The sequence below is a fragment of the Jatropha curcas genome, chromosome 2 (genome assembly GCF_041381405.1).
Source record: "Jatropha curcas cultivar XTBG-Jc1 chromosome 2, XTBG_Jcur_1.0, whole genome shotgun sequence".
Taxonomy (NCBI): domain Eukaryota; kingdom Viridiplantae; phylum Streptophyta; class Magnoliopsida; order Malpighiales; family Euphorbiaceae; genus Jatropha; species Jatropha curcas.
This window is the reverse complement of record NC_143152.1, coordinates 22,071,178-22,143,266: the sequence shown is the minus strand read 5'-3', so window position 1 is coordinate 22,143,266 and position 72,089 is coordinate 22,071,178. Positions and strand designations below refer to the sequence as shown.

Here is a 72,089-nt window from a genome sequence, read left to right as displayed (position 1 = left end):
CACTCGCAGTATCGGAGGCATTTCAAGAAGTTAGGGTTGAAACGCAACCGATGCAAGTTGTTGAAGATTTAACAGATAGGTTGGATGATGAAAGCCGATCTTATGTTGAAATAGGAGCATCAGATGATGAAGAGGAAGAAGATCAAATCATCATGGGTACCTCAGAAGACGAATATGAAGAAGAGGAAGCTGATGAAGAGGAGGAAGCAGATGATATTGAAGACACTTAAAACTTAGAGCAATTTTACTGTTACAAATTGATAAATGTATATGCAATTAATATTATTAATGAAGAATTTCAATGGTATTCACTTTGTTTGCTCGTATTTACCACATGTTCTACAATTCATATAATTGTATAAATTCATTTTATCTAGGTTCTGATATCTGCAGTACAGATGGCTAGAGGCAGAGCGTTTGATTCTGACGCGTCCGGCAGTGGTTCGCGTGGAGGTCGTGGACCTGGACGCAGTGCCCGTGGACGAGTAGGGTCGATCCCTCGTCCTTCGTCAGCTACGTCTGGGGCTTCGTCATCTGCTCAGCGACCAGTACTGCCGCCATCACATCCTTCGTCAGGTACGTCTGGGGCTTCGTCATCTGCTCAGCGACCAGTACTGCCGCCATCACATCCTTCTTCAGGTACGTCTGGGGCTTCATCCTCTGCTCAGCGTCCAGTACTGCCGCCATCACAGCCTTCTGCTCCTTCCTCTTCTACCCCCGTTTCTGGACCATTATAGACTCCAACAGCTGCACAGTCACCCACTGTGCAAGGTAATCATAAAATTTCATAACTGTCATTTTAATTATATATTAATTATCTAGAAATGTATAACATTTGTCATTTATTTTGCAGCTTCATCAGATCCACGTATCACCCTCAGTGTGGTAGCGGGACAGTAAGTACTTATTCAGATTTCTGTAGGCATATTTTGTAATTATATTTTGTACTTATTCATATCTGTGATGCTTTCGTGTAATTATATTTCACTTCTGTTTTTTTTTTTCAGCATATATCCATCTTCTCGAGCAGCGAGGCAAATTTTGAAGATAATCAAGCTACAGCTGCATAAAGAAGGATACACATGGGATGCCGTACCACAAGAGGCGAGAGACTTTATTGGGAGGAGTTCCAGGTACTCTTTGGTTTAAGTTATATCATCATTCAATGTTTACAATTCAAGATAAATCCTTAGTGTTTAAACGCTATATTTCATTTTTTTGCAGAAACATTTCATATGGGACGAGGCCATTACAGCTATGCTGAAAGTAGCCTGGGAGAAGATATGCGCCGATCGATACGCTGACTTCACGTATAGGATGAGAAAAAGCGGGTAAGAAGCAGCAGTGCGTGTCTCAGGAGATATGGGAGAGCTGGCAAAAGGCTTGGGAGGATCCTGCATTCAAGAGAAAGCGGGAGATATTTGCACAAAACAGGCGTAGTGAGACTGGCGGTGATGGAGTAGGACCTTCGCGACACACAGGCGGATCTATATCTGCTATAGAGACAGCTCGATTATTAGTAAGTGACCTAGTCCATTTACAATAAACTGATGTTTAATGAAAGGACATTATATATATTAATATATCATGAATAAAATTTATTACAGGCTAAAGAATTAGGTCGTGAGCCCACACCGATGGAGGTGTTTACATACACTCACACGAAGGACCACGATCGTAATACCTTTGTCGACAGACGTGCGCTGAGCGTCAATGTAAGTAACAATGAATAATATTTACATTACCCTCTAATCATTGCGAAGATGTACAAAGTTCAATATAATAAAGCTTGCAATTGCATTGATTAATTAATTTTTTATTTTCAGGAGAACTATACTACAGCTCGGGAGCGTATTGTTACTTCTCACACCGATGAATCCGAAGCTGAGTCAAGAATTGACGAGGTAGCGCTTTATCTAGAGGCTGTAGGGGGCGAGAAGAAGAGGAAGGTATACGGCATCGGGTCTCAGGCATCACAGTTTTACACTAGGCTCAGCAGCTCACGCTTCTACAGCCAGCGCAGCACCGCAGCCGGAGCACACTGACTCGCACTATGATGATGATATACGGGCTCAGCTTGCTGATCAGCAGAGACAGATTGCAGAGCTTAGAGCGCATGTGCTGCGGCTGTCCGGTGAGCACCGTGCTGGTACTTCTTCCTCTGATCCTGCGCCTGCTACAGACCGACATGTTTCGACGTCTCAGCAGCAGCCACTATCGGCTCCTGATCCCGATGCTGCAGGCGATACCTTGCTCACCCCTCCTGGCGCTACATCACATCCAGTAGGTACTCCTCCCGGCGATCCAACATCGGATCCTGCAGATGAGCAGCAACATATATAGATTTGATTTCCGACCTTTTATTTTTTTCATTTGTATTTTCATTTTTAATTTGTTCAGAACAATAAAAATTACATTTTTATACTGTTCTTGAATTGCGTGGTGTATATATGCATTTATGTCAACTTTCACAGGTGTAGAAAAATTTTGGTTTCAAAATAATATTTAATTTTTTTTATTCCCTTTTCATTTTTGCGACCGATTTGCGACCGATTTGATACCAAAAAAAAAATTTTGAATTATAAATTGCAACCGATTTGCGACCGATTTTAAAAATTTGCGACCGATATTCTGTGACCAAATTTGCGACTGAATTTCCAATTAATCACGACCAAAAGTTGCGACCGATTATTCAATTTTGCGACCGACTTATCGGTCTCTAATTTGCGACCGATTTTCTCATCGGTCGCAATTTATATTTGCGACCAGTGATTTTGCGACCGAAAAAAGTCGGTCGCAAATCGGTCGCACAGTACAAATAGCGACCGATTTTGCCATTTTGCGACCGATTGGTCGGTCGCAAAATGGCGTTTTTTTTGTAGTGTAGATTTCAAAAGAGAACTCTCATTTTTGCTTTACCTGATGAAGAAAATGAAGATGAAGATGATCTCTTGCGGACCCATTTGGATAATAGTGGCAACTAATAAAGCATTTGCGTAAATAAATTTATCCTAAAATAGCATTGCCACATTCAACCTGAGCTCTTTGTACAACATTTTTCACACTCTCTCCACAATCTGAATCCCCACATCACCTTCACATTGCCCCAAAACGTACATAGATTGATAGCTAGTAATATAATATCCATAGCCACCAAACCATACCATTTGTCAATACACAAAAAGGCTGTGTCCCTTCTCTCCTCAACCAATCCTTTTGAATCAAACATTTAATAGAGAGCAAATAAATGCAACATTTAGGGAACATCCAAAAATAACTGACAGGACATTTCATTCAAATTGTCAATGCCAATCAAAATCTTAGTGTTCTAAGACATATATTTCCTCATTAGTGAAAATGGAAATAGTAAGTTAAAAATAACAATTAATTGATATCATAATACTTATAAAAATTCTTGAACTTTCTTCGTCTGATTCCCAAAGTTTATATTCACGTCCAGAATTAAAAAACTAGAAGAATTCAAAGAGAAAAAAAGGTAAATAACTTGCAAAATAGACGAATTAAGTTAAAAAGTCTAATATCTAAACCACAAGACCATAAATAGTTTTAAATAAAATAAATTTGTTGCATTAGTATCATTATAGTTTTACAAAACACAACTACAATTAGATGCATTACTTGAAAATATGAGTAAGAACAACTATCAATTTTTCTTTTTTCACTTTTCTACCTCAGCTTCCTATTTGACAATTGTTTGCTATGCATGCATGCCATGTCAAAATATTTACCTTGTAATTTGAACTCAATTGAACAAAAGTTTTAAAAAATTAGTTATGATTAAGTATCATAATAAATCAAATTAATTCAATCATTAATTTGTGCAACAAATCTATTCTTTTATTTTGAATTTGACAAAACAATAATAATAATTGTAGTAATTATAATTATTATTATTTCTTCATGGGAAGAATATGGAATGAGGTTCCACTTTACGAACTAACTTGAAAAAATTCAAAAGTTCTTAATAAATATTTCAAACAAATAAAATTTCAAACAAAGAAAGTTTAGTAGTATTAATAGCTTCACAATCCTATATTTTTAGAGGAAAAGATGGTTATAAAAATTTCATAATTATACAAAAACAAAATAAATTATGAAAACTTTAATTATTGAAAATGAATTATGGCCAATCATTATCAAAATTAAAAAAGCAACAAACAAACAAACAAAATAAAATAAATTAATTAATGGGAATTAATTTATAATCCTATTACTTCTATTACCATCTATCGTCTTTTTCCTTTAAGATATTCCAAAGCCACTCGCTTGTACCAAACATTGAAATAGGAATTAAAATCTCATTCTCATTTTAATATTAAATTTTATCTGAGTCCCTAGTGAGACACATATAGTTCCTCAAATAAAAATAAATTGATGAGTTAAGAAAAGATATGAAATTCATTCAAAATGCAAATTCAAAAAAATAATAATTTATAATCAAAACATTATAATCTAATTAAAGTTAATAAACAACAATTCAAAATGAATGTATTAAAGGCTAAAAAATAACCAAAGATAAAGAAATTATATCCACAATATAAGAAAGTAGTCAAACTTCACATCTTTGTCCTTTAGATACGGGTCCATATCATTGCTTGGGTAGTAAGGTTTTATAGTCCTTTACCGAATAGCTCAATGTCCAAGTTAAAAAGGTAAGTAATACATAAAAAGAGAAATAGTAGTCAAAATATGTTCTTGTAATACCTTCATCCTCCTCATCATAATTATTCATGTCATCAGTTATGTCATCGAATTTGGTTGTTGGCTTGTTATTCTTAGGAGTTCTACCAAGTGCTTTTTTTGTGGACTTAAGTGGTAGGTATCTAAGGCAAAAAAATAAATACATAAATATGTAACACTAATATTAATTTCACTTACAAAATTACAGGTTTGGTTGATGTGTTGCTAGCGGTAGAATTCTTCCTTCTCTCTAAATAGGAATAAGAGTACCTCCATCAATGCTAAGCTTTGTAAAATTCTATTCTTTTATGTTTTCTAAAAATAAAATATTATTCATCAGATCTTGAACCAAGCAGACAAAGCCCACTTACAAGCTTTGCAATGACTACATGAAGATCATTTTGGTCTGAGACGACAACTTCATCCAAGATTGGAGCCAATTTTTTACCCTTATTGTTTTTGATGCTATAGGTGCTGCATTAAATACGCATTGATTTGATTCACTTGTATGCTTACAGGGGGACGAAAACTATTTAATTTTGAAGGTCATGAGGCTCTGATTTACTTAGAAGAATGAACAGTAGAATTAAATCAAAGGCAGTAGATTATCCAATTGAAACAAGAAATTATCTTAAGATTCAATAGAAAAAGGAAAAAGTTAATTGGCTATAATTTTTTTTAATCCAAGAAACATAAAGCATAACTAAGATAGAATATAAACATAACTTGTCATTCATAAATTATAACTGCTCATATGATATTATTGGACAATAAACTAAAATAACACTATAATCAAATAACACTGCAAGAAAATTTTCTGATGGAAAAGAGCCCATAAACGCAATACAAACACAAATTTTCAATTCAAATAAAATAAAACATCATGCAAATTATAAAAGCACAAAAATTAATGTTATAGATCAAACATTCACATCCACCAAAGACAAAATTATTCCAAACTAATCCTTGCCTTAAGATACAAATAAATGCAAAACGAAAAAGAACTCAGATTAAGAATCCAGTAAAATTTATACTTTCTCTTCATCCAAACCAGAAAAAGATAAGGAAAGGAGATGGACTAAAAAAAAATATAAAAAACAAAAGACAATAATGAGCTAACATCGACATTTCAATTAATCAGAGCAAAAAATTTAAACTACAATTTCTGCTGAACCTGAAAGAAATTAAAAAAAAAAAATAGAAATCACTTTACCTTTAAAATCAATAATCATGCAATTCTACCTTTTTTTGCATGTGATATTTTCACTAATTTATCATAGATGTAGTACCATAAGTTCAAAAAAATGAAAAAGAAATCAAAACATAAATGTATAAGCATATTATATCATATAAACATAGATCCAAATATGAGAAAATCAGATTAGATAATAAAAACAAACCATCATAAACAAAAACATTAATTTTAGTACCATTTGAAGTAGATATTTATTTATTTTAAGCATTTGAGAGAATTCAATTTGAATTTTTTTTAACCTAATTAAATACAGACATGCAATTTTTTTGACTTTAGATGCTATGTACAAGGATTATTATACAATCTGTAATATTGACAATAATTATAACAATCTCGTAGTCTATTAAAAAAAGTACAATAATATTAAAACCTATCAATGGCAGTTTAACTTATTAAGAGCAATCTAAATAAGAGCTTCACCTTGGACTGCCAAACACAACAACTCGACATGATTACATTAATATTGAGCATGTAAATTATTAAAAGATAAAACTCATCTTTATTCTTCTAGCAACAAAGCATTTAAGAGGAAAACAATAATAAAAACTGACCTAGAACACAACCTCGATTATGCTTTGTCCATCTAGTAGCTTCAAGGATGTGACATCCTACTGAATCGAGTCGTTGCATTTAGCGAGTTGAGTCGAGTCGGAACGAATCAGAACCCGGTTCGAGCCATAAAAATTAAATAAATAAAAGAATTGGACTTAATTGAATGAAACATAAAGATGTAGACTCAATTGAAATAAAAGAATAAGGATTATGACCTAATTGAAATAAAGTATAAAGTTTAGGTAGTAAATGGTAAAATATTGAAAATTTAGGTACTATTTGGTAAATTTTTAACATACTAGAAGATATACTTGGAGGTTACCCGAAAATTCCATTCACTTTACCTTCTCCATCTTCTCCTTTGTCTTCTTCCTTGACTTTACCTTGTCCATCTTCTCTTAAATCTTCCTCCATTTTCTACCTTAATATTCAACCTTTCAAGCATTAAATTCAACCTATAACTCTATCCAAGTAAGTTGAATTTCTTTAATTTCATAATTTAGTGAGATTTTGGATGATTAATAAGATGTTATTATGTATAGGAGAGGTGAGCTCAAAGTGAGAAGAAAAAGGAAGCTAAGAAGAAGGCTTAAAGCTTTTTGGTTGAAGGTTTGATATCGCTTTTAGTTCAACAAATTTTCTTGCATGAGACTATGTGTAGTGTGATGATAGTGATAAGATATGTTGCTGAATGTTGAGTACTAGGTCTAAGAATGTTGATTAAGCATGGGATGCATTGAATAAATAAATTGGATATTGATTTCATGCTGAAACAGGTTTGTTTGAAAACTGACCAGTAAATTCAACCTGAATTTGAACCTCTTTACCGATGGAATTAGGAAGTGGTATAGAAGATTTATTTGTTCCTTTATGTTTTATTTGTCTATGAGCTTTGGATTCGCCTAAATCGGACTTATAAATTGAAAGATATGCCCAAAATAGTACAAACTATGTAGGTTGGAAATCAAAATCTGGGCGGACTGGGAGGTGTACTTTAGCTCAATATTTGACTACTTTACCAACATATTTCAAAGAGGTCATAAATACATATTTGTACCCTAATGTGTTATCTGACCATAGAATTTAGAATCACCTAAATTGGCCTTATAAATTGAGAGATATGACCAAAATGGTACAAACTGTGCAGGCTGGAAATCAACAGCTGGGCAGACTGGAAGTTGCTACTTTAATTCAATATTTGACTACTTCACCAACATATTTCAGAGAGGTGGTAGAAGACATATTTGTACCCTAATGTGTTAGATGACCATACAATTTAGAATCACCTAAATTGACCTTATAAATTGAGAGATATGACCAAAATGGTACAAACTGTGCGGGCTGGAAACCAACAGTTGTGCAGACTGGAAGTTGCTACTTTAATTCAATATTTGACTACTTTTCCAATATATTTCAAAGAGGTGATAGAAGCCATATTTGTACCCTAATGTGTTAGCTAACTATAGACTTTAGAATGACCTAAATTAGACTTAAGAAGAAAGAGTTATACTAGAATTTGTGAAACATGTGCAGGCTGCCCTAGCAGATTTTAAGGCTACATTAGAAATGTTGTTGGAATGCATATGTAGATTCATTCAGCCTAAGATTAGTACTTAAATCAAAATAAAAATTTACTAAATTAAGTTACATAAAGATTAGTAAGAGTTGCGTCACGGGTGCAACAGTTAGATTAATTTCATGCAAGTTCCTTTACAAGTTATCAATTGTTTGCATTATTACTCATTCGCTATTACTTGTAGTTGTCTATAAAATCCTTTTAAAGCATGAAACAGGTTAGCAAAGTATAGAATGATACAGCATATAGGTAAACAGTATGGTTTATGCATTTTATGAATAATACAGATAATATGCTCCACTGAGGTTAGGTAGAAACTACATAGATAAGGCTATGTCGTGACATAGGATATCAACTCTGCGTCCCTTACAGTTTGGTACTCCGGCTATAGGCCATTGAGTGGATATGATTTATATACGGGTCATAGCAACCCAGCCATACAGTATTCATCCAGTTTCATACAATCCTTCTTATCACTTCAGTTTCACTGTAACCTTATGAAGCCATACAGTTATGAAATTGCGTTATTTATAATACAGATAATATGCTCCACTAAGGTTAGGTAGAAACCACGTAGATAAGGCTATGTCGCGACATAGGATAGCAGATCTGCGTCCCATACAGTTTGGTACTCTGGCTACAGGCCATTGAGTGGATATGATTTATATACGGGTCATAGAAATCCAGCCATACAGTATCCATCCAGTTTCATACAGTCATTCTTATCACTTCGGTTTCACTGTAACCTTATGGAGCCATACAATTATAAAATTGCGTTATTTATAAATTATACGATATTTAATAAAAATTGCATAATTCATACAGCATAATGAACAGCAGGTAAGACCATGAAAGTATAATGATATGTGTGCTTACATGCTTATTTATTTAATTCTTATTAAGTTGAGATATCAACTGAGCTTTATTTGCTCAGCGAGTTACTTATTTTAACTCGTAGGTTTTGGGTCTGGACCGTAGAGAGTCATATTTACAACTGCTACAGTTCATGTTTTGAAGACCCAGTCTTCAGGGTAACTACTCATTTTGATATTTTGGTTCTGTGGCATATACAGGGCACATAGTTGGGCCCATTTCATTTTGGAAAATAGTGTAATGTCTTGTATATATTAAATAAATGTCTGTATATAAATGATGTATAAAGCAACAGCATGACATAATATTTAGCATACAGGATGATATCAGCATGACAGGACATAGGTTCAACCAGATTATAGCGTCTCGGCTCGGTTCATTCGGGTTTACGAGTGGACTGGGAAGGGATGTTACAAAGGATCTACAATAGAAGCTTACTTATTAAATTTTTGTTAAAGAAATGGAGTTGTTAGACAGACAGGCCCATGCAACAAAATGTACTAAAGATTAAAGAACATGATTATCAAATAAATGCACATCCTTGCCATTTTGTTATCTCCATTTTGAAATACGATGGAGTTTGGAAGTAAGTTAAGTTATGACTCAATTGTTCTTCAAAATGTTAAAACTCACAATTATATGAAGCAATAGAATGCTTCAAACTGAAACAAAACAAGCCAGAAATAAATATATGTATATATATGTTGATCGACCCACGTTTCAAGTTTCTGATTGTGACACCCACTTTGCTAAGTAAACAAAAAAAACATGGTGCCCACTTCAACTTCTCCTACCCATTTATGTGCCTTCTTGCATAATAAGAATGTGTTGGCTCAAGCGTCAATTTTATCTTGAGATTTTGATAATTTTGCAAAACAAATAAATTTAATATTCTTATATGTGCTAAAATTATTTTATGCAGATTTTTCATATGAAAATTGCTAAAGAAAGCAAGTTCCTACAAATCCAAGATTCTTTGAAGACCATTAAGATTATTGAAGATTTTTTAGTGGTTAGTATCTTAGGATATATTGTAGGATAGAGAGAATATTCTTTTATAAGCTCAAAAATATTTTTTTCTCTCTCAATATAATTTTCAGAAATTGCCTTAAAAAGAAAAGTCAAATCTTGCTCTTTTAAATTCACTTACCTAAATGAAAAAGATTTTGGCTTAATTATTTTTGTCAAAAAATAATCAAGTATTTGTAAAAGATTCACATATCTTTTATTTTCGGAAATTACCTTAAAAAGAAAAGTCAAATCTTGCTCTTTTAATTTCACTTACCTAAATGAAAAAGATTTTGACTTAATTATTTTTGGCAATAAATAATCAAGTATTTGTAAAAGATTCACATATCTTTTATTTTCAGAAATTACGTTAAAAAGAAAAGTCAAATCTTTGCTCTTTTAATTCTACTTACCTAAATGAAAAGGATTTTGACTGAAATATTTTTGGTAACAAATAATTGAGTATTTACAAAAGATTCGTATATGTTTTTATTTTTGGAAAGTCTAAATACTCTTTAAAACTAAAGATCATCGTTTTCTAAACACGTGATCCTCACCCCTCTTATAAAAGACGTTTTTCTTCTTTTGAAAACATTAACGTTTTTACAAGAGTAAGAGTCCATTCAATAAAAGTTTTAAATCTCTCAAAGCTCTCTCTTCAAACCCCCTTATTTCTTTTCGTCTATTTGCTTCAAGAAATATTTTTTAAAGAGAAAAGAAAGTTTAATAATAACATTTTTTGAAGAATAGTTTTGTACTTTAAATATGTTTTCTATTCTTTCTATGCTTATAATTGCGTTTCTTTCTGTCTATATAGATTTTGTAATCTGTTGTAGACTAGAGGTTTTTTAAATAAAAACTTTTGTGTAATAGCTTAGGTAGAAAGCTATGGTGTGATAGGTTATCAAGTGACCTTCTCCTTGTGTGAGATTCTAATGTCTTGATGTGAGTTTTTGTTTTCAGCGAAAATAGAAAGGGTTGAGGTTGAGTAGAACCTTTGGAAAATAGTGGGACAAAGGTTAGATCTAGGTGTTGACCTATTTCCTCATAAAGTTGGTTTGTCTCTTACCTTGAAAAGAGATAACGTAGTGGAGGATCTCAAGATGAGTCTTAGGGAGTGGATGTAGGCGAGTTAGTGCCGAACCGCTATCAATCTATGTGTTTATCTTCTTTTATTTTCTGAAGTTCTACTTGATTATATTCTGTTTACACAACTGTTAATCTTTTTAGAACAAAATAAAATAAAAATAAAGAAATAGGAAGCATTTTCACTTTGCAGGTGGTGGAGGTCATTAGAGAGAGTTGGAGAAGATGTTTGAGGAGGTATAGTGGCCGATTAAGGCTTTTAAAAAAGAAGGGAAGACTTAGGGTTGGATTTGTGTGTGATTTCCGAAGTCAACTCTCACTTGTAAAAATCGAATTCGCAGCATGGCACGGGGGTGCTGGGTAGCACGGTCTGGCGGTGTTAGGTAGCACAGGGGTGCTAGGTAGCATGGCCTGGACGTGCTATGCACTGACTCTCTGAAGAAAATTTTTGTAACAGCCCAGCCCATGGTAGATATTGTCCGCTTTGGGTGCCAAACCTGGCCTGAACCCTCACGGTTTTGTTTCTGGGCCAGGGAAAACCTCCGCTCTGCCAGCCCAAAACGCGTCTACCATGTTCAAGGTTGCCACCCTTTATGTATAGGACTTCCACCTTGTGCGTAGCCGATGTGGGATTCGCCTAAGGTGTAGTGCCCCAAACCTGGGATGTCACATACACCCCCCTTAGGGACTCAGCGTCCTTGCTGAGGTTTGCCCCACCACCGGCCAGAGGGACAAGGCTTGGCTCTGATACCAAATTGTAACAGCCCAGCCCATGGTAGATATTGTCCACTTTGGGTGCCAAACCTGGCCTGAACCCTCACGGTTTTGTTTCTGGGCCAGGGAAAACCTCCGCTCTGCCAGCCCAAAACGCGTCTACCATGTTCAAGGTTGCCACCCTTTATGTATAGGACTTCCACCTTGTGCGTAGCCGATGTGGGATTCGCCTAAGGTGTAGTGCCCCAAACCTGGGATGTCACAATTTTAGGTTGATGAGCATGGGGATAATGGGTAGCACGCCCTGCCTGTGCGAGAGCCTGACTCTGGGCATAATTTTTCTCTAGAGACAGCATGGGGCACTGGGTAGCATGCCCTGCTTATGCTAGAGCCTGACTTTTTTTTTCTCTGGAGATAGCACGGGGGTGCTGGGTAGCATGCCCTACCCGTGCTAGAGCTTGACTCTGGCACTTCCAATCAGTTTTCAAGCCCTCTTGAATCCTTCCTTGACCTTGAACATGAGTGTAAAACACAAAACAAAAGAATGGTTTAAAGATGGGAAAAAATTGAAAAATACAAATAAAAAAATTGCAAAAGAAAAGAATGAAAATTATGGGTTACCTCCCATTAGTACTTATGTTTAAAGTCTTTAAGCTCGACTTTTGAGAAGTTCATCAAATAAGGGCTTTCGCCTATAGTATGTATCATGTAATATCACACATGAGTCTTGGTTGAAAATACCCTCAAGATTAGCTAGTTTGAGAAAATTTATGCTCGTCGTATCAACAACACTTGGTTTCGAATGATGAACTTGGGGAAAAAAACTGTATTAGATCATGAAGAACACAATTTATTGAAAGTGGTATCATTAGAAAGAAAGGATCTCCAAGTGGTGCATGTATAAAAACCATTGATGAGCTCAAATCAATGGTTTCAATTATTTCCTGATCCACCAATATCGCTTTCTGCTTGTCTTCATTATCTCACCCGATGCTCCTTCCAGTTGTACCTCACTTTTTCATGGTCATTAATAATCGTGTCTGAAAATAAGAAAGTGAGATTTAATCCGTCTTCAGAGGAGCTGTATTCTTCACATGCAGGCTTTACTTTTTCTAAAGGTACAATTTTTCATGAAGTTTTCTCATAATCTACTATGCACACATCATCTTGATATCTATTAGCTACTGGATTTGCTCATTGGCCTATTTATATCTCCAAATTCTTCGTTGTGTCTTGTTGGATCTTAAAACTCTCAAGAGCTTCATTCATAAATTCCATGTGAGATTTAGTAAGGGCAGCAATTAAATCCTTAATTTCATTCTCTTTTTTCTCTTCATCCTTAAAACTTGAAGGGTATTGGTGTCTCCAACCCTGTAGTAAAGGATCTGAATGCCAACGGTAGTCAAAATCCACCATATCATTTAACATATGAAGTAGACATGGCCACGGTTCCGGAACTGCCAGTTCCAGTTACAAAAAATTTGGAACCCGAACCGAACCGAATCGAAAATTGATGGTTCCAATTCCGATTTGGAACTGAACGGTTCCGGTTCCTTAACAGTGCCAAAATCGATGGTTTCGACCGGTTCTCCAATCGATTCTCCTACCGGTTTTTCGGCGAATCGCATAATTGTAAAATAAAAAAGTAGAGAACATTTTTCTTCAAAAATTAAAATTTAAAAATTTGTGAAATAATTTCTAAAAAAAAATACACTTCAAAAATTAAAAAAATGCTTGAATTTAATTTATTTTTTTAAAAAAGACTTGAACTTAATTTATTTAAAAAAAAGTCTTCAACTGAATTTATTTTTTGTTCAAAAAAGTTGGAACTTAATTTTTTTTTTAAAAAAAAAGGGCTTGAACTTAATTAAGTTGCCTACGTATCCTCTTGGGGTTTAGAGGAATCAAAGCACACGTAGTTTTTACTTGCCTTGTACCAATTTTATCCCTTTTACCTTAGTCGTTATTTCCACTGCCGGTTGGTGTTCCCATTGAGGACCCATCATAAAGATCATATAAGTATTCATTTTCTTTGATATTCTATTATGCTCTTGGCTTTGCTCCAATTATCCATGCATGATTATGCTTCTAGTGAATTAGGTGTCATACGAGATCGTGTTTCATCAAGTATTGTTTTCTCCTTGACTAAAAGCTTGTTCAACCGCAACAGTGGAGACCGGAGCTGCTAAAACTTGTTTTCCAATTAGTGAAAGGGTTGGGAATGTATTGGCGTGATGACTCCACTAATCTAGAATTGGAAAGTTATTATCTGCAAAACTAGTACGAAACTTAAAAGAAATGGTAAGATAATTATTAAATTCGGAAAAAGAACCGGATTTCCTAGGCCTTTTTTGTCTTTGTAGTAATATGTGTTCAGCAACACCAACACTTACCCTTTTAATTGAGAATGATCAATTATTGAATAGAGAAGAATTAGAAGAAGTAGATGAACTAGAATATTGAAAAAATTCAGTATATAATTCTATAATATTTTGTCTACCTTCATGCAATACTATATTTATATTAACACTATCTTCTATATCAAGATTTAATATTTCATAATAAAGAGTTAAATATTTAGATAAACTTCAAATATACATCTAGGATCAAATACACAAGCAACAAGAAAAAGAGGCGGTATATTTTTTAAATAAGATAACCATTTTTTTCATTGATAAAACACAATTTTGTAATAAAATATCATTTTCAAATTCTTGAAATGCACTAACAATATTAATGCATATAAGCAAAAATAAATGAGATGTGGGACAATAAATCCCACTAAATTTACATGTAGCATCATTAAAAATTTTTAAAATATCTAAAATTTTTGCACAAATATCCCAATTTTGTGGATATAAATTAATTTCTTCAATATTGTTAGTAACAAAAATACACAACAATTCTTTATATGAAAAAGACTTGTTTAATAATTCATATGTTGAATTCCAACGAGTTGGGATATTCTTTGGAAAATGTTTTGGTCTTTTTTTATTTTCCTTACAAAATTTAGCCCAACTTTTCATCACTTGGGGATGTCCCCATAAATATGAAATAGCTTTTCTAATTGGAGAAATAAAAGATTTAAGAACTTTTAAACCATCTTGTACACATAAATTTAAAATATGGCATGCACATCTAATATGAAAAAATTTTCCGCCAATATTTGGTTCACAAATTGATTTAAGTTCAATAATTGATTTAGTGTTAGCAGAAGCATTATCAAATGTAATTGAAAAATTTTTTTTGGTCAATTTATATTCATCTAAAATTGAAACAATTATTCTATAAATATTATTTGCAGTATGTTTATCATCAAAAGCGCAAAATGCAATAATTCTTTTTTGAATTTTTCAATCATCATCAATCCAATGACATTTAATACTCATATAAGAATGCATTTGCTAATGATCACTCCAAATATAACAACAAATTAAAACACGAATTTTCATTTTAGAAAATAAAAGTTCTAACTCTTTTTTCCTTTTTTTATATAAAGAAATAATAGTTCGTTTTACAGTATTTCTTGGCACTTTTTTAGCAGAAGGATTTAAAGCTTTTTAACAATATTGATTAAAACCTACTTTTTTACCAAAACTAAAAGATAAATGTTCCATAGAAATCATTTTAGCTAATTCTTCTTTTTGTTGTTTTTCAGAATATTGAAATAAAGAAATGTTATAAGATGCGTACCCGGAAATTTGTGTTTGACACCGATTAACTCCTATTTTTATTGGATGTTTTGCCTCCAAATGCTTCCAAAATGATCCATAACCGTCTGATTGTTTGAATTTATAAGATTTTCCACAATAATTGCAAATTACATCGAACATTTTGTCGCCTTTGAATTTCTTTATGAAATGAATGGTGAATATGTCGGAACTTTGTCTTGCTCTTCGAAAAACTTGTGTACCTTGCTCTTGCTCTTGCTCTTGTTGTAAATGCTCATCATTAAATTCAGATTCTTGAGTAGAAATTTTCAAATTTTCATTTGGATATCCCTCAAGATTATGTTGGTCGAGAGTGAAATCGAAGATGTCGTTTATAGGGATAGATGAATGTTACGTTTCTCCAATCTTTCCATTGCCCTTAGTGGAATTTGAGTTTCCTCTACTTGCCATTATAGGAAAATAATATGTAATTTGGAAATTTGAATAAAAAAAATTAGAGAAAATAATAGAGATTGGAATTTGAAGAAATTAATTCACAATAATTTAGACAAATAATTGGAGATTAGACTTTGAAGAAATTATCTTGCAATGTTTTGGACAATAATTTATGAATGAAAATTAGAGAGATTGTAGAGTAGAGAAGGATAATATAGAGTAGAGAAAGTAGAGATAATTTTGTGTGAGGGGATTGTAAATGGAATGAGGTATTTATGATAAATCTAAAAATTTATTTTTCCACAAATACCCTTGAAACTAACTATTATGGAGCCGTTTATAGTTGTTATGAGGGGTAATTTGGGGATTTCACAAAAAAATTTGAAAAAAAAAAGTTGCTGCTGGAACCATCGGTGTTAGCCGTTACAAACAGAATTCAAATATTCTTGGAACCGCCGGCTTGAACCTGCGGTTCCAACCATCTGTTCGAACCGTATGGAAAAGCCAGCGATTCCAGATGGTTCCGGCTGGTTTTTGGAACCGCCGATTCACGGTTCCAAAAATGATGGAACCAAAACCAAACCATAGGCCACTGGTTCTGGTTCATGTTCGGACCGGTTTCGAACCGTTAATCGTTGATTAGTTTTTATTTCTAAATTCTCTTTTATTTATTATTCTTTATGGGATTATTCATAAATTTAATTGAGTTTGATTCATTTACTATGTCGAACTAAATATCTTTACTGGGGATATAATGTAACTTAAATTCAACTCCAGTTTATAATATTAGATTTGATGTTTTTTTTATTCAAGTAAAATTCCAAGTAGAGTTTTTCCACTAGATTGATTTTTTTTCATTAATCACTGTAGAGAGAATGGATTTTAATATGAACAAGGTCATAAATTTCATGGGAATAGCAACTTGATACGAGAGCTAAACGGTTTCACTCGTGGGAGATTTTCATAAAATTAAAAATCTTAATTTATGAATTCTTGAATAATCACAAGAATTTAATGATTTAATCTATGTTTGGTTGTGCCATTGAGAGATGGATAATTGAAGTATGTTAAAATAGTTAATAAAACATCGAAAGAGCTTATTAGTGAATTAGGGTTATTTCTCTTTGTTGAATAATTAAAATTGATTATCAAACTAATATGATAAGTGGATAGAATTGAGTGAAGTCAAAATCCCTAGTAACTTTTAGCCCTCGATTTCTTTTCAACAATTTCTTGCTTGATCTCATTCTTGTTGTTTTTATTTTAATTCTTTTATTTTCAAATACATTCTCTTTATTGTCATTTAAATAATAATAGGTTAACATAATTTTGGTATTTAGTATATAATCTTCGTTGGACGATACTCTACTTACTCTTTATTACTTATTTGCAATTTTATACAGTTGTGAAAAAGCCTGTCAAGTTTTTGGCGCCGTTGCTAGGGATTGGTGTTACCAATATCATTACCAATTAACCTATTATTAAGTTAGACAATTTTTTATTTTAATTTTTTTTGTTAATTGAAATATATTATTTGTAGTTTTTCTTTATTTTTGTTGATTTTTTTTCATTATATTCTAGCAAAGTATTTTGAGATGTTTCATCGACAAATACTTGCATATTTTAGTCAACAACACTCAAAGCCATTTTATGCCGCTTGGGCAAGATTTAACAAATTGTTGGAGAAATTTTCTCATCATAATTTTATAAATAAACATCACATTTACATATTCTACTTTGGATTAGATGAAGAAACAAGAAGTTGGGTAGATAGTGGATTTTCGGCAACTAGTATTCACCTTCCTGAAAGTGGCTATGGAGATGTACTACAAATTAGGGGTGGCCAAATTAAGATTCCTGGAATCTGAACTTTTGGAGATAGAAAACTGTTTAGGCTTTATATTTCTCCTAACTAAAACTCTCCCAACATCTAAATAGGACTCCAGGTTTAATAACGTACATCCCATAATATCTTCATGTGGGCAGCACGGGCTTAATATGAAATTTCGGTCAAAGTTGAACTCTGCAAAGTAGTACGGGGGTGTTGGGAAGCACGCCCTCGGTGTGCTATTTACTGGAAGTCTTTGACAATTGATCTTCTCTTGTATTTTTGGCGGGTTTCCTATAAAAATCTTATAAAATTCCTCTAAGATCAAGTGAAATATGATTCAATGAAGTTTTGTAACAATAAAGCTTTGGTTTGATCTGTATTAAACTAGGAACAAGAACTGTAACAATAAAGCAAGAATCTGTGTATGTGGAAATTGCCATTCTGATACTAAGTTGATTTCCAAGATTTCAATGGAGAAATATTGTAGGGATAGAAATTAGAAAGCACTTTCATCATTACCTTGCTCATGTAAAGACTATTTATTGGTGGAAATATGAGAATTTATATGTAATATATATTTTTGTTGTTAAATACAATTTTTCATTCTCATTTAAGCTGAATGATAATTTTAATTCACAAATGCTCGTACAAGGAAAACCCCTTCTTTATTTATAATTTGACGATGGATTTACACAGGAATTCTTATACTAATTGATAAAAGGAAATGCTTAAATTGAAATACACATCAGTGAATTTATGCCTCAATATTGGATCTCTGGTTAAAGGAGTTTTTTCTTGCAGTAGCCAGGACAGTCTTGTCAGCAACTATGAAATAAGCTGCTCCAGCAACTGCAAATAAATTAAAATTTTCATTAGCAGTGAAGAAAATAAAATAATAAAGAGAAAATTAACAAATAATTACTGTTTAGATGGTAATTAATTAATTAATTAACCTGTAGAGATTATGAGAGCTTGAGCAGTGTGGTTAAGATTGGCTCTTGCCCAAGGCAGCATTCTTGCACTGGCAAGCTACACATAAGAAAAGAACTCAATAAAAGCTGAAAAATATATTCAATACACGCAATATTTAATTCTTAACAAATAAAATGTATAGAAATAAGGAAGATAATCACTTACAGTTGGAATGGCAGTGGCAATGGTGGCCATAACAGCTGCTTTAGCTCCTGCAACTACTCCTTCTGTTCATCCATAAAACACAATTTAATTATTATCAAACCTTAATTAACAAATAATTAGAAAAATTAACTACAAATCTATAACTAATAAACCCTAAGAAGATAAAGAAGAAAGAAAAAAAAGAGACGATACCATGAGAGCAGCGTTTAGCCATGGCCAACTTTTGGTCTAGAGAAGCCAAGGTAGTTTGCTCAAGAGGAGAGCGAGCCACATTGTGTTTAGCCATTATGAACTTAATTAAGATAATTTATTAATTAGTAAGTAATTAAACAGAGAAGTTGAATAAGTAGAAAGAGAGAGGTTTCTGATTACTGAAACTGTGGTTGAAGAGGAAGAGAGAGTTGGTTGGATATTTATAGGGAACTTTGGACAAAGAGAGCCCCAGGTGTTAGGATAGAGTTTGATGGTTTCACTTCAATTCTAAGTTTTAACTTCTAACTAACATCTTCCATTAGTCTTTTTTTTTTTTTTTTCTTTTTTTTGCAATGCTAACTGCCCTCGTTTCTTTATTAAGTTACACGCAAAAGGCAGCAGTAGATGTTTGATGCCACTAAAAGAGGAACATTTGGAATTAAAAATGGAAAATATTTCATGGCAGTGGCACACAGATTTGTTTTTCTTTCAACTACTCATTTTTTAACTTTTAGTGTAATAGTGATTGAGTCACCTACAAAATCTAAAAATCAAAATCATAATTATAGCCTAAATAATTTATTTCTTTTAAGTTTAAATAAATTAAATTACTTTGGAGCTTCTTAAAGCTTAATTCGATAAAAAAAACTGATTCAAATTCATTTAATAAAACAAAATCAATCTCGAGACTACTTATCGAATTTGTTTAATAAATGAGCTAAAATCAAACTTTAAAATGAAGAGAGCAGGTAAAATAATAAATGAACTCAATTTTAAATTCGAATTTATAAATGAATCACATTGTATTTAAATTGTAAACTATAAAAGAAACTGAATTTGAATTTAATTTTTTAAAGTTGAATTGAGTTTAAATTCAAGTAAATGATTTCAGTTGATTGATTAACTGTCTTTAATATTTTTATTATATCCAACACTTCGATCTCTTATTTATTTAAGAGATCTGAATTCTTTTTACTTATAAAAACTGCTTTGATAGATCGCATAAGTTCAATGAACTGAAAAACAGGTATTAGTGTAAACTCTATCCGCACGTGTTGTACACTGTGAACACAAATATCTAAACAAATAGTTACTTCTTGAAACTCTCTTTATTTTCCTGGATTCATCAATCGAAAGCCCCTCGTTTACTTAAAGCTGCCTCAAAAACCATGGGTAGTCCATAGCCCTTCTTGTGCATTGTGCAATTCTCATTAGATTAGCACGCGTGTCTTATATGGATGGGTTAGATTGATGGATAGACTGCTTTTAGTGCACAGAGCTCTTTTTTGTTGATGGTTTCGCCTCAGTAGATGGTTTGGTTGGTGGGTGTAGTTGTGTACTGTCTGAGTCTCTTTGTTCAATAGTTTTCTTTTTATGAAACATAAGTTATTAAAAAATCAAAAATAAAATTATCTTTAATGGTCTATATTAACCCAGATCAAGGAGTCTCATATATTCAATCTAGAATCAATAATATAAGTGAAAAAAAAAAACTAATAAATGAATGTTGGAAAATAATAAATGATAGACTCTAAGATATCAGTAACTATTTTTAGAGAAAGATTAGTATTTAGAATTTTATTGCTTTGAGAGCTCTATCTTTTGAGAAATAATGTTGTTGTATATATAGAGTTCTTTCTTGAGCTTCAAGTCAATATTTAATTAGGAAAACTTACATATTTCTATTTAGTATTTTATGTTAAATATTTATATTAGTCTCCATTGGAGACTTGCATATAAATTACTACTAAGTTTATGGTAAGTATTTATATTCTATCAGATGTCCCGCCTTCATTTTTAGACATTTATGTCTAAATTATTATTCATTTTCAATCCATGTATTACTATTTTCCATTATCATTTTATGGGAAATAATTATTTTGTCCTTGAAGTTTTACAAAATTAATCAACTTGTCCTCGCTTTTTTGCATATTACGTATTTAGTCCATAAGATTTAATTCTGTTTGATCAAATGATTCTTCCGTCCAAAATTAAAGGTTTTTCCCGTTAAATAGCAACAAAAATACTAAAATATGCTTTAATAAAATAAATATTCACCAACCATGCATTTTCGGCTCTGCCTTTATCCCTCTCCCATTTTATGTTGCCTACTGTCAGTAGATATCAACAATAGAAAGGAAGACACCAAATTAGGCACAATAGCTGTCTTAACCCAATCAGTCTACTTAATTATATTCAATTTCAAATTTGCACTCAGAGGATTCGTAGCCATGGCAGTCAAGAACCCGGAAAATACTGGTGTTTGGAAACAAGTTAACATTAACCTTTCCTCTGATGAACTTTTTATTTATGTTGTCCTTCCTCTCCACTTAATCCCTCTCCACAACTACCCCTCTCATCCATCGAATCTCCAATTGCGCAACTCTCTACCTGACTTTCAGACTTTGAACCCGAACCCAAATCTGAATCCAAACTCAAATTCAAACACCAAATATCATATATATAACACCATAGCAAAAGAGATAAAGAAAAGTAGTTCGATAACGACGACAAGGAGAGAGAGAAAATAAAGTTAAAGTGGAGCAACCTCAGGAGTCGAATGGTCACTTTGCAGTAGATCCGCAAGGAACAGGTGTAACCCAACTCAGATTTTTCCCGAAACTCCTAGAGCCTATAAGGAGAGTAACCCGGATGGTCTGAACGTATATTGATATGAATTCAGTTTTGATCTTGTGGCTCTAATTTATTTTCAATAATTTGCCAACTGGCAATGACGGTTACTTTTCTTAGTTTAAGAGTGATAGAGACCTCAATAAGAGCAACTCTTTTTGTATTTTTTGTATTTTTGATTCTCTCTCAAGAAATGATTTGATTTTCTCAGTTGATTTCTTCTTCTTGACTATGATTGCCATGAATTAGCTTGTCATGGTATCAGAGCATCAGGTTACTGAAATTTGATCTTAAGTTTTTCTCTGCATCAATCAGAGCAAATGACGAATCCCGATGATTTGGAGCCCAAAAGATCTCAGATTGCAAGATCCGAAGCTGAATTGACGAGTGATCCTCTGAATTTAACTAATTCAGATCATCCTAGACTGAATCTAGTCAGTGTACCTTTGAATGGAAGCAATTATCATTCTTGGAGCAGATCCATAACTATAGCTCTTAGAGCGAAGAATAAGCAGGATTTCATTAATGGAAGGTATAAGAAACCTAAATCTAATTCTCCTGTGTATTAGAGATGGATGAGAACAGACAGTATGGTAGTTTCATGGCTTTCGAACTCGATATCGAAAGATATCGTTGAAGCTTATATTCAAATTCAGCCAAAGAACTTTGGGATTAATTATTTCAAAGATATGGTGATAGTAATGGACCTCTTCTCTACCAGATCAGAAGAGAGATTTGTAGTTTTAGCCAAGGAAATTACTCAATAACAGTGTATTTCACAAAACATAAACAAAAGTGGGATGATTGGCTAGTTTAAAGAAGTTTCCTGTTTGCGGTTGCCGTGCAGCAAAATTCTTTGTGGATTTTGAGAACGATGCAAGGTTGATTCAATTTCTTATGGGCCTAAATGATAGTTATGATCACGTGAGGAATCAAATTTTACTGATGGATCCCTTGCCATCAGTTAACAAAGCTTATTCAATGGTCCTGCGTGTGGAGAAGTAAAGAGAAATGAGCCATTTTACTGTTGAATCTAGTGAATCTTCTACAATTATGCTTGCTCAGGGTAATTCAGGTTACAAGAAAAGCAATTTTAAGGATAACAAGAACAATTATAAGAGAAGAGAGAATACCGGAAAGGAGAACCAGTTTTGTGACAATTGTAGAACCAAAGGCCATACAAGGGAGACATGTTTCAAGATTATAGGATATCCTGATTGGTATTATGAGTTAAAGCAGCAAAAGGGTCAGTCACAAGCTCATATGGTTGATAATGCAGGAGAAACTCCTTTTGATGTCCAAATGAAAATTCAAAAGGACCTACAGCTGAATGGAGTGAGAATCTCACTAAGATCATTCAACAAGAAGTTATGAAAGCCATGAAGGGCAAGCAGATGATGACTGTAACTGATGAGAATGCATATGTGGACAATTGTTCTTTTGCAGGTACTGCATCTAACAAGGTTTTTAAAGGTATTGATGATAAGAACATAGGTGAATGGATCATTGACACAGGGTGTTCTGACCATATGACCTATAACATTTCTTTTTTTGACACATTACACAAATTAGCCAAGCCAAAATCTGTGAAATTACCTGATGGAGCCATAAAACTAGTTCATTATATAGGAACAATAAAGCTAAATGACAGAATTATTTTGACCAATGTGCTTAATATACCTTCTTTCAAATGTAATCTGATCTCAGTAACATCATTAACCAAAACAAATAAAATTACAGTTAAATCCTTACCAAATTGTTCTATTTTTCAGGATTTGCAGAGTAACGAGAAGATTGCCATTGGTCGTGAGCAAGATGGGTTATATTTGCTAAATAAAAAGTCTTTTGATATTGTAAGTAGTAAATATATGGTTACTTGTACTGCAAACAGTAGGAAAATACAAAAGTTTAAACTTTGGCATTCTAGGCTAGGACATGTTTCTAATCAAAGATTGAAATATGCTGGTGTACTTGACCATGATGAATTGTGTGACATTGTATGCTCAATATGTCCTATTTCTAAGCAATCAAGAGTACCTTTTCCTACAAATGTTACAAAATCAGATAAATTATTCCAATTAATACACATAGATCTGTGGGGTCCTTACGGTGTGCAGTCTATAACTGGAGCAAAATTCATGGCAACTATAGTGGAAGATAAATCTAGGTATACATGGGTGTATATGATAAACACTAAGCATCAAGTTTGTTCAGTTCTAAGCCATTACTTGAAGTTAATTGAAACACAATTTGGAGTTAAAGTGCAAAAGGTTAGAACCGACAATGGAACTGTGTTCTTGAATACTCCATATAGGGAATTATTTCAATCTAAGGGTATAATGCATCAAAGATCTTGCATATACACTCCCCAACAAAATGGGGTGGTAGAGAGAAAACATAGGAGTTTGTACAGATAGCAAGGGCATTTATGTTCCAAGGTCATTTTCCTAAAAATATCTAGTCTGAATGTCTGTTGGCAGCAACTCATGTTATAAATAGAATACCTACTGTGGTTTTAGATTGGAAGTTTCCTTATGAGGAATTGAATGGTAAACCTCCTGATATCTCATATTTCAGAGCTATTGGTTGCCTTTGTTTTACAACAAATACAAATCCTCACAAAACAAAATTTGATCATAGAGCACAACCATCAGTTTTACTTGGTTACTCCCAAAACCATAAAGCATATAAATTGTTCAATATCAACTCTAAAACCATTTTTCATTCTCGAGATGTACTTTTTCATGAACAACAATTTCCTTTCCAAATTTCCCACTCCATTACCAATGATACACCTGTTTTACCAAATATACTAGAACCAGTTAATGATTTTCATCATGATCTTGAAAATAATTCATCTTTATCAAATTCCCCATCTTCCGAACCTTCAAACTTGCTTACCCAATTACATGATTCATTAGACATTCAAGAGAGGCATATTATATCAGATGCACATAGTCATTCAGATCATGAAACTAGATTAGAACATATAGATTCTCAACCAGTCATTAGAAGGAGTAATAGAGTGAAATAAAAACCATCTTGGCTTCAAGATTTTGTGGCAGTAGCACATACCAGTGGCACATCATCTGTTGCTCAGCAATCTATCTCAGGTATTTCTACTCTCCATCCCTCTTCTGCACTTTTACCTACATCCTTATGCATTAGTCCATCATATACTTCTTTTGTATCCAATGTGTCAAAGATTCCAGAGCCTGTTTCTTTTCATCAAGCTAATAAAGACCTTAATTGGGTACAAGCCATGCAAAAGGAACTTGCAGCCTTAGAGGAGAACAAGACTTGGGTTCTAACTAATTTACCAAAGAGTAAGAAACCTATTGGTTCTAAATGGGTGTATAGGGTAAAGTACAAATCAGATGGGATTGTTGACCGGTATAAGGCACGTTTAGTTGCCAAGGGTTATACACAATTATTGGGATTGGATTATACTGAAACTTTTTCCCCTATGGCTAAACTAGTGACTGTTAGAATATTTTTGGCAGTTGTTGCTTCTAAAGGGTGGTCCTTGCATCAATTGGATATTAATAATGCATATCTCCATGGTTTTCTTGATGAAGATATATATATGATACCTCCAGCAGGTTACACAAAAGCCATTCCAGGACAGGTCTGCAAGTTACAGAGATCTTTGTATGGCTTGAAGCAAGCAGGCCGTCAATGGAATAAAGAACTTACCAAGCATTTAGGAGAGTATGGGTTTCAACAGTCCCAAAATGATCATTGTCTTTTTACAAAAGGTACTAACAATGATTTTTTGCCTTTATTATTATACGTAGATGATATTTTGATTACTGGATTTGATGAAAAGTTGATTGTTGATGTCAAACAGTTTTTACATGACAAATTTACTATCAAAGATCTAGGCTATGCTAAGTTTTTCTTAGATTTGGAGATAGCTAGATCAGAAACGGGCATTTGTGTTACACAAAGAAAATATATAATGGATTTGGTACAGGAGGTTGATATACAAGATGCCGCAATAGTACATACTCCTTTAATCCAGGGTCTAAAACTTAAACCAGATGATGGTGATTTATTGAAGGATCCTGAACAATATCGAAGTTTAGTGGGCCGCTTACTCTATCTCAATTTGATAAGGCCAGATGTAACTTACTCAGTTCAGCAACTGAGTTAATTCATGCAGGCCCCTACTACAACACACTTAAAAGCTGCTATTCATGTGTTGAAGTACTTGAAAACTTATCCAACAATAGGATTGTTTTTTCCTGCCACCAATTCCTTTCAACTATAAGCTTTCTGTGATGCTGATTGGGCCTCTTGCCTCACCACTAGAAAGTCTCTTACTAGATATTGCATTTACTTTGGGAATTCCTTAGTTTCATGGAAAACAAAAAAGCAAAACACTGTTAGTAGATCTTCTGCAGAGGCTGAGTACTGAGCCATGGCTGTTACTGTGTGTGAGTTGAAGTGGATTTCTTATGTGCTTCAAGATCTCCAATTACCTTTGTATCTTCCCATTCCATTATTTTGTGACAACCAGGCTGTTTTACACATAGCAGCAAATCCTGTGTTCCATGAAAGAATGAAACGTATTGACATTGATTGTCATGTGGTTCGTAATCAGCTTCAAAATGGGTTCATTAACACTGCTCATGTGCCGTCAAAACACCAATTAGCATATGTGTTTACAAAGAATCTGAGTTCTTCTATGTTCTCTCGTCTCCTTTCCAAGATTGGATTGGTTGATTTCTCACCAACTCCATCGTGAAGGGGGGGGGTGAAAGTATATTGATATGAATTCAGTTTTGATCTCGTGGCTCTAATTTAGTTTCTGACAGCTGGCAGTGACGGTTACTTTTCTCAGTTTAAGAGTGATAAAGACCTCAATGAGAGCAACTCTTTTTGTATTTTTTGTATTTTTGATTCTCTCTCAAGAAATGATTTGATTTTCTCAGTTGATTTCTTCTTCTTGACTATGATTGCCATGAATTAGCTCATCATGGTCACTTTCTAGTTTGGACAATGACATTAAGGCGTTCTGTTTGCTGTAATGGAAGATAACAAGACTGGTGGTATGGAGCCGATATGAAATCACGTGAAAGAGAGGAAATAAAGGTTTATTCTAGTTTGACTTGGTTACATCTCACTAAGGGTAGCAGTTTGTCATTTTAAAATATTTTCCTCTCTGCTCTCTTGGTTTTTAGTCTTATTTAATGGAAAAACCTTTTATTTTTTACAGAAGGATCATTTGAGGATCATTTAATGAGACAGAAGCAAACTTTAGAGAGTAGATACCTAATATACAAAAATGCGAAGATGAGTTAATTAATTTTGTTAAATCTCAATGACGAAATAATTATTTTCCCTTATTTTATTTCAAAGCTCACCCTTCAGAGTATTGGGAAGAAGGTATAGAGTTAGAGTAACGTTTTAAGTATTTTAGATAAAAAAAAAATACCATCCTAGTATTGATATTTGGACATTAATTTAAATTTAGAAATTAACCTTTTAAGGAACTTAGCTTTTCTGGCTCAATTAGAGCATGGCGAGTTGAGTTGAGGTCGTAGTTCGAAGAAATGTTTAACCTTTTTAAGGCACTTAGCCTTTTTCGGCTCACTAGAGTATGGTGAGTTAAGTCTTTAGTTCGGAGAAGATATTTAACATTTTAAGGCACTTAGCCTTTTTCGTCTCACCTAAAGCATGAGAGTTGAGCCCCTAGCTCAAAGAAGGTGTTTAACCTTTTAAAGGCACTTACCATTTTTTAGCTCACTTAAAGCATGACGAGTTGAGTCCGTAGCTCGGAGAAGGTGCTTAACTTTTTTAAGGCACTTAGCATTTTCTGGCTTATTTAGAGCATGACGAGTTGACCCTACAGCTCAGAAAAAATACTTATCCTTTTTAAAGCATTTAGCCTTTTTTGACTCACTTAGAACATGGTAAGTTAAGCCTGTAGCTCGAAGAAATCAAGCACTTAGCCTAAGAGAAATTGAGCACTTAACTACCTTATGACAAATAATAAATATAAATTTAATTTTGATTTTTCCATTTAATACATAGCATTAAGCTACTAAATAATATAATAGCATGGTTCAAATAAATAAATAGATAAATATTAAAAAATATAATGAGAAAAAATTTATCTCTTTTTTCAAGGTCTCCTTTCTTTATCTTGAATGGTTGAATTATTTGATTTTTTTAATACCCGGCACTTGGTTATTAAATAATATAATTATATAACTCAAATAAATAAATAATTTTCAATAATATAATTATATCATGGCAAGAGATTTTAGACAATAGTCATAAATAAAAAATAAACGCTATGTTAAATATAATTCACCTTTTATAAGAGTATCAGCGGTATAATCTCCTAAAATTAGGAAATAATAAAGTCATACATAGTAATATCATCTAAATAAAATAATGTACGGACAAACAAGTGGATTTTAGCATATATGCCAAAATATATAAATATAATTTCAAATTAATCAGATCATTAGATTGATGAGACAAAAACATTTCAAAGATAAAAACAAGATAATTTTAGAATTGTATTAAATCTTAGTTTTAAGGTGGCCAGAAGCACTTACTATCATACATGGTGTGAAGCTTTTCTCGACTTGTGTCAATCCATGAAGCAAGACAAAGAATGGCCTTTCGTTGTTTTGATTAAATATTAAAAAGAATAAAATCACAAGGTAAAAAAAAAAAAAAAAACGTGAATTATCCAAAGACTTTTCGCTGTAATCCTAGCTATAGAAGTAAAAAATAATAAATAAAAAAAAGGTGCACATGCTACCCACAAAATATTGATATTTGAAGAAATTCCATAATCAATTTCATGGTTTTCAAGATAAAGATAAAAATATTATTTTTCCTTTCAGTTTCTAAGCTAATTCAAAAATCAATGTACATGCATTCGAATTCTGCTCAACTTCAACTACAATTCAGAAATTTACTAGTCTTTTTCTTTTTTTTTTTTTTTGTTCTTGTTTTATTGTTTGATTATATGGAAAAACAAGTTCATGTTTTTGTTGGTTATATCAAAAGCAAAGTAAGAAGAATTCAATGAAAATCACAGAGTAAATTGTAGAAGAAGATGTATTGATAATGAGAAAAATACATCGATCTGTTTGCAAAAAAGTTTCTCATGCTCTTCACATACAGATGGCTGCAACATACACCAAGATTGTTGACATCAATGGTAATTAGTAGGAAGCTTAGCTGGCAGCTTTACAATTGTTTCTCATGCTCTAGGAAAGTTTTTGTAGCTGTAATTTTCCAGACACATAATTGTAGAATTTTCTTGAGCATGATCTTCACATACAGATTAACCAGTAGAAGAACTAATAGCTGATCAGAGTAAATAGGTGATGTTAATTAATCTGCGAAAACTTAATTTATAGACTAAATGTTTATGTCGTCTTTATTTTCAGATGGATGGTCAGGTTAGAAGTTTGTCCAATTTTTGAAAAATCAATTTAGTCTTTGTATAACATGGTAGATTTCACATATAATCCTATGCTTCTACCCTTCTAATTGTCTAAGTAGCAGTTTATTGCCTGTTAATTTCAGTAACCTTCACTGTATTCTGCAGTTTGGAATACAATTGGAAAGTTTGAATGTATTTTTTATGGGGATAAAATAAAAGATCATGGTTTGAGATTACTGATATTTATTTCTGAGAAATTCTGTGAGAAATTCTATGGTGTGCTGAATTAGACAATTTCTACTTGATTGATAGATGGACAAAGCAAGCTCAAAAGTTTGGTAACAAGACAGCTGAGTGGCTTTATAAAAGAGTCTATTATTACAATATTAAGAGAACCAGAGAAGCTGAACAAAGACAAGGAGAGGTCCATTTCTAGATGAATTTTGATTGCAGCCAATGCTTTTCTTGACAATAGAAATTCACATGCTCCTTAACTATTTATTGATTAACCTTTTTGAAATTTAAAACTATATTTTATAATAACAAAAACAAAATAAATGGTGAACGATTAAAAACGCTTGCAAAAAATATATATATATATATATATATACATTTATAATTTCAGTCATTAAATTTATAATAGAAGAAAAAACAACCATTAAAGAATTAATATTAACCGTTGGTTCGTTTTTTTTCTCCCCAATCAAAATTCAAACAAAAGAATGCGAAACCTACAAGTGGCTTGGGTTTATTGTTATTTTTGGATAAGAAGTGAAAATCACATACTATCTAGGTAAGTGAAGGAAGTTCTCTTATCCTCTGGTAAGCTCATTGATAAATTCCTAAACAATTTAGACATATTTTGTTAATAGGTCTAAAAGATTAATCAATTAAAGTTTATAGGTAGTGCACTGGATGTGAAAGCTCACTGAAAATTGCAATCAAATTTTGCACTATAACCAAACGTCGAAATTGAATAACCATTGATCCTTGCAGAGAGTGAAAAGAAAAATTAGAAACCCAAGTAATATGATATGAACTCAAGTTTAAGCTTCAGTTATGAAGGATACCCAGTGGTGGATTTCAATTGAGGAGAAAAGAATAAGAAGAAGAAGAATAATAAAGCAATTAATAACACAACGTGTGACATCCTACCGAGTCGAGTCAGTTCATAGAGTCGAGTTGAGTCAGGCCGAACCAAACCCGGTTGGGGTAGAATGGGTTTATAAGTGGATTTACTTGCACTAGAATATTAAGTTGAGGTATTAAAAGGTAACATGTAGAAAATGTAGGTCTTATTTGGTAATTGCACCATACAATTAAAGAGATGGTTGGGAAGTATACGAGCCTTCCATTTGACCTTGCATTCTTCATTTTCTTCACCTTCATCTTCAACGTTTTCTTCATCTTCATCTTCCTCTTTATCTCCTTCATCTTTCTCTTCATCTCTTTCCCTTCTCCATCCATTTTCATGGTAGTTAAGCATTAAGGCAACCTCTAGTTCTCCAAGTAAGTAGAATTTCTTGAAGCTTTATGCTATTCAACCTCTAATTGAGTTATATCGTAGATAAGTGATAAGAATTCTTATTATAGGTGAAGGAAGTTCAAAGGTAGTAGAAAAAGGAAACTAAAGAAGAGCTCAAGCTTTTTGGAGTAAAGGTTTGATATCTCTTTTCATTTACCATTTTTCTTGCATGAGAACTTGTGTGGTGTGTTGATAATGAGACCATATATTGCTTAGTGTTGAGTGAGAGGACTGGAAATGGTGAGAAAACAGGGGAATGTTGAAACAGGTTTTCTGGAAAAAGAATCAGTGACTTCATCTTGATTTTTACCCTAGTAAATGATGGAATTAGGAGGAGTCATAGAAGAGTTATTTGTTCCTCTATGTGTTAGCTTTACATGGGTTTTTGAATCACCCAAATTGGAGTTGTATATTGAGAGATATGACCAAAAGCGTGCAGCTCGCGAGGTTGGAAGCACGTCGCGCGACCGCGTAGACTGGAAACACGTCGCGCGCTCGCGACTTGCACTTGCGCACTCGCGACTTTGGCCTGAAGCTCTCTGCCTCTCATTTTGCACATTACGCGCTCGCGACTTTCAAGTGCGCGCTCGCGACTCGTGCTCGATAACTCGCTGACTCTCATTTTGCCCTTTACGCGCTCGCGACTTGCAAGTGCACGCTCGCGACTTGCATTTCTGCAGCTCGCGCTCGCGACTTTGCAAGGCGCGCTCGCGACTTTGGTTTTCATGCATTTTTGGACTTCTTTTTCAATGCAATTGGATTCCTTTGCTCACCTTGTATGCCTCCAACCATTCTAAAACAAAAATATAACATTAGAACATGGATCAAACAACATGAAAGCATACAATGATGTGAAATTAAGTGAACATTATGATTTATGAAGTTATGAACATGAGTTATGAACTATTAACGTGATGTTATGTTATACTATTGCCATACCAACATTATGCTCCATTGAGGTTCGGTAGAAACCATGTAGATAAGACCATGTCGCGACATAGGATAGCAGATCTGCACCTCATACAGTTTGGTACTCCGGCTAAAGGCCGTTGAGTGGATATGATTATAAAGGCCATAGCAGCCAAGCATACAGTATTCATACAGTTTCATACAGTTTTTCTTATCACTTCGGTTTCGCTATAACCTTATGGAGCTATACAGATATCTTGACTTCACATTGCATGAATCATACAGTATATTAAACAAAAAGAAAGACCGTCAAGGTAAAAGAATAGTATCATGATATGTATGCTTATATGTGCCATATGTGTTTACATGCTTATTTCTATATATGTATGTGTTTCATTGTTCTTTTTATGATGAGATATCCACTGAGCTCTTTTGCTCAGCGAGTTACCTGTTTAACTCGCAGGTTTTGAGACTGGTCAGTAGAGAGTCAGCTTACAACTGCTGCAGTTCATCTGTAGAAGACTCAGTCTTCAGGGTAGCTAATCATTTTCTTGTATATCTTTAGTCTACCCTTTTTAGGCATGTACAGGGCACACAGTTGGGCCCATTTCATTTTGTAAACAAACATCATGTCTTGTAAATATTCAGTACATTATTAATGTAAATAACATCAGCATGATATTATATTCAATATCCATTATGATTTCAGCATGTCAGGTCAGTTTGTCAACCAGTGTGTAACGTTTCGGCTCGGTTCATTAGGGTTTACGGGTAGACCGGGAAGGGATGTTACATAACGAATAATAAAAATAATTCAATACAACTGCGCAAAGCGCGGAAGACCATTTAGTCATAGACTATTTTAGAGAAAGATTAATAGTATTTAGAGTTTTATTACTTTGAGAACCCTCCTTTCTTTTGAGAAATAATGTTGTATATATAGGGTTCTTTCTTGAACTTCAAGTTAGTATTTAATTACGAGAACTTTTATATTCCTAATTAGGATTCTTTGCTAAATATTCATATTAGTCCTTATAATTGTTGGAGACTTACTTAGAAATTACCACTAAGTCTATGGTTAATATTTATATTCTATCGATGTTTAAAACAACATATGTTATCACATAATCAACATATTCTAAATACTATTAATTTTTCTCTAAAAATGGTCTCTGATATCTTAGAGTCTATCAAACATAAATGTTGGAATTCCTTTAACAAATTCAATCTAACTTGAGATAAATATAAACTGTCTAGACAAGTTTTATTTAACTTTTATTAGTAGGAAATGAAATATTATGAATTCAACTTTTATTAATAGGAAATGAAATATCATGAATATGAGCAAGAAAAGGAAAGTCCTTTTTTTAGGAAATAGCCAAAAAAGAATAAAATCTAAAATGAAACATAGTATTTAATTATTATAAATTTAATATTAAATACTAACATGTTTACTGTATTTGGATTCAAAGACCTACAACCCTTTATTTTTTATTTTTTGAAAGAGAAAACTACAAATTCATTATGTCAAAGAAGAAGAATCCAACAATAAACTTAGGAAATGATCCCAAACCTGGAAGCGAACAACTATATGATACTCTAGCAAGCTTCTGACCATCACTGGCAGCTTGCCTCGTTACCCACTTGAATCTAATATTAAGCCTAGCTTCTAAGATTGATTTACAATCCAAAACTATCAATCCCAGTGGTGAATAATCCACCTTAGAAGAAACCATCGCAAAATATAAAAGTTAAGAGTCAAAATAAACACAAAAAGATCTAAAAATATTTATCTCTAATAAATAGCAAAGAACTACGAAATGCAAGAGCTTCAACTATAAAAGAGTCCAACCCGCATTCTTGATAACCAGAAGCTGCCCTGACTACCTAGCCCCTCACCATCCTCAATAATTGTTATGGGGTCCCTCCGACATGTGGGACCCATATACATTTGAAAAAATAAAACACACATTTTAGAAGGAATCAAAGTTGACAGCGAAAGTTATTCAAAGGTTGGCAACCAACTATGACATAAATGGAAAGTCGTGTGTAACTCACACGCGGCTCTCACATTACCGCTCTCGTATCCTCTCCTATAAATAGACGAGATTGCTAAGCCTCAATACACAGCACACACAGCAGAAAGAAAGAGACAATGTAGCGAGAGAGTTTTCTAGTTTTAGGATGGGTTTTCTAAAACTAGGGGAGAAAAAAATAGTGAGTAAATTATTATGGGATGTTTTTTGGGAAACACTTTGTATGCCACTATTTTTGTATTACTCTCTATGTACCTACTATTTTTAATAGTGGAAGAATTATTCGGAGTTTGTCCCGTGGACGTAGCCCTAAAACAGTTGAGGGTAAACCACGTAAATTTCTGTGTGTCCCATTTCTATTTTTCCGCTGCGTCAATTTTCTCTTAATTGATTGAAAGGGCCCAACGAGTGGTATCAGAGCTGATGCCCAAAAACTGGTATCAGAGCTGATTCCTAAGAAGTGGTATCAGAGCCGAAGGTTTCGGCAGGTCCAGTCGGTCAGATAGCGGTACCGGATCCATGGATATATTTTGAAAATAAATATACCACGACGAAGAGAAAATTACGACGAGTCCATTGGTATTGTTCGCTCGGAAAGACGTTGCAGAATCGACTTAGTGATGAATAGTAAAATAGTAACTCGCTGTTGATAGTGAATAGTTACTATTGGCGTTATGTTGTGAGCCACACTATTACGTATAGTACTATTCACGTATACAAGTACTATTCATGTATAGTACTATTTACGTGTACAGTTACTGTTCATGCATACAGTTACTATTCGAGTATACTATTACTATTCATGGTCACTATTCACGTATACTACTGTTCACGTATACGGTTTATGTTGGGGATGATATTCTGCACAAGTCAAAATGGATAAGCAAAATGATCAGTCTGAATGGCGCATATTACCATATATGGAGAAATGAGAGATCTCCTTATGGTAATCAAAATGCATTTGCCTGTGTTTAGTTGAACTAAACTGGAAGACAAGACCGATGAGGAATGGGCTTTTGGAGCATGCATCCAAATCTCGGTTGGTAGATTTGATGATGAAGGTTTCTATATCACCTTCAGAAATGGTCAGTGGAAGCTCACAAAAGGTTCATTTGTGGCAGCTAAAGACCGAAAGCTGTATGTGATGCATGCGAAACTCTCCCAATATACTTTGAGTGTAGCGGAAAATGACAGTACAGTTGAATTGTGGCATAAACGACTACGCCACATGAGTAAGAAAACTTTGGCAAGAAGGAACATACTACCTGGATCGGATGAAGTTCACCTAGACAAGTGTCCTGATTGTATGGCGGGAAAGCTAAGTAGAGTAGCTTTCAAGATTACCCCTCCTTCTAGAATAAAGAATGTATTAAATCTTATTCATTCAGATTTGTGTGGACCATTGACAATGTCATATGGTGGAAATCGATATTTTGTGATATTTATCGATGACCATTCTAGGAAGACCTGTGTAACATCCCTTTCCGGTCCACCCGTTAACCCGAATGAACCGAGCCGAGACGCTACAATCTGGTTGAACTTATATCCTGTCATGCTGATATCATCCTGTATGCTAACTATGAATATAAAACACTCCCAATTAAACTCCAAACTTCCAATATTTCCAACTAATCATCATAACACAACAACACTTTATATATATATAGCCATAACTGTATAAATCCTCAATAGCATTTAATATCCAGCAATTAAGTGCATTCATGATCTATATCAAGTCTTCATGACCTAATCATACCAACTATAGTAACATATTTCATATTCAATCATTTCCTCCAAATACTTACACCACAATAATTACATGCTTCCATTATTTTTACAATCATTATTATTCTTATCTCCAACTACTTATACCAAAATAATTACATGCTTCACTTATATTTACAATCACATAGGCTCTAACAAATGGAATAATTATACATGCCATAAATCTTAATACATGCCAAAATTCTTAATTATACAACTCTCAATCTACTATGACCAAATTAGTCACTTCTGCTTTGAACGTACTCCTCAAGTCTTCAAGTACCAACCATGATCTTCAACCTACGCGTGATAAAAATCAACGCGCTGAGTATAAAACTCAGTGGTACTCATAATTCACATACTTAATAAAGTGCGATAGCAACTAACTTAAAATACAAATTCATAAAGCATTGACCATCATAGAATCAGTAAATTTCAACATAAATGTCTCTTTATAGCAACGAATAAACTTCTAATTCATAAACATCAATAATTTAGTTCTAATTATCTCATAACCCCTTTACATGAACCTGTAATCACACATTATGATACTAGCATGATCTTACCTGCTGTTCATTGTGTTGTATGGATGAGATCATTAAACATGTAAGAATACATAACAGTATATGTTCATTGTCTTACTTGCTATTCATTATGCTGTATGACTTATGCACTTTTAGTCACATCATATAAGTTATGATTAATAACATCTCAAGACTGTATGGCTCCTTAAGAATTAAATAAATAAACTTGTAAGCATATATAACATAATACTTTCATAATCTTACCTGATGTTCTTTATGTTGTATGAACTCTGCAACTTTGATTAAACTCAGTGAATATCACAATGAATGAAGAAACATATAAGCACATACATATGTAGAAATAAACATTTACTCACATATGGAATGTAAGCACACATATCATGATACTTTCATTTTCCCTTAATGATCTTTCTTGCTGTTTAGTATACTGTATGATTATGCAATTTGTAGTCGATATAACTGTATAGCTCCATAAGGTTATAGTGAAACCGAAGTGATAAGAAAAACTGTATGAAACTGGATGAAACTGTATGCTTGGCTGCTGTGGCCTGTATAATCATATCCACTCAACGGCCTGTAGCCGGAGTACCAAACTGTATGGGGTGCAGATCTGCTATTCTATGTCGCGACATAGCCTTATCTACATGGTTTCTACCTAACCTCAATGGAGCATAATGTTGGTATGTCAATGGATAAAACAAATGCATAGTAACTGTGTCATAATTTGCATGCTTGTGTCATGTTATTTTCACTTGCTTTTGTCATAAAATTAACTGCTTCATCATTTCATAAAATTTACTGCTTACCTGTATGCTGATAGCCTCGCCAAGCGGACAACTTGTGTCATGTTAGTTTCACACCATTTGCATGCTTGCATTTTGTGTTTATACATGTGTTCATGTTGTCTTTTTGCTTTAAAATGATTGAAGACATACAAGTTGAGAAAAGGAATACAATTGCATAGAATGCATAACTTCACACACCATTTCACATCATTTCACAATTGCATAGAATACAATTACAAGTTGTGTTTACCTCATTTCACATCATTTGCATGCTTGCATGTTATTTTGATGCATGTTCTAATGTTGTCTTTTTGTTTTAAATTGATTGGAGGCATATAAGTTGAGTAAAGGAATACAATTGCATTGAAAAAGAAGTCCAAAAGTGCATGAAAACACATGTCGAGAGCGCGTCTTTCAAAGTCGCGAGCGCGAGATGCAAAAAATGAGAGTCTGTGTGTTATCAGGCACAAGTCGCGAGCGCGCACTTGAAAGTCGCGAGCGCGTAGAGTGCAAAATGAGAGACAGTGAGTTCTCAAGCCAAATTCGCGAGCGCGCGAGGAAGGTCGCGAGCGCTTACAGGCCAAGGGCTAAGTCGCGAGCGTGCAGTGCAAAATTGCGAGAGCGTAAAGCACCAAATAAGAGTCAGAGAGTTTCAGGTGAAAGTCGCGAGCGCGCAAATGAAAGTCGCGATCGCGAGCTCTTCATGCAATTCGCGCGCGCGCGTTTTCCAGCCTGCACAGTCTGTACTCTTTTGACCATATCTCTCAATATATAACTCCGATTTGGGTGATTCAAAAACCCATGTAAATCTAACACATAGAGGAACAAATAACTCTTGTATGACACTTCCTAATTCCATCATTAAATGGGGTAAAAATCAAGGTGAAGTTACTGGTAACTTTTCCAGCAAAACTTGTTTCAGCATGAACTCAATATCTACTTCATTTATTCATTTCATCTCATGCTTTTTCACCATTTTCAGTCATCTTACTCAACATGAAACAACATACTTTCTCATTATCAACACACCACACAAATTCTCATGCAAGGAAATTAATTAAACGAAAAGAGATAGCACACCTTCACTCCAAAAAGCTTGAACTCTTCTTTTTAGCTTCCTTTTACCTTTGAGCTCACTTCTCCTATACATAAGAATTCTTATGCATCATCTAAAAATATCACCAAATGATTCAAGTATGAAATTCAAGAAGGTTTACTTACTTGGATAGAATAGAAGTTGAATTAATGCTTGAATCCCATTAAAATCTTCACTACCATTAAAAGTGATGGAGAAAGGAAAGTGGAAGAGGAAAGTAGAGGAAGAAGATGAAGATAAGGATGAAGAAATGAAAATGAATGGAACTCACGGGTACATCTCCAAAATATCATGGATTTTTATGTGAAAATTACCAAATGGTACCTCAAGTGTCAAAATGGTACAACTTAATACCTCAACTTTATATTTTAGTACAAGCAAGTCCTAATCCTTATACTTTGATCTTTTTGTTTCCTTCAATTAAGTCCACTTCTTCTCCTTATTTCATTCTAGCCCACTCTAGACTCTAATGGCTCGAACCGGGTTTTAGAGCAGCCCGACTCGACTCTAAGCAACGACTCGATTCAATAGAAAAATGGGACATTACAACCTGGGTATACACATTGAAGTCTTCTAAACCTGGTTGAGAGACAGACAGGCAAGAAGCTCAAGTGTATCAGGATAGATAATGGTGGAGAATACACTGGGCCATTTGATGCTTTCTGCAAAGAGCATGGCATTCGACATCAAACGACACCTCCCAATATGCCACAACTGAATAGTTTGGCTGAGAGGATGAACAGAACTTTGATGGAGAGAGTCAAATGTCTACTCTCACATGCAAAGTTGTCTAAAAGATTTGGGGTGAAGCGTTACTCACAACAGTTCGTCGTTCACTATGTTTCCCTGTACAGTATGTTACTCTAGAGAGAATATGGTTAGGAAAGGATGTTTCCTATGATCATTTGCGGGTTTTAGTTGCAAAGCCTTCATACATGTCCCGAAGGATGAACGGTCGAAGCTTGATGTCAAGACTAGACAGTGTGTATTCATTGGCTATGGCCAATAAGTTTTATGACCCAATCCAGAAGACGATTATAAGAAATTGTGATGATGTATTTGTTGAAGATTAGACTATTGAAGATATAGAAGCAGAGTGCCAATAGATTTGATGAAGACTCAACAGACATACAGAGAGTCCCTCCAATAGAACGCAGACAAATTGGAGATGAAGAAAATGTTCCATAAGAACAAGTGCCAGAATTAGAAAATCCAGAAGTTCCTAATGAAAATGAACCAGATGAAGATTATGGTGTTCATATTCAACCATCAGCACCGGAAGGTTCTCAAACATTAAGAAGATCTAGTAGAGTCTGACAACCATCTACTAGATATCCAGTCAATGAGTATGTACTGACGACTGACGGGGGAGAACCTGAAAGCTTTGAAGATGCTATGGAAATGAACACAAGAGGATCTGGATTGGAGCCATGCAAGATGAAATGAAGTCCTTGCATGAGGATGAAACATTTGAGCTGGTGAAGTTGCCTAAATGCAAGAAAGCTTTGAAGAACAAGTGAGTGTTCAGGATCAAGCAGAAAGAACACAGCTCCCAACCACGATTCAAAGCTAAACTGGTTGTGAAAGGATTCAATCAAAGAAAGGGTATTGATTTTGATCTTTTCACCAGTTGTGAAATGACATCCATACGGACAGTGCTCGGAACGGCCGCCAGTTTTGATATGGAAATTGAGCAAATGGATGGAAAGACTACCTTCCTACATGGATATTTAGAAGAAGAAATATACATGGAGCAGTTAGAGGGTTTCGTAGAAAAAGAGGATTGTGTTTGCAAACTGAAGAAGAGCCTGTACGGCTTGAAGCATGCACCGAGACAGTGGTACAAGAAGTGTTATAGGGGAGCATGGCTACAGAAAGACTACTTTAGATCACTATGTTTCTATGAAGAAATTCTCTGATGATGACCACATTGTTTTTGCTCTATATGGTTGATATGGTGACTGTTGGTCAGAATTAATAGCTTGAAGAAATAGATAAGTAAGTCTTTTGCTATGAAAGACTTGGGACCAGCAAAGTAGATTCTTGGCATGAAGATTATAAGGAATCGAAGAGCCAAGAAATTATGGTTGTCACATGAGAAGTACATTGAGAGAGTACCTCAAAGGTTTAGAATGGAAAAAGCTAAAGCGGTTAGTTATCCTCTTACTAATCACTTTAAATTGAGCTCTAAACAGTGCCCTTCTACGGATGGAGAGAAGGAGGAAAAGGAAAAGATTCCATATGCTTCAGCAGTTAGAAGATTGATGAATGCCATGGTTTGTACATGGCCAGATATTGCTCACTTAGTTGGAGTAATGAGTCGATTTCTTTCAAATCCTGGAAAGGAACAGTGGACTGCAGTGAAATGAATTTTCATGATATCCGATCACATTTGCAGGGGCAGCCGTGTCGTGGTAATCAAGATTACAGAAGTGTGTTGCTCTGTCAACAACTAAGGCAAAAGGAGAAGTTTAAGTTGTGTGTCAAAGCGCCAAGAATGGAGAATCCCACCATGTCGTCGGGAGGGGGAGAATTGTTGTGGGGTCCCTCCGACATGTGGGACCCACATACATTTGAAAAAATAAAACACACGTTTTTTTAGAAGGAATCAAAGTTGGCAACGAAAGTTATTCAAAGGTTGGCAACCAACCATGACATAAATGGAGAGCCGTGTGTAACTCACACACGGCTCTCACATTACCTCTCTCGTATCCTCTCCTATAAATAGACGAGATTGCTAAGCCTCAATACACAACACACACAACAGAAAGAAAGAGACAATGTAGCTAGAGAGTTTTCTAGTTTTAGGATGGGTTTCCTAAAACTAGGGGAGAAAAAAATAGTGAGTAAATTATTATGGGATGTTTTTTGGGAAACACTTTGTGTGCCACTATTTTTGTATTACTCTCTGTGTACCTACTATTTTTAATAGTGGAAGAATTATTCGGAGTTTGTCCCGTGGACGTAGCCCTAAAACAGTTGAGGGTGAACCACATAAATTTCTGTGTGTCCCATTTCTATTTTTCCGTTGCGTCAATTTTCTCTTAATTGAATGAAAGGGCCTAACGAGTGGTATTAGAGCTGATGCCCAAAAACTGGTATCAGAGCTGATTCCTAACAATAATCACACCACAGCTGGCCAGATCTTGGGATTCAAACACTGCACAATCCACATAAGCATGTCAGTCCACATTATCGGCGTTCACCAGCAATAGCGAAGGAGTTGTGGTTGGTCCCCTACTGTTCACTACAGAAGAAACGGACCTATTGTCATGTGCCAATTGCAAATCATGCAAAGTCATGCAACTTTAGATGTAAATGTCCACCGAAGTGGTCCATTTCTGCTGCAATATGAACTCATTTCTCAATTTCCACAGATGCCATGCACAAATAGCAAAGAACTCCATGTTCTCGGTGGTTCCATTGTCCAAAACCTGCAAAAAGAGTTATGGAAATAAAACATTATCCCTAAGGACTCCAAAGCTACTCCTTCTCCAAACCTCCTTAGCTCGATCATAGTGAACCAAACACATGATTAATATCTTTCAATGTTCACAAAAAGACATTTATCTACCGCATTAGTACCTTTCGTTCTCAACCGATCTTTAGCAGGAATAAAATTTCTAAGAGCACGCCACATGAAGTCCCAAATCTTTAGAGGTACTCTAAGCTTCCAAATCTTGCTCCATTCCCTATTAATCCTATTAGGTTCCTGACCCAAGACTCTAAGACCCATTAATCCTATTAGTGTTTCTTTTCATAAAATGGAGAGTTTCAAAAGCCACAAGAATATTATCTGTTATCATTTTGCCCAGAACAAAAGCTGACTAAGAATTTCGAAATCACATAGGGTAAAATCTTTTTAAGATGATTCACTAGGACTTTAGAAAAGATTTTATACAATACATTACAGTGTGAAATCATTCTATAGTCTTTTAAACTAACAATATCATTATTAGGGATAAGCGCAATTAACATATCAGTTAGTGAAGTAGGGAAAAGTACCTCTCTGAAGCCAGTCTCTGCACCTTCTAAATACATCGTCTCCTACAATTTGCAAATATTTCTAGAGAAAAAAAAAAAGATTTAGCCCGTTCGGCCATGGTGCTTTGTTTGGGTGCATTTGAAACACAGCTTCATTGACCTCTCCATAATAACTGGCATTATCAACATAGCTTATCCTCATCTGACACCCTTTGATTAACCATCCCTATAAGTCGTTCCCTATCCAACGAAGATTGCTAAAAAACTTTTGTAAAAGAATCTCATACCAATAATTTTAGCTCCTCCTTCATTATAACAAGCCAACCAACTCATCTTAAAGCCTCCCAATTTTATTGAACCAACGTCGAGCCTTAATCTGATTATGAAAGAACCTGCTACTTTGGTCTCCATGGATATACCAAAATTGCTTCGCTAATTGTCCCATGCGAAGCCTCCTGAAGTAAAACATTATTCCATTCCTCTCGCAACAATTCCACATCTGAATTGGAAAGCCTACCTTAACCGGTCTCAAGATAAGCAGAAAGAATCCTTTTCTTCCTCCAAAATTTCTTATTCTGAGTCGAACCCCCACTGTTTTAATGCCTGAATACAGTTCTGATGTTCAGCTATAACATCTCAATCCGGATGCTACTACCATGCCTATTTTACAATCGATAAAGACTCATCGTTGGCTAGCTAAGCTTTATCGAAGCAAAAAGCTTTCTGCTTATTCAAACCGCTACTTGGAGTTGTATCCATGAATGATGGCAAATGATGAGAAGTTGGAGCCGCAATAATGCGTAGAACAGTGCTAAGAAAAATATCAGCCCGTTTTGAAGCTTCATCAGGTTTAACAATGCTAATTTCCTCTTCCAAATCCATCTTAGCCTCCTGATCTGATATGAATGTATCCAACTCCATCCTTTCTTTCATCCTGACAATACTAACTGAAGTAATCTACATGCCACATAATGATGCCTTGAATATCAAGGATTGTAATGGATATGAATCACGCTATCAGATCCCCTAAATCTCGTTGCATCATTGCATGGTTGGAATGTCCAAATTTGCAAATCCAAGAGCTAATTTGCTGAGTTATCCTTGCCGGAACCCTTATGCGATCATCCCATTTCGGCTTTAACCTCCTCCGGCTTCCTACTCAACCTCAAATCGCACAATGATTCACCATGGCCCAATCGACCACACAAGAAACAGAATATCCAATGTCACTCTTAATTGCACGAATTGATTAGGGTGGATAGCAAGGTTACGTGTGTCACAAGTCTTAAACTTGCCAGAAAGTTACCAAGAATTAGAGCCATTTGTTCCGTCATGTATCCGGCAGGCAGGTCATGTACCTATATATAAAAATCCACCTCTAGCAAAGGGATAGTCAATAAGTCTCCATCTCCATTGACAGAAGTCCACACCAAAAGATGACGGTTAAAGGTCCAAGGGCCACCCTCCAAAACTCATTCAAAATCCACATGGTTATAGAAACGAAAAAGGAATTGTTTCACCCCAAGTTCATATATGTCTATACTGCCAAGCAGGTACCACAAATCGCAAAAAGAAAATACTGATGCTGATTGGAATGATATTTCTATAAACGCAAAAACTATTAATATTCTTCATTGTGCTTTAGATCCAATAGAGTACAACAAAGTGTCTGGATGTAAGTCTGCAACGAAAGTCTAGGAAAAACTTAGAGTTACCTATGAGGGTACAGATAGAGTGAAAGAATCCAGAATTAATATCCTTTGGAGAGAATATGAAATGTTTAGTATGAAAGAGGGAGAAACTATTGCTGAATTAAATTCTAGATTTACTAATATAGTTAATCCTTTGAGAACTCTCGGAAAGGAAATTTTAGAAGATGAGCTTGTTAAGAAAATCCTTAGAATTCTACCAAAAAAAATGGGATTCTATAGGAACTATTATGAATTACAAAGAGACTTCAGTTACTTATGATTATCTTATAGGAGCTCTTGTTTCAGAAGAGATGAAATCTTCTTTGACTGCAGAAGATAAGAAAAAGAAAGGACTGGCTTTGAAAGTAGGTTCCAGTGAAGAAAGTTCTTCTAATCTTGATAGTGATAATTTAGCACTTGTTGCTAAAAGATTCAAAAAGTTCTATAAAACGAGTGGAAGGCCACAGAAAAAGTTTATCAAAAAGAACTTTCCACATAAAAATAGCAACTTACCTAAGAAAGAACCTTCTGAAGTCGTTTGTTATGAATGCAACAAGCCCGGACATATCAAGCCTAACTATCCTAAACTGAAAAAGAAGTCAAAGAAAGAAAAGCTGTAGCAGGCATTCATAGCCGCTTGGAGTGATTCAGATGATTCTAATTCTGAAAGCCAAAGTGATCAAGAAGAAACTGCAAACATCTGTCTAATGGCCAATATCAATTCTTACTCCAAGGAAATCAGCACTCTGACTTCAACACAGAAAGTTGATGAAACAGATGCAACGATCCAAAAGCTTGAACAAAGCAATGTAAGTATTTCTGAACCTGAATCAGAAAATGATCTTTTAGACATTTATAATACCCTTAGCAATGAATTTGAAAAGCTTGTTAGAAAGCATAAAGTTCTTAAGAAGGATTTAAGAAAATTAAAAACTAAATGTAATCATTTAAAAGATGCTTTTTATTAAGAAGTTACATGCAAAGATCTTATCATAGAGATCAAAGATCTTAAAGATTGTAATAATACATTTTCTGAAAATCTGAAACACTTTGAAGAAAAATGTAAGAATCTGAATTCTGAAAAGAATCTGAATTCTGAAAAGAATCTGAATTCTGAAAATGAATCTTTAAAAACTAAGATTCGGATTCTAAAATCAATTTTAGAATCGTTTTTTAAAGAAAAGACAAGTTTTATCTATGATGGCATTTCTAAACAGAATCATGTTTCAAATAAGAAAAATACTGTTTCTAATGTTATGACTTTAGAACATCAGAAATCTGATAGTCTCAATAGAAAGAAAAATCATAGTAAGCTAAAAACACCTGTTACCACTAACCCTCCAAGACCCAATATAAGTTGGGTACCTAAATCTGCTTGATCTTTTCAGATGTGCCTAAGGAGTGAGCTGAAAATAGAAATGTGGTACATGGACAGCGCTTGCTCTAGGCATATGACTGGTGATAGAAAGAAATTCACCAGATTAAAAAAAGAAAAAGGAAGGTATAATAAGCTTTGGAGACAAAGCGAAAGGTAAAATTGTTGGTATTGGTGTTGTAGGTTCTAATCCTTCAATAGAAGATGTATGCTTAGTAGAAGGATTACATTATAACTTGTTAAGTGTAAGTCAGATTTGTGATAAAAATAGAAGAGTGATCTTTGAACCCTCTTATTGTGAAGTTCAGAACATGCATGATAACAAAACTTTATTTGTTGGAAAAAAGGTTTGAGAATATATACCTAGTAGATCTCTCTGATATGCATAACCTAGACATATGCTTAGTTTCTGTTGATAATTCTAGTTGGTTATGGCATAGAAGACTTGGACATGTAAGCATGCACCTTATTTCAAAACTATCTAAGAAAGATTTGGTTCGAGGTTTGCCAAAGTTGAAATTTGAAAAAGATCACATTTGTTATGCTTGTCAATTGGGCAAATAAACCAAAACATCTTTCAAATCTAAGGGCATGGTTTCTACTTCTAGACCTTTAGAATTACCACATCTTGATCTATTCGGACCTATTACTCCTTCGAGTCTTGGAGGAAAATCCTATGCATTTGTTATTGTGGATGACTATTCTAGATTCACCTAGACACTCTTCCTTAGAAATAAGGATGAGTCATGTGACATGTTTGTTCACCTTTGCAAGAAACTACAAAATGAGAAAGGATACAACATCTCTGCAATTAGAAGTGATCATGGAGAAGAATTTGAAAATCAGAAATTCAATGCTTTTTGCAACGAATCAGAAATCTTTCATAACTTCTCAACACCTAGAACACCTCAACAAAATGGAGTAGTGGAACGCAAGAATAGAACACTTTAAGAAATGGCCAGAACCATGCTAAGTGATTCTAAATTACCAAAGTATTTCTGGGCAGAAGCCGTTAACACTACATGCTATATTCTAAACAGGGGTTTGGTAAGATCTAAACTTAAAAAGACTCCATATGAGCTATACAAAGGTAAAAAACCAAATATTGGTTATTTTCATATTTTTGGTTGTAAATTCTTTATTCTAGATAACAAGAAAAATCATCTTGCTAAATTTGATGCTAAATCTTATGAAGGAATTTTTTTAGGATATTCTAGTAATAGTAAAGCATATAGGGTGTTTAATAAGAAAACTCTAGTCGTAGAAGAATCTATTCATGTGCTATTTGATGAATCTGGCTTTACTTCTAGAATTTTAGAAAATGATGATGTTGTAGTCAAGAAAAGCAGAATGAACAATCAGAACAACTAGAACAGCCTGAAAGTGAGCAGAATGTTGATAATCAGGCTGAACTAGAAGATGAACATGAAGATCAGAATGCAATTGAAAGTCAAATGCCAGAAACAGAAAATGAAGATTCTCTATTACCAAAAGAATGGAGATTTCACAAGTATCATCCACAAGAGGACATCATAGATAATCCTTCAGAAAGGATGATGACTAGAGCTCAATATAAGAGATATTTTGGTAATGTTGCTTTCATTTCTCAAATAGAACCTAAAAATTTAGAAGATACTCAAAATGATGAAAATTGGATTATTGCTATGCAAGAAGAGCTAAATCAATTTTAGATAAACTAAGTTTGGAAACTTGTTTCTAGACCTAAAAACCATTCTATTATTGGAACAAAATAGGTGTTTAGAAATAAGCTTGATGAACAAGGTAATGTTGTGAGAAACAAAGCAAAGTTAGTGGCTCAAGGGTACAACCAAGAGGAAGGTATCAATTTTGATGAGACCTTTGCTCCAATTGTAAGACTTGAGGCCATTAGAATGCTTTGTGCATTTGCATGTTTTAAAAACTTCATGTTATATCAAATGGATGTGAAAAGTGTTTTTCAAACGGTTTTCTAAATGAAGAAGTGTATGTAGAACAACCTCCTGGTTTTGAAGTATATAATAAACCAAATCATGTTTACAAACTTACTAACGCTCTTTATGGTTTGAAACAAGCTCCTAGAGCTTGGTATGAAAGATTAAGTAAGTTTTTATTAGAAAATGGTTTTTCTAGAGGAAAGGTCGATACAACACTTTTTATCAAAAATAAAGCACATGATATTCTAGTTGTACAAATCTATGTTGATGACATAGTCTTTGGTTCTACTAATGATCTTCTTTGTAAGGAATTTTCTAAGATTATATAGGGTGCATTGGAAATGAGCATGATGGGAGAATTAAACTTCTTCCTTGGACTTCAAATCGAACAATGTGAAAATGGAATTTTCGTAAACCAAGGTAAATTTACTAGAGAATTGTTGAAACGAATCAAAATGGAGAATGCTAAGGTATGTAGTACACCAATGAGTCCATCCTCAAAATTAGAAAAAGATGAAAAAGGTAAGGATGTGGACATCAAATTGTTTAGAAGTATGATTGGTTCTTTACTATATCTAACGGCAAGCAGACCTGAGATACACTTTAGTGTTTGTTTATGTGCTAGATTTCAGTCGTGTCCTAAAGAATCTCATTTAATTGTTGTAAAAAGAATTTTAAGATATCTTGGTGGAACTTCTAATCTGGGTCTGTGGTATTCTAAAGGTGATACATTTGATCTTGTTGGGTATAGTGATTCTGATTTTGCAGGAAGCAGAATAGATAGAAAAAGCACGTCTGGAACTTGCCAGTTTCTAGGTAGCGCCCTTGTATCATGGTTTAGTAAGAAACAAACATCAGTTGCTCTTTCTACAGCAGAAGTAAAATATATTGCTACTGGAAGCTGTGTTGCACAAGTTCTATGGATCAAGCAACAATTGGAAGACTATGGTCTGAAATTAAAAACAGTGCCAATTAAATGTGACAACATAAGCGCCATTAATCTATCTAAGAATCCAGTCCAGCATTCTAGAACCAAGCATATAGAACTCAAACATCACTTCATACGTGATCATGTTCAAAAAGGTGATATAGTGATTGAGTTCATTCCTACAGAAAAGCAATTGGTAGATATCTTCGCTAAACCTTTGAATGAAAGTCAATTGTGCTTAATTAGAAGAGAACTCGGTATGTTAGTTCTAAACTCTTAACTTTAGAAATCTGTAAGTATGTTCTAAACTGCTTTCTATATTTGAAAGTGAAAGACTTGCTCTGTGATTTTTTTTTATTATATTCTGTGTGATTCTGAAAAACGTACTATTTTAGACAAAATTTAAAAACAGTCAATTTATTTTATTTTATTTTATGTATTATGTCTTCTCTTTATTTAAGTTTTGGCGCTACTATTTTTTAAAAAAATTCTTTGAGTCGGTTTGAATTTCCCCAAAACTGCTTTTATTTTTTATTTTTTTATTTTGTGTTTCTTTCTTTCCTAAAGATTATTTCTCAACCTAAATCGTTTTAGCTTCCTTACTAAAAACTGCTATGTCTTCTCTCTTGCCCTCTTGCAACAAAACCCTAAATCGCTCTCTGCTTCAAAATCCTAACTATGGCCGGATCGAGTTCTATCTCTTCTTCCTCAGACTCCCTGACAGAACAAGAACTTGAACTTCTCAAAAGGTTATCAAAGAAGTATGAACAGAAGGAGTCGAAACAGAAGAAATCTATTGAGGAATCAAAGAAAGAAAAAGAAGAAACAGAAAAATCAAAGAAACAAGTCGCTAGTTCTCGCACCAAAGGTAAATCTGTTCTTTCTCCATAGTCACCTATGCGTTCTTATGTAATAGACTGGAAGTTCTTTGGGAAGGACGAGTTCAACTTCAAGGAACTCTTTGAGTTCCAGGGATGGATGGATTTTTTATCCCTGAACAGACCGTGTTATGAGAATGTGGTTAAGGAGTTTTATGGTTGTCTTAAAACTAGTAGATCAGAATCATTTTCTGTAAAAATTGAAGGAAAAATCAAAGCGTTATCTTATGCTGACTTAAGCAAGATCTTTAATATACCAAACATTGGGTCTAAGGTAACAAAAATCAAAGATATTTCTAGGGTTACCGGATACAAAAAGGAAGAATTTGTTAAGAAAATTGTGAAGAAAGGTTCTGCAAAAAAAAAAAAAAAAAAAAAAAAGGTGTTATTGAATGTTTAAACCTAACTGACAGTATGAAGTGGTTGTATAAATTGATTGTGCACTACATTTATCCAAAGAGTGCATCACTCACTTATGTGAATCAGGTTGAGATGTGCATAATGTGGCACATAACTGAGAAGAAACCCTTCAATCTTTGTCACACCATCTTTGATAAGATGCAGAATAGCCCTAAGAAACTAACCTATGGCATGATGCTCACACATGTGTTTGAATTTTCGGAAGTTAAATTAAATGAGAGTGAGGGTCACAATGTTTCAAAGCTAGACAGTGGGTCTTTGAAACTGAAAGATGAAGAAGGAGACGAAGAAAAAGAAAAAGGAATTGAAGAAGAAAAAAAAAAGAAAGAAAAGGAAGAGAAATTGAAAGAAGAAGAGAAGGAAGAAACAGAGAAAGAAAAGGAGATAGTGGCTGAGGTTGAGACAGAATTAGAAAGGGAAATAGAAAAAGAAAAGGAGAAAGTTGAAGTTAAAACTGAAGAGAAAAAGGATTCTGAAAAGTTTGAGAAAGAAAAGACGGTAGAGATAGAGGAAGCCAGTGATGCAGAAACAGAGAAATTGGAATTGATTGAAGAAGAAAAGGAAACTGAGGCTAAGGCAGAAAAAGAATCTGAGCTTTTATCAGCTCAAAGGAGTAGAGAAGCTATGCTGGGCAGAATGGAAAAAGAGCTTATAGAAGAACACAATAAAGAACTTGATGAGGTAATAAAACAAAGCAAAGCTATGATTGAGGATAATCAGTCCGTTATTGCATCCTTAGAAAGAATGAAGAATATTAATGAAAGAAGGCTAGCTACTCTGAAAGTCAAGTGAACACCCTACACTCCTGCCTCAGAAAAGCCAAAGAGAGTGAAGCACACTGCTGGCAAACACAGAGTTCATGGAACAAAGCCTCCACTGCACCCTTCTTCTAAGCGTCCTGAAAGTTCTACTGAAACTGCTCATGCTTAAAATCTCAAAAGTTCTAAGAGACTTAGAACTGACCCAAAATCCCTCTGATTTATTTTTTTTACTTTATCTGTCTATAATTTGTGAACATTTTTTTTTTTTTGGTTGTGTTTTTTATTTGTTTTTGCTCAGATCTTTACTGACCCTCTTGTATAATGACAAAAAGGGGAAAAACACAGGATATTTTGATGGTTAAGTACTCTGCTAATATGTGGTAACTTTAGTACTTACATCTTATTGCTTAGTATTTTCTAATCTATGTTATTTTGTGAGCTATATGTTTTTACATGATAAACTGATTGGTTAGTTTTTAGAACTTTGATTCTTGTTCTAACGTGTGCTCTGCAGGTTAGACTTAAAATTTCTGTTCTATTTCTAAAGTCAGTTTTTATTCTATTCTTATTGCTCTGATCATATGCTCTGATTATTAGAACTTAAAATTTTCCTCTCTGTTTGTATGTTCTAATATCAGTTTCTAAAATTACTTTCTGTTCTAAGTCCCCATAGATGTTTTACTGCACTAACTCAGGGGGAGTTTTATACATGTTCTAAACCTGCTTCATGATAGAACATATGTCATGTTTAGAACTTATATTTTATTGACATGCATAAATTTAGGGGGAGCACATGTTCTATGTTTGATAAATTTATTGGTTTTGTCATCATCAAAAAGGGGGAGAATGTTGGCTCAAGGGTCAAATATTTATCTTGAGATTTTGATGATTGAAACAAAACAAATAAATTTAAATTAATTATTTGTGCTAATAATATTTTTATGTAGATTATATAAGGAAGGTAATAAATAAACAAGGCAAGTCCTACAATTTCAAGGATCATGAAGACTATTGAAGACCTTAGTGGTTAGATTTTTAGGACTCATTATAGGATAGAGAGAACAATCATTTATAAGCACGAAATTAATTTCTTCTCTCTTTATCAAAAGAATTTTTTGAAAATAACTCTTTAAAAATCAAAAGCTTTTTCATTCTTTGATTATCTCACCTAAAATGGAAAGAGATTTTGTCTCAATCGTTTTTGGTAATAAATATCTTAGAAAAAATTTGTTTTAGTTTTTCAAAAATTATCCTCACAAAGATTCAAAATTTATTCACTTACATAAATTAAAAAGACTTTGTCTCAAACGATTTTGGTAATAAGAATAAATCGAATAAGATTTTTATGCTCTTCATTTTCGAAAACAAATTTTTAAAGAGATCCAAAATCTTGATTTTATCATCTTACCTAAATGAAAGAGACTCTATCTCAAATCATTTTTGGTAAATATTTCTTTCGAAAAAGATTTTTTTTCTATTTTCAAAAATCTTATTTTTAAAGGAAAGCTAGATTTTCTTTTATTCACTTACTAAAAAGAAAAAATATTGACTCAAAAGATTTGGTAACAAAGATTTTTGTATCTTCTAAAAATGGAAAGTCAATATTCTGATTTGAAAAAGGGATTTCACTTTCTAAATATGGGATTCTCATCTCTCTCTATAAAAAGGTATTTCATCTATAACAGATTGTGTAGAGAAAAGAGTTCTCGTTTTAAGAGTATTCGTCCATTGATCATATTTTTTATCTCTCAAAACTTACTCTCTACCCCCTTATTTCTTTTCATCTTAATACTTTACGTTTTATCTTTAAAGAGAAAAGAAATTTTATAACAACTTCTTTTGAAAGCCAGTTCTGATTTCTAAAATCATTTTCTAATCTTAAAAACTATTTTTCCTGTGCTTATATTTGCATTTCTATCTGTCTATTTAGATTCTGTAATCCTTAGTAGACAGGTTTTCATTTGATAAACTTTTGTGTAATAGCTTAGGTGAAAAGCTATTGTGAAATAGGTTATCAAGCCACCTTCTCCGTAAGAGATCCGTAAGAGAGATTCTAATGTCTTAAACTGAGTTTCTGTACTCTGCCAAAAACAGAAAGGGTTGAGGTTAACTAGAACCTTTGGAAAATTTAGTGGGACAAAGGGTAGATCTAGGAGTTGATCTATTGCCTTGTACTGTTGGTTTGTCTCTTACCCTTGAAAAGAGATAACATAGTTGAGGATCTCAAGATGAGTCTTGGGGAATGGATGTAGGCGAGTTAGTGCGAACTACAATAAATCACTGTCTTGATCTTTTTATTTTCTGAGGTTCTGCTTGATACTATTTTATTTACACTTCTATCTATATTTTAGAAAAGCTAAAGTTGTTAAAGGTTTTGATGTTCTAAACTGAAATAAGCTTTATCTATTTCTGAACATTAGAACTCTACACTTCTGCTCAGTGAATATATTAAGTTCTAAATTGTTCTTCTATTTTCAGTATATTTCACTACTTGGGTTTCTAATCAGTTTCCTAATCTTGATTGAAGCTTTGTGAAGCAGTTCAGATTTTAATAACTGTCTCTTACATAGTCTTTTATATTTATCTAAACTTTATGAGGAAGTTCTAAACATAATAGCTTTCCTTCTTAAAGTTGTTTTGATATTGCATAAGAAATTGCGAAGCAGTTCTAATCAATAACTTATTCTCACAAGTGCATTACTTTTCTGCTGCTATAGAATTCTGACTTTGTTTTTAAAGTTAAATTTTTATTTTTAGAAAATCCAATTCACCCCCTTCTTGGGTTGTGCCATACATATTCAGGACCCACAGAGTATTTCTCATGGCCTGAAGTTGATAACATTGTAGGTAAGGAACATATTATTTCTCATTGTTGATAACATTTTAGAGTATTTCTCATACCCACTGTACAATATTCATAACTAGGGTTTACAAGGCCCTGAGGTACTGGGGTAGGGATCTCCTCCTCCTTCGCCAAAACAGCTAAATGGTTGAGGTCAATGCCCATGCTTAAAGGATAGGGGTAGGCATGGCCATATTAAGGTTCACAGAACCGAAATCGGTGGTTCGGAACCGGTCCGAACTGGAATCGAAACCGGTGGGAATCGAAATCGATCCGAACTAGAGGTATATGGTTTGGTTTCAGCTCTAATATTTTGGGAACTGTAAACCAGCGGTTCCAAAAATCGATCGAAACCGGATGGAACCGCCGGTTCAAACCGGTCGATCCGGCGGTTCTAGCCGTTACAAATTGTCAGCAGCCTTTTTTAAAAATTTTTTTGTGAAATCTCTTAATTACGCCCTCTCAACAACTATAAACGGCTATATAACGACTAGTTTCAAGGGTATTTGTGGAAAAATGATTTTTTGGATTTATTATAAATATCTCATTCCATTCCATTTACAATTTCCTCACACAAAAATCTCTACTCTCTCTACTACACTCTACTCTATATTATTCTTCTCTACTCTACAACCTCTCTAATTTTCATTCACAATTTATTGTGAATTAATTTATTCAAATTCCAATCTCTAATTATTCTCTCTATTTTTTTTATTCAATTTTCCAAATTATATATTATTTTCATATAATGGCAAGTGGAGAAAACTCAAATTCTGCTAAGGGCAAGGGAAAGATTGGAGAAACACAATATTCATCTATCCCTACAAACAATATCTTCGATTTCACTCTCAACCGATTTAATTTTGAGGGATATCCAAATGAAATTATGGAAATTCCAACTCAAGAATCTGAATTTAATAATGAGCAATTACAACAAGAGGAAGTGAAAGAGCAAAAGTAAGGTACACAACTTCTTCGAAGAGCAATACAAAGTTCCGACATATTCGCCATTCATTTTACGAAAAAATTCATAAGGTGACAAAATGTTCGATGTAATTTCCAATTATTGTGGAAAATCTTATAAATTTAAACAATCGGGTAGCTATGGATCATTTTGGAAGCATTTGGAGACAAAACATCCAACAAAATAGGAGTTGATCGGTCTCAAACACAAATTTCTGGGTACGCATCATCTAACATTTCTTTATTTTAATATTCTAAAAAAAATAAAAAGAAGAATTAGCAAAAATGATTTCTATAGAACATTTATCTTTTAATTTTGGTGAAAAAGTAGGTTTTAATCAATATTGTCAAAAAGCTTTAAATCCTTTTGCTAAAAGAGTGACAAGAAATACTGTAAAAAGAACTATTATTTCTTTATATAAAAAAAGAAAAAAAAGTCAGCGCTTTTATTTTCTGAAATGAAAATTTGTGTTTTAATTTGTTGTGATATTTGGTGTGATCATTGGCAAATGCATTCTTATATGGGCATTACATGTCATTGGATTGATAATGATTGGAAAATTCAAAAAAGGATTATTGCATTTCATACTTTTGATGATAAACATACTGTAAATAATATTTATAGAATAATTGTTTCAATTTTAGATGAATATAAGTTGACAAAAAATTTTTCAATTTCATTTGATAATGCTTCTGCTAACACTAAATCAATTATTGAACTTAAAAATATTTGTGAACCAAATATTGCTGGAAAATTTTTTCATACAAGATGTGCTTGCCATGTTTTAAATTTATGTGTACAAGATAGTTTAAAAATTCTTGAATCTTATATTTCTCCAATTAAAAAATCTATTTCATATTTATGGGGACATCCCCAAGTGATGAAAAGTTGGGCTAAATTTTGTAAGAAAAATAATAAAATACCAAAACATTTTTCAAGAGATGTCCCAACTCATTGGAATTCAACATATGAATTATTAAACGAGTCTTTTCCGTATAAAGAATTGTTGTGTATTTTTGTTACTAATAATATTGAAGAAATTAATTTATATCCACAAAATTGAGATATTTGTGCAAAAATTTTAGATATTTTAAAAACTTTTAATGATGCTACCTATAAATTTAGTGGGATTTATTATCCCACATCTCATTTATTTTTACTTATGTGTATTAATATTGTTAGTGCACTCCAAGTTTGAAAATAATTTCATATTAAAATATTCTGTTTTTTCAATGAAAAAAAATGGTTATCTTATTTTAAAAATATACTACCCCTTTATCTTGTTGCTATTGTATTTAATCCTAAATGTAAAATTGAAGTTTTATGTGAATATTTGACTATTTATTATGAATTATTAAATCTTGATATAGAAGATAGTGTTAATATAAATGTAGTATTGCATGAAGTTAGACAAAATATTATAGAATTATATGATGAATTCATTCAATTTTCTATTTCATCTACTTCTAATTCTTCTCAATTCAATAATCAACAATTTCCAACTCAAAGGGTAAGTAGTGTTGGTGTTGAACGCATTTTACTACAAAGACAAAAAAGACTAAGGGAATCCGGTTCTTTTTCTGAATTTGATAATTATCTAAACACTTATTTCGAGTTTGGTGATGATTATGCAGATAATAATTTTCCAATTTTACGTTGGTAGAGTCGTCACGCCAATACATTTCTAATACTTTCTTTAATTGCAAAACAAGTGTTAGCAGTTCCGGTCTCTACTGTTGTAGTTGAATAAGCTTTTAGTCAAGGAGGAAACATACTTTATGAAACACGATCTCGTATGACACCCAATTCACTAGAAGCACAATCATGCGTGGATGATTGGAGCAAGGTCGAACTAAGAACACAAGAAAATCTAAAAGAAAATGAAGATTTATATGATCTTTACGATGGGCCATCAACGGGAACATCAACTGGTAGTGGAAATAGCAAATAAGGTAAAAGGGGTGAAATTGGTACAAGGTAAGTAAAAATTACATGGGCTTTGATTCCTCTAAACTCCAAGAAGATACGTAGGCAACTTAATTTTTAAAAAAAAAAACTAAGTTCAAGCCCTTTTTTTTTTTTAAAAAAAAAAAATTATGTTCCAAATTTTTTAAACAAAAAATAAATTTAGCTGAAGACTTTTTAAAAAAAATAATTAAGTTCAAGTCTTTTAAAAAAAATAAATTTAATTGAAGCATTTTTTTTATTTTTTTAAGTGTATTTTCTTTGAGAAATAATTTTCACAAATTTTTAAATTTTGAAAATCGGTGTTCAAAATTTAAAATTATGCGATTCGCCAGAAAACCGATTGGAGATCCGACCGGAATCGTTGGTTTTGGAACCGTTAAGGAATCGGAACCAAAAATTTTTGGTTCGGTTCCGGTTCCAAATTTTTTGGAACCGAAACCGGCGGTTCCAAAACCGTAGCCATGCCTAGATAGGGGTCGACGAGTCATAGTGTCTGGTAAAAATTAGGGTTACAAAAAAGGAGGCGTGCTAAGAGATCAGACTAAAGCCATCAATACAACTTCTGGTTTTTCTAAGTTATTTTATTAATGTGAAAAGGTGTATCCCTACGCTCCTTTATTGTTATGCATGACGTACAAGACCATTTAAAATTCCAACATACTTTCAAGATTATCACTTAAACTCAAGATAAATTTTACTATTCCAAAAACTGTTATTGTTATGCTAATACTTGTTCTTTATATCTCATTCAAAATTATAATTATGAAAACTTATCTTCTTCATTTTAAAGTTTAGTCTATCACTTTCTCTAATTTTTGAACCAAACTCTTATTGTGTGGCTATTCAATTTGATTATTAGAGTACTATGCAAGACCAACTTGTTGCTTTAGAAGAAAATAAGACGTAGACAATTATGCCTTTTCGTCCAGGAAAAAAAAGCAATAGGATGGAAATGGGTTAACAAAATTAAGTTTGAAATGGTTCTACAAAAAGGCATAAGCCAAACTAGTGACCAAAGAATATAATCAGAACGAGGGAGTTTGACTATCAAGAACCTTTAGCCTAATTGCAAAACACACAACCATTAGACTATTTTTAACTTTTGCAACAACCGAAGGTTGGCATCTTTCTTTATGAGATCTCATTGAAGATATCTATATGGATCTTTTTAAGAGGAGATTCATGGAAATAACAAATCAGAATTTAGTATCTCAAATACTAATGTAAAATTGGTGTATATATAAACTATTATAGTGTTAAATAAATCCATAAAATCATGAAATTTTTGAAAGTAAGAATCCCCTAGCATCCAGCAGCAAATCCACCACATAAAGAGAGGGGTCGACTGACTTTTTTTTAAATTTTTTAATAAATATATGTTTATCTAAATTAATCCATAAATTTTAATTTATTTATCTTTGACCCCTATTTTTTTAAAAAAATTATATATTGAAAATATTTCTAGATTCGCTTCTGCTTACATTAGTATGAGAGTTTAAAATCTTGATGTCGGCTCTTCACCTCTAGATAAATTTGCTATAAGATTCTACGGAATATAAACAACTTCTTCGGAAGCAGATGTATTTCACATTGACAAGATCGGATATACGCTATACAGTGCAAATACTTACATAATTTATGGATAGACATGCATACATACATTACAAGCAGCATTCTTTTCATTACCATTACACATGTATAACAATCAGTGTAAATGGAAATGAAAATGCAAAATAAGAAGTGAAAATTCTGGGCATAAGAAGAGCATGCTCTTGGCTTGCACAAAAAAAATTAAATTTTACACATACCTATACAATAATCATCATCTCATGAACTGGGAAGACCTTCTGCGAATCATAGACATATAGTCACACATGACCATAGTACAACTAAAATCGAATCTCTCCATTGGTCTTGAAAACATAAGATCCTGCAATAACCAAACATTTTGCGAAAATCACATAAACTTAGTCAATTCACAAAAAAATTTCAAAATTGAAAAGGAAATATGAGGAATGTTGGCCATGGTCACTCTTCAAAGTGATTGTCTAACACTTTTCTTTTATTGATTGAAATTCATTTATTGTTCCTGAACACAACTTGCTACCTATTGTAACACGTAAATTGAGAGAGAAAAGGTAATTTTTTTTTTTTTTGATTATTTTTTATAATAAGTAACAAGATACCTTAAGAAATAACAAATGCATTTCAACTAATAAAAAAGAGTGTCACCCACTAAGGCATAGAAATCACAAATGCATTTCAACTAATAAAAAGGAGTGTAAAACAATTATTTTGAAGAGTGAATGTGGTTGGCAATGTTCTGAGAAGATATGGGTTCTGAGAACAATATATTTTTAAATATATTAATTAAATGCAATTAAAAATATAGGTTACAAAAAATTTTGATATCAAATGAAAAACTGTCTAAAATTTGGATTTTAAAAAATAAATAAAAAAGAAGAGTAAATAATTTTATATTAAAAAAGGATAAAACATGACTAAATTTAATGTTAAATAAAAAAAATTAATTATCATAAAATATAATATTATTTTTCACATTTGGCCTTCAAATTTTGATTAACAAATTAAGACTTTGAGCTTAGAAATAAAGAGGCCCAAACACTAAAAAATTAGTAGCCTTACTTGTAAGAATTCAAATTTTAAAGTGACTCATATCTTGAGAAAAATTCAAAATTTGAATTGAACCGTACTAACTACTGGTCCGGTTCATCGGTTTTCATCCGATTTTACCAGTTTATACTGATTTTTGAAGATGCCGATATTATTGTTCAATCCAAACAGACTACAGTATGGTTCTCGAGTCAACCGGTTTTCAGAACAATAGTTACTAGCATTCCTCAATAAATTATTTAAAATTGTATAATTACCTAATGTAGGCATGAGAAAGGAGAGTGCTGCAATACCAACAATCTTGAGTGGCAATCCAGTCTTTATCATATCTTTAATCTCAATATGTCCCGTAGTGAACCCTACGATATTTGAAGGTGTTCCAGTTGGGAGCAAGAAAGCAAATTGTGCACCAATTGCTCCAGGAACCATGAGAAGCAGAGGATGCACGTTCATGGTTTTTGCAATTTGGATGAGTAAGGGAACCAGTAGGGTTGTAGTGGCATTATTGGATGTAAATTCAGTAATTGTTGCACTTATTAGACAAACAAGAGGTGCAATGGCTACGTATGGGGCTTCCTCCAGAAAGTCCAAGGCTTTTGATAAGACATCCGCCAGCCCACTAGACCTTACTCCATCAGCAATGGCAAAACCAGCTCCTAGTAGCAATATTATATTCCATGGTAGCTTCTTGCATTTGTTCCAATCCATCAATTTCTCCCCCTTTCGCTTCTTGTTTGGAATTATGAATAGTAATGTTGCCATCATAACCTATGTAAAAATTACATGATTCGATTAGAAATAATATATCAAAATATATCATGACAGTATGAAAACGAGATTTAGGTCATATGTTCTGTAATATTAGCTATTTTAGTAACTATTAGTTGTTGTCAATTGATTTACTAAATATTATTGTTAGTAATTAGTTATTTAAAGCAAGAGTATTTAGTAAAAATATTTATTTGATTAGCTGGCAAATGTGAAATAATTAAAGTAAATTCAATTAATTGTATGTAATGTTAAAAGTTAATGGAGATAACCTTTAATGAACACTCCTTTAATTTTTAAATGCTACTATAATTATAATACGTTATGCAAAACACTAAATTATCTTTAAAAGTTATTATTTAAGTAGTTTAAAGATAAGCAAATTAGTTCAAAAATATCTCTAATTATGAATACCAAAAATTATCCCTAAGCATAGCGTTATAATTATTTTTATACTTTGGTACCATATAGATTTTTGAATTAGAAGGCTCAACTCTAATTATTATTTGATTTGTATAAATTTATGGCTTAATCCACAAAAATACTCTCATTGTTGCAGAATTACCCTAAATCTATCTTTATACCTATACACCTTATTTTGAAAATTACATATATTAGCACCCTAAAACTATATTAGGTTTAAGAATGTAAATTAATATAGTGTGGGACTCATATTAGAACCTTGGGTTAACTTAATACAACGAGCTAAAACTCACCGTATTGAAACCAAATGAACCCACCCTTTTCTCTCTCTCTTTTTCTTTCTCCTTCGATAGAGCTTGCATTCCTCATTTTGAAAATAGCAAAAAAAAAAAAAAAAAAAAAAAAAAAAAAAAGATAAAGCAAGTGGGCAATATTGATAGCACCTTGCCTTCATCCTCAGTTTAAGTAGAAGCCTCAAAATAGTGGAACAAAAAATCAGTTGTCAATTTAATTATCACTCACTCTTTCTTCATCACCAATCAAATACCCATTGAAAATTTAACCCAAACACCAAACAATCACAAGCACCACACCTGAGAAATAGAAAATTAAGAAAACACCAAATTGATCCTTCTTATTTATCCTGTTGATTGTTGAAGGACATAACTTTTTTCAGAAGATTAAAAATGGAGATGACGGATGATTGATGATTTAATGTAGAAAGAGATGTTGTGGTTCATATAAGAGCGAAAGATTCAATATTGATTAGAGATAATGTTAGTAGCCATGGGAAATGAAAACTATTTAGAATGAGAGAGAGGAGAGAGCTTCAGCTAGGGGTAAGATTAATTTCTGTTCTTCATAGATCAATTGATAATGGTGGGTTCAGATATGCAGCGGTTGTCGATCTAGTTGAGGGAGAAAAGAATAAGGATTTTGAGTTTTAATTGAAATAGTGTGCTTACTGACTTATGTATGATTGAGCTTGAGTTAAATTAACTCCAGGTGAGATGGTGGGACACTTTTATATATTTTATTTAAACTAATGTTAGCACCCGTGTGCAACGCCCAGACGAGTATTAAAACATGAAATTATCTTTTATAATATCATTTAAAAATAATAAAATGATATAAAATATATTATAAATATCCGAATCTATTTAAATACCCGATTAGAAATTAAATATCCGAACATATTTAGAAATTCATCTTTAATAACCGAATCCGTTCTGAACCCGATTATAATTATCTACTAAATATACTCGTTTACATTAAAAATATTTTTTTTATTTTTTAAAAATAAAAAAAGTAAAAAATTTATAAAATTATATTTTGATTTAATAAAAATATAATATAAATATTAAATATAATTTTGCATTATTATAATTAAAAAGGTATATAAATATATATATATATATATATATATATATATATATATATATATATATATATATAATTTTCTTCAGAAAAATAATTATTTTAAATATTTTTAGCATATTAATTAAACGGGTAGTGGGTACTCGAGTCATTGAATCTGATCCGAACTCAATACGGGTAGTAAAAATACTATTTGAGCATGTTCAAATCTGTTTATTCACTACTCAAATCCGCCAAAATCAGATCGGATCTGATCAAGTACCCGCCGGGTCAGATAAAATTGTCATCCATAATTAAGATATACTTTCTTAAGTATCCTGCGAAACATTTCATCAATAATAGCAAAATTTATGTATAGTATGACCTATTTCAAAGATTCACACACAATATTAATGTATGTTTCAATAGTGATAATAATTTTGAAAATTTAACTAATTATATTAAAATAAGAAATTAAGTACTTTTTTATTTGTAGGTTTATGATTTATTATAAATGATTATTTATTTATTTGAAATATTAATGGATTACTTATTAAGTGTAATGCCTTAAGCATGTGGATGTTCTACTTGTTTAAAAATTATCACACAATGCACATTTGCGTATTTCGTGTCCCATTTCTCATGTCCATGTAATCTAGCTACTGGTATATGAGACTATTCTATACACTAAACTAATTGACCAATGTTTTTTTTAATTACCAATAAAAAATAAACTTATTTTTTATTTTTTAATGTTATCACCGAAATTACGTGTCAAATGTGAATTTGAAAAATGAACAATACTTACACTGACAGTTCCATCCCCAGCACGGCCATTGAAGAGAGCTCCCCAACCAGGAGTTTCATCTGTTAAGCTTCTTGTCATCCATAGAACTATTAACATCTGCAATTAAATTAAAATTAAGAGCCTTCCTCAAAATTAAGAATACAGTTAGCAGTTGTTATTTAAGTCACTAACCCCAAATATGGCTAAAATCATCTTTTCAGCAAAAGCCATTGGACCTGCATGTCCTCATCAAACAAACAAATTGGTGCTTAATTATTAATTATTAGGAAAATGCATTAAGCACAAAACAGATTGTTATTTATTAATCTTGCTTCCTAAAAATTGAAAAATGATTTAAAAGAATATTTTTATATAAATAAATACAACTTATCTTATTTATTGGTGATTCTCTAGATGAGAGAGAGAGAGAGAGAGAGAAAGAGTCAACGAGTACCTGAGAGAGCATTTGGTTAGTTCTGTCATTAAAAAAATTAATTTAATTTTTTCTATCAAAAGAGAATATTTAAAAAACCAAACTTGTTCTTACCTAGCATTTGTAGTTCTCTTTTAAGATGAGCTCTATCCAAGTAAGCAGATAGGACTTGCCCAGAACCCTTTGAGCAATACAATAGACAAAGTATGGCCCACAAAGCAAAGAAGATAATCAAAGCCAGGGGAAATCCAAAAAACAACCAAGTACTAAAACTGATTGGATCTGCCAAAGGAAAATAACTCTTCCACATCCCCACCAGTATCAGATTGACACCTGTCCCAGTTAACGTGCTCATCCCTCCAACAGCTGCAGAGTATATTACCCCAAGCACCACTGCCTTGCAGAAATTTCGCACTACATTATTTTGTGCTTGGTTGGGACCCATCGGAAGCCGCTGTAAGATTCCAGTCGCGACAGGCATCATCATCACCGCTGCCGCCACGTTGTGCATCCACATGCTGACAAATGCTGTGGTTCCGCAAATGCCGAGGAGGAGCAGCTGTGGATTTAGTGGATCTCCACAGAACATTTGGGTTATCTGCAATATTATTAGTTAGCTCTCAATTGCATGTTCAAACATTCCAATAATTCAAGTTCAAAAACCTCGTATTGGTAGACAGTCTTATTCTTCTAGATTCTGTTTCTTTCTGGCAAAAACATAATATGAACATGAATATTCTCCTCAATATGTATCTCTCCCCCTTTTTTTTTTCTCCTGAAAAATTGATTTGCAGCTAATGACAGGTAATTAACCAAACCAACTAGCGTAATTTCTGCCAGTTGAAATTGTTTGATAAACCAATTAACGGCAACAACTTGCAACGTTGTACCAGAAGATACAAAAGTTTAAGAAAACCAATATCCAGCCCGACCAATCTCTCAATAATTTTGTTTTTTTTGAAAAAAAAAAATCCACTTTCTACCTTTATTCAGGGATTAACCAATTTAAATTCCTGAATTTTATTTCCTTAAAAAACAAAAACATCCTGAATTTTCCAAAAACAAAAATACTAGTGATAGATGCTTTGCAAAAGAAGAATTATTCATAGAACTAAAAAGAAATGGGACTCACGTTTAAGGCCAATCTCCTGTGAATGTTATAGTGCTCTACAGCAAGAGCCAAGATAAAGCTTCCAAGAACAAGGGCAATCACATCATCCATATAAGATTTGGCCACATTATCACAAGAATCAATTTCAAACACGGGAAATAGAAACAGAGGTGTCATTGAAGTAATCGGCATAGGCACAGCCTCCGTCAGCCACCAAGAGAACATCCAAGCAATAATAGCTAACATATTCCGGCTAGCTACCGGAGCACCGTTTAGCTTCACTAACATGCATATTATAGCGCTCAAAAGGGGTCCTAACAGGATGTAGAAATTTCCTGGCGTGAGAAGGGAGCTCACAGATGAGGACTGATCAAAGCTTTGTGACCGTTGAGCTACAGGATTTTCGACTGGTAGAAGTGGAGCCTTGGGGTCATCGGAGATTTGATCGGAGGTATTATCACCTTTCATTTTGTTCAAGTGGGTTCGTTGAAGAATTTGCTACGGACGTTCATTATATATGAGAATTGTACTGTAGATAGTCAGCTGAGGTGGCTCTACTATATATGGATTTATTTTTCTTCAGTATTACTATATATGGATTTATACATGAATATGAAAGGAAGGAAATAAGTGGACAAATTCTCTCTCCTTTCTTTATTAATAATAATAAGTGGACAAGTTCTCTCCCCTTTCTTTATTAATAATTATGCTTTGTAACCCGATATAAATGGGTCTAGTCGTGGAAGTGCATCAGATTTTAATTCGACAATTTCAAAACAATCGGGAAATGTACTCTCTCATTTAACTGTTAAGCGGGAGTTAGAAAGACACTCTTAATAATATAAAATCAATGTCTTTGAAATTGGAAGAATGATGATTTACGAAAATTTAATTGATTTGATTCAAATCGAATCGAATAAATTCAAAATTTTTTAAAGATAAAATGAAATTAAATTAAATCGAATATGTTCAATTCGATTTAATTTTAATTATATTTAAGCGAATCTATATTTATTTTTTAAATTTAATAGAAATTAAATTAATTTTTTCTATTAAAATCACAATCAAATCGAATACATTAAAAATTAACAAATGAAATCGATATGATTAATTTTATTATACTGTGTGAAGCCATATGTGGAGGTAGCTAATTAATATTCATTCATTATTTGTCATACACGGTTAACTTATGCGTTAAATAAAACAAAACAATGACATTAAAAATTTATGTGTGCATCTTTTGGCGATAAGAATGACATGAAGATGCCTGGTCAATATTTCAACTCTTGTTTTATGATAATATTTATCACTAAAATCATTTTCAAATTGAATTAAATATTTTAATTCAATTCAAATTATATTTTTTTAAGAAAATTGGCAATTCACTAATAAAAATTAACATGAGTATGTCATAATATTAACATAATACAAATAAGAAATATAAATATAAATAATTGAAATCTTTTGATAAATATAATCTTGAAGAAGAAATAAATTTTATGAGTAAAAAAATTTTTTTTTTTCCAATATTAGTACAAAAGAAATTTTCTACAATTTTATGTCATTGAAGAAATTGAAATTTTTAAAAATTGAAAAACTCTCATTCTAGGGTTCAGGATTTGGATATCACATATATTACCCGTTGAAGGGGATTTAAATTAAATAATTTCCAATATTAGCGTAGATGTTATATTGTTTTATTAGTAAAATATGTAAAGGGATGGTGAATATATTTTGAACTATGCTGACATTAAAATACATTATTTTGGTTTGAAAATAATATTTTTCTTCATTAAAAGGCTTACTAAGACGTGGAATAATATTATGAATTATACAATAGAAATAATATTTCTTGGCTCACTAAATTGATAAAAAAATTTTTGATATAAGAATTTTAATTTGATATCTTTCACTTTTCACATTAATCAAAAAACCAACTAAATTATATCCGAATTAAATATAAATAGTTATCAGTTGCATATTTAGGTTAAATAAAATGACAATTACTATCTAAGTTTCATATTATTTGTCACATTTGAAAAAATAGTTTGTTTCAAAATCTTGTAAAATTTATGATTTCAATGAGTAATATTTTTTTTTTATATTTACCCTTTATATATAATCAATAATTATTAATTCAATTTAATAATTTTTTTAAAAAATTAATATTAAATTAAAAATAATATAATTAATTTGCTCAATAATTTATCATAATTTAAATAAATTTAATAAATATTTTTTGAAAGATGTGAAGTTCGCCAGTATTATATTACAGAGAGAAAGCAGCCATCAAGTGTCAAGTAAATAATTGATGGCTTAAAAAACAAGAAAAATGTGAGGAGAGTGGTGTGTGTTGAGTGGATGTGGACCACAAAATGAAGAGACAAGGCCACGCCTTGTGGTTCACAATTTTTTTAAGGTCAATAATCAGTCAATTATTGGGTTGGATATATGAATTATTGACTAGGAATCTAGGATAACGGATATGGCGGTTGTACAGTGCCTTCGAAATTGTGAAGGCGATTCCGTTTATTCGCCACGTCACCAAAATTTACATTCCATTCTAGAGTAATAAACTTTAGTTATAGTTAGCAACAAAGGCCAATTTAGCACCCCTAAGAAAGATTAGATTTGAACTATTAATAATTTAGTGTGGAGCTTATTTAAAATAATTGAAAGCTTTAGATTTCATTGAATTTATTTTAATTTTTATAAATTAATAAACTGATTGAATTTACCAGTAACTCTTAAATTAAATTTGTCCAACACTTATAAATAGGAGGTTAAAATCTATAAATATTCTATACGTAACTTGTTCAGATTAAATATAAATTTTTAATTTCATTTGAAAATAAGTTATTTTAAATTGTCATCGCTATGAAATAATTTGATGGTAAAATAACGCACTATAAGAAAATAAAATATTAGCGAAATTAGATTTTACCATCAAAATAGCAATAAAATATTTTTGATGCTAAAACCCTTATCGCTATTTTTTACTGACAAAAACCACATTTTATTGGTAAATTAAAGACAAAATTTTAAAATTTTTGTCAGTACTATAAAATAAAATAGACAAAATTTGTAGGTATTTTGTTGGAATTCTTGGAGCTAATTTTGTTACTGTTTTGTTGGTAAATTGTCTTATTTTGTCGTTAGATTTATTTGTTAGGTTGATAAAATGAATTTATTTTGTTGCTAATTTAACACTATTTTGTCGCTAATTTCAAAAAGATTTAAAAAATTTTTCCTCAATTTATATAATTGACATGCTTTATATATAACATCAAAACATGTAATAATCAACAATTCCAATTCAATATTTAACACCACATACCATAATACACCTGCAATATATTTATAATATCTCACAATTAATTCAGCAAACATGTTCGATACTGTATTAAAATTACAAAGACAAAGGAAGAAAAGAAAAAGGTCTCTCAACATCTAGTTATATGTTTTTAAATGTTTAAATAGAGATGATACTAGTTTATTAGGATGGCTACTAATCAAGATTTTCATCTCGATCATCCTCTGCATCATTTGTAGTCCGATCAGCATGGAATCCAATGATAATAGATGCATCAAAACGTCAAGCGGGCCTAACTGTCGCAGTAGGAGGTACAGTAGAATAAGTGGAATTAGATGGAGGAGTTATGAAGGTCTATCTCAATTGTATCTGAAGATGCTGATGAATCTGTGCAAGCATATCAGACTGTTGTTGCACCAATCTCTCTAATGTGGATATCCTTTCTTCCTAAGCCCAAGATGACTCACTTGTCTCCATAGCTGAAGATGAAGCAGATGACGAACATTGACCAATACCTGAGTAGTAACTCGATGACTGAGTCCCAATGCCATATATTCGCCTATAACGTCCTCCTGTAGCTTGAATGAAAATTTCTCTGTTATCCTGGATTTGTTGTTTTGAATCTTCTCCTGTTTAGCGTTGAGAAGTATTATCCATCTGAGATTGGTAGTCCTTCTTCCATCAATAATCATAATTTAGCATTTATAAATGTTATATTATGTAATAATAAGTTGCATTTTAAACATTCTTGCATCGACATGTTAATTAACAACAAGTTCAGAGTGAAATTTAATGAACTTACAAATACTTGCTAGGACCGATAGTCAATAAAATCATGATCAACATCGTTTTTCTTTTTTGTATGTAGATGATAAAGCTCTCCCAAGGTAGGTTCATTTCTAGTCTCTACAATCTATATAATACAAAACAACAATTATAAGTTATATATATACACACACACATTCTATAATAATGAAATAGTTTTTTTTTTTTTTTATTAGGTAGAATATTACCATGTTTTCTTGATGCTCTAACGCAGATATGGATCCTCTAGTATGAAGAGACATATCAGATCCTTCATCATCTTTCTCTGACCTGCGGTTCTTCAATAAAATCTCCGACTTCTTAATAACTCAAATCTTTTCCAATATTCACTCCATTTTTCCAAACATTATCCTTAGCATATGGTTTCTTTCCCTCTTGCTTTAAGTAACTCAAAAGATCTGAATATCTCAATGCTGTCTGTTTTTCCCATACAATCTTTATGGATGCATCAATTGCTTTGTCCTAATCACAACTTTTCTGAAATTTAGAATAAGTAATCAAGTTTCTTAAATACTATCAGTTCACATAATATAAAAATTAAAAATACATTTGAAAGCAAAATCTGATAAGAATTTCATAACTTGCACATTAAAATGTTGATCGCGACTTATATGTATAAGTAATATAAACTTATATGTATAAGTAATATAAATAAAAACTCTATGAAATATTTAATATATAAATATAATTAAACAAAATTATCACAGGATCTTAATAACCTGAATAAAAATATATTATACTATCCATTGCCCGTGAACAGAACATTAAACAAGCACCAAGCATGGATTATTTAAATACTATCTTTCTTTATAGCATTAAAAAAAAAAAAAAAAAACCTATGCAATAAATTGTTTAGAGCATATGTTTATAGCTGAAAGTGAAACTACAGGCTACAAGTACAGGAGTAAGGATTGAGACAGAGCAATGAACTGAACACTAGAAATAGTTAAATTGGCGACAGATAAATAAATTGCAGCTACGCTTTCCTTTTTACGATTTAAATACTATCTATTGCCTGTACTATCTATTGCATAGCATTTTGATTCCAAGCACCAAGCACGGACACACACACACACACACACACGCACACACACACACACACACACATATATATATATATATATATATATATATATATATATATTATTTGTGAAATTGGATTAAAAAATAGACCCACTTGTGGCTGGCAGTAATAACCCAATAAGGAAACAAATCCTGAACACAGAATACAAGAAGGGTTCATCACTTAGGAACTTTAATTTTTATGTGGAGACTAAGAAAGCCTTAGCAGAAGGACCACTTAGCCAGAAACCAGCTTTTGGTTAGTTTCACATGTTTAGAGTCAATGACTTTCTCATCTGTTGGATTTCACTTTAAGCTGTTGAGGTTAGGCGTGATTGGTAAGACTATTTCTGTATAAAATTTTGGCCTAAACTTCTGCAATTGAAGTATTGGGAAGTGCATTTGCCATATCAGTTCTTACAGGCAAGGTGAACCACTGTTTTTCTCAAATCAGCTGCTTATTCAGTCTTATTATGCCCAGGAGCTAGAAACGGTAAAGCAACTATATATAGTAGCAATGTCCGATGAAGAATTGCTCAGTGCTTCAAGAACGTTATTTTCTGCATTTCCTCTTGTATGAGGCAGAAATTAAGCACGATGAAGAAGGATACAATTTTTTTTAGTTTTGATTCCAATTGTTTCTTAACCATTCAATTAAAACTAAATTGGGCTATTTTATAAGATTCATATCCAAAACGCAAAAATTATCATTATCACAAACTTGTCTTCCGTTTGGAAATATTACTGATCAATGTCAACTAAACTCAGGCGTATTTCATAGACGAATCACATATATATATATATATATATATTGTTTTTCTGACATTGTAAAAGTAAAAACCAATTTGATAATATTACAGGCAGAAACTTGACGTGTTATCTTTACAATCCAAGTATCCATCACAACATATCCACAGAACATCTTTCTTTCTTTCTTTCTATCTAATATTACAGGCAGCAACTTTCATGAAATATACACATGCAGCTTGATACTTGAATTTTCTGAACAAATTCAGGATTATAGTCCAACTGTGATCGTCACACTTAGGCCGTAATATAAAACCTTCCAATTGCAGTTCGTAAACAATCAACCAACGAGAACAAACATCAACCCATTTTTATTTACATCATTGAGAGCTCTCAACCAAAATATCCAAATTCCTTGCAATGTGGAAACTTTCTGCAAATATCAGTTCCATTAGACCCTGCAAAATAGAAAACCACATTATTCTAAAATTACATAATGACCTGTAGTCCTGTTAAGATACTACTTTTCCCATGTTAATCAACAAAAGAGGAAAACATTAATAGAAGAGAATTGAACAATTCACAATCTACAAGAGCAACCAACTACTGAAGCTTTTCTCTCGTGTAACTTCTCTCTTCTCCCATACAAATTCTTAAACCCATACCAGATGGCATTTTTGCTACCTAACCACCAAGCCAACTAATAAGGCAGGTTAAGCTTTTACTCCTCTTCAATCATATGAAAATATGGCAAATGGGAACAAGTTACGTGTCTCATGATGAATTATTCAATTGCAATGAAGCCACTAGACAGGAAGTAAATAAAATTAATTCAGAATGTCAATTTCTAATATGTTGTTTGGGAATCCTATAGTAGCCACAAACCTGATCCATTACTAATAACAATATCCTTAGGGCATATATATGTATTAATAATTGTCATTCGTATTAGTAAAATATAAAGTGACATTGAACAATTCCTGTTCCCTTCACCCTTTCTTTATTCTCTATGTTTTCAGCCCTTGCAGCTTTTCTATTTTTGGCTTTAAAAAAAATAAAATGCTGGGACTCACAGGCTATTTTCTGCCACAAAAAATCCTTTTGTTTTATCAAATGCAGAATCTTTGCACAGGTCATGTAAATATATACTGTTACGTTAAATAATACAAAGATATGGGGTTTATGCCATAGTAATACAAAGAATCATATTAGTGGTATATTTTATTCTAATATTCTTATGCCATAGTATCTTCCAAATGTCAATTTCTAATGAAAATATAGGGAAAGAACGTTGTTTATCCGTTCAAGAGATCAATTATATTCTCATTTGGCAGAACAAACAAAAATAAGACCAATCAAGCCACTTTTCATTGTTCACCATCCAAAACATTCACAAACCGGACTTCTACATAGAAACCATTGAGCTTTTGATAGACTTAGTAGACACACTTCATTTTACTCATCTGAAGATCTTGAAACAAATCAATGGACATGCTAATAAACAAAGTAAATGACAAATGTTCCTAAAACAGAGGAACACAGCAACAGGCATTCTCAATTTGCAACTACAGTTAATTTACTGTTTTAAATTGATTGCAAAACATACCATGAACTTTCAGTAAATTTTTCAAATTTATCCTATGCTTCAAGCTACAAATCAGCCAATAAATTATTGGAATAGTTACATAAATAGAACTCTAAAATGACAAGAAAGTACTCAATAATATCCTGAACAAATCCAGATAGAACCATGTATTTGGTTTCTTAAGTCTTAAAGTCTGCATCCACTATCAACTACTCCAAACAATTAAGGAGAAAGTACACCTTTCAGTGCTAAAGAGGAGTAGAAACTACTCAAACAAATAAGCATCTTAAACCTTTTAAAGGAAAATTATTACTTCCACATCATCCTACACCTGTGTTATATACAAGCTACGAAGAATATAAGGACAGAAACCAAGAATATATGGACGGAATATGGCCCTGACAAGACAATACCTGACCAGATAGCTTTCATTAAACAAAAGGAAGACATCTTAAGAGCGTAGATCATTAACCCTTCTTTGCTTCTACTTCAGAATTAATCATATGCTCAACTACATATATACCTGTTCACCAGTTTCAGCCCTGACAGAAATAAAGGCACCCAAAGGCAGTGAAAATAAACTGAAAAATAAGTAGATAGTCATACACTAAAACAAGTATTAGCCAGGCCTTTTATTTAAATATTCAGCAGTACACTAAATCCTACCTTAATTGGAATATAAGGTGACAACAAAGTTGAGTTAACCCATAAAAAGACATAATTTGACAGAACTTCGGCAAACATAATATCAACTGACAGTGAAAGTAAGTAAATTACCTCTTTTCTGCTTCATCACTTGATCTTCTTAAATTGGTTTACAATAGTAATTTGAAGCCCTTAGACAAGAAATCATCCCTGATAACAGAAGCGAAGCCATGTTGATGAGTTAAACAAAATGCAACAATCAAAAACTATACAAGAAAAGTTACAGATCTTATCTTACCTCCGATTATTAGTATTTGTCTCCTCATGTGCGCTCTCTTGAAGAAATCTATTTGCATTAATTGGAACGAGGCTTCCAACATAAAGTTCTGTTTCGAAGGTAATTGGCATATTCTGAATCAAAACATTCTCCGCTTCCTTCTTGCTTGGATCATACCAGAAAAGGTTTATGTTGTCGTGTTCCATGAGAACTGCATTGCCACTCCTTGAATATGCTAGAGGTTTAAAGGGTCTCAGACTCCCAATAACTTCATGCTGAGAAATTGAAAATGATTTAGTCCAGGACTCCTTGACCCCATACTTCTTCATCACCCACACATCAGTATTCTGACCCTGAAAATTTCCAAGCAAACATAGGCATCCATGAAGAATCCCCATATCCATTTTAAAGTTTTTACCCATACCTTCAGGCTGTGGCACTTCCCTGTAATCCTCAACCCCTAAATCCAAAGCAACAATTACATCTGCAACATTTGATTCAGGACTTTGGCTCACAAGCCAATGCAAAGCGCCACTGACAAACATCCCATTGGCTCCAGGATAGAGAACAAAATAAGGCATATCTCCGATCCTTCTCCAAGAATTTCTTCTCAAACTATAAACCTTGACCTCAGACTCGATG

The 72,089-nt window shown here is 32.9% G+C and overlaps 3 protein-coding genes and 1 long non-coding RNA gene across 5 annotated transcripts in view; 1 reads left to right on the top strand and 3 right to left on the bottom strand.

The window, feature by feature from the left end:
- Nucleotides 1-18,348: 18,348 nt before the first annotated feature.
- LOC149498398 (early nodulin-93-like) lies at nucleotides 18,349-19,236 on the bottom strand. Its single transcript, XM_089718204.1, has 4 exons — nucleotides 19,032-19,236; nucleotides 18,840-18,901; nucleotides 18,656-18,731; nucleotides 18,349-18,551 (listed from the first exon to the last, which is right to left on the bottom strand). The coding sequence occupies exons 1-4, from the start codon at nucleotides 19,123-19,125 to the stop codon at nucleotides 18,457-18,459; spliced, it is 327 nt and encodes a 108-aa protein (XP_089574330.1). The 5' UTR covers nucleotides 19,126-19,236; the 3' UTR covers nucleotides 18,349-18,456.
- Nucleotides 19,237-30,478: 11,242 nt separating this feature from the next.
- LOC149498397 (uncharacterized) lies at nucleotides 30,479-32,050 on the top strand. The gene is made up of 3 exons (XR_016319414.1): nucleotides 30,479-30,585; nucleotides 30,670-30,735; nucleotides 31,974-32,050. It is a non-coding gene; the product is annotated as an uncharacterized LOC149498397 (long non-coding RNA).
- Nucleotides 32,051-57,087: 25,037 nt separating this feature from the next.
- TDT (tonoplast dicarboxylate transporter) lies at nucleotides 57,088-63,573 on the bottom strand. The gene is made up of 6 exons (XM_012222696.4): nucleotides 63,015-63,573; nucleotides 61,997-62,480; nucleotides 61,642-61,685; nucleotides 61,471-61,566; nucleotides 58,373-58,883; nucleotides 57,088-57,411 (listed from the first exon to the last, which is right to left on the bottom strand). The coding sequence occupies exons 1-6, from the start codon at nucleotides 63,459-63,461 to the stop codon at nucleotides 57,371-57,373; spliced, it is 1,623 nt and encodes a 540-aa protein (XP_012078086.1). The 5' UTR covers nucleotides 63,462-63,573; the 3' UTR covers nucleotides 57,088-57,370.
- Nucleotides 63,574-69,018: 5,445 nt separating this feature from the next.
- The window catches only part of LOC105638827 (F-box protein CPR1), a 3,719-nt gene continuing 648 nt past the window's right edge, over nucleotides 69,019-72,089 (bottom strand). The window contains exons 1-4 of one of the 2 annotated variants that reach the window (XR_001047083.4): nucleotides 71,469-72,089; nucleotides 71,303-71,380; nucleotides 70,939-71,067; nucleotides 69,019-69,398 (exon numbers count right to left, since the gene is read on the bottom strand). The exon at nucleotides 71,469-72,089 is cut by the window's right edge and continues 647 nt beyond it. Coding sequence is in view for 1 of the 2 variants with exons in the window: in XM_012222697.4 (XP_012078087.1) it covers nucleotides 71,341-71,380; nucleotides 71,469-72,089 (661 nt within the window). In the remaining variant the exon portion in view is untranslated. The remainder of the gene's footprint in view (nucleotides 69,399-70,938; nucleotides 71,068-71,302; nucleotides 71,381-71,468) is intronic. The other variant, XM_012222697.4, reaches the window with a different exon arrangement.

Excerpts from the sequence above, each read along its gene's own strand:
- TDT (XM_012222696.4), bottom strand. The coding sequence starts at position 63,461 with ATGAAAGGTGATAATACCTCCGATCAAATCTCCGATGACCCCAAGGCT. Across the intron at positions 58,884-61,470 it reads CTGGGGATGGAACTGTCAGT|GTTATGATGGCAACATTACT; the intron begins GTAAGTATTGTT and ends ATTTTTACATAG. Across the intron at positions 57,412-58,372 it reads CTTTCTCATGCCTACATTAG|GATCTTATGTTTTCAAGACC; the intron begins GTAATTATACAA and ends TGGTTATTGCAG.
- LOC149498398 (XM_089718204.1), bottom strand. The coding sequence starts at position 19,125 with ATGGCTAAACACAATGTGGCTCGCTCTCCTCTTGAGCAAACTACCTTG. Across the intron at positions 18,732-18,839 it reads TTGCCACTGCCATTCCAACT|CTTGCCAGTGCAAGAATGCT; the intron begins GTAAGTGATTAT and ends TCTTATGTGTAG. Across the intron at positions 18,552-18,655 it reads AGCTCTCATAATCTCTACAG|TTGCTGGAGCAGCTTATTTC; the intron begins GTTAATTAATTA and ends ATTTATTTGCAG.